This window comes from Cyprinodon tularosa, unplaced genomic scaffold (genome assembly GCF_016077235.1).
Source record: "Cyprinodon tularosa strain WSP-4 unplaced genomic scaffold, ASM1607723v1 ctg588, whole genome shotgun sequence".
Lineage (NCBI taxonomy): Eukaryota > Metazoa > Chordata > Actinopteri > Cyprinodontiformes > Cyprinodontidae > Cyprinodon > Cyprinodon tularosa.
In genome coordinates, this window is record NW_024039327.1 from 379724 (window position 1) to 451812 (window position 72089).

At 37.4% G+C, this 72089-nt stretch overlaps 2 protein-coding genes and 1 long non-coding RNA gene across 8 annotated transcripts; 1 reads left to right on the plus strand and 2 right to left on the minus strand.

Annotated features, from left to right (window-relative positions):
* Positions 1 to 16241: 16241 nt before the first annotated feature.
* Positions 16242 to 46248, minus strand: atf2 (activating transcription factor 2). Of its 4 annotated transcripts, none has more exons than XM_038306647.1 (12): positions 46206 to 46248; positions 45312 to 45384; positions 41909 to 42005; positions 41712 to 41830; positions 41487 to 41612; positions 41008 to 41186; positions 38428 to 38542; positions 36605 to 36697; positions 31787 to 32011; positions 31377 to 31583; positions 27947 to 28052; positions 16242 to 19806 (listed from the first exon to the last, which is right to left on the minus strand). In XM_038306647.1, exons 2-12 carry the CDS (start codon positions 45357 to 45359, stop codon positions 19568 to 19570), a joined length of 1554 nt encoding a protein of 517 aa, XP_038162575.1. In that variant the 5' UTR covers positions 45360 to 45384; positions 46206 to 46248; the 3' UTR covers positions 16242 to 19567. The 4 variants fall into 4 exon arrangements, with proteins under 4 accessions (XP_038162575.1, XP_038162573.1, XP_038162576.1 ...); XM_038306645.1 differs by lacking the exon at positions 46206 to 46248 and adding an exon at positions 45918 to 46014; XM_038306648.1 differs by lacking the exon at positions 46206 to 46248 and adding an exon at positions 45918 to 46013 and having other exon boundaries at positions 16242 to 19794.
* Positions 46249 to 47468: 1220 nt separating this feature from the next.
* Positions 47469 to 49708, minus strand: atp5mc3a (ATP synthase membrane subunit c locus 3a). 2 transcript variants are annotated; one of them, XM_038306649.1, is made up of 5 exons: positions 49633 to 49708; positions 49335 to 49432; positions 48537 to 48611; positions 48099 to 48289; positions 47469 to 48019 (listed from the first exon to the last, which is right to left on the minus strand). In XM_038306649.1, the coding sequence occupies exons 2-5, from the start codon at positions 49371 to 49373 to the stop codon at positions 47905 to 47907; spliced, it is 420 nt and encodes a 139-aa protein (XP_038162577.1). In that variant the 5' UTR covers positions 49374 to 49432; positions 49633 to 49708; the 3' UTR covers positions 47469 to 47904. The 2 variants fall into 2 exon arrangements, with proteins under 2 accessions (XP_038162577.1, XP_038162578.1); XM_038306650.1 differs by lacking the exon at positions 49633 to 49708 and adding an exon at positions 49527 to 49547.
* Positions 49709 to 58121: 8413 nt separating this feature from the next.
* LOC119797541 lies at positions 58122 to 60061 on the plus strand. Of its 2 annotated transcripts, XR_005282601.1 has the most exons (4): positions 58122 to 58929; positions 59016 to 59079; positions 59533 to 59670; positions 59968 to 60061. It is a non-coding gene; the product is annotated as an uncharacterized LOC119797541 (long non-coding RNA). The 2 variants fall into 2 exon arrangements; XR_005282600.1 differs by having other exon boundaries at positions 58139 to 59079.
* Positions 60062 to 72089: the final 12028 nt, after the last annotated feature.

Here is a 72089-nt window from a genome sequence, read left to right on the forward strand (position 1 = left end):
AACTGGATATTATATTCATACATTACATACAAACTCATATATTTCAGATGTTTATTTTGTTTAATTTTGATGATTACAAATGTCAACAAATGAAAATCTCAAATTCATCATATCAGAAAATTAGAATATTGTGAAAAGGTTCAAAATTGATGGCCCCTGGTGCCATACTCTAATCAGCTAATTAACTCAAACCACCTGCAAAAGCCTTTAAATGGTCTTTCAGTCTAGTTCTATAGGCTACACAATCATGGGGAAGACTGCTGACTTGACAGTTGTCCAAAAGACGACCATCGACACCTTGCACAAGGAGGGCAAGACACAAAAGGTCATCGCTAAAGAGGCTGGCTGTTCACAGAGCTCAGTGTCCAAACACATTAATAGAGAGGCGAAGGGAAGGAAAAGATGTGGTCGAAAAAAGTGTACAAGCAAGAGAGATAACCGCACCCTGGAGAGGATTGTGAAACAAAACCCCTTCAAAAATGTGGGGGAGATTCACAAAGAGTGGACTGCAGCTGGAGTGAGTGCTTCAAGAACCACCACACACAGACGTATGAAAGACATGGGTTTCTGCTGTCGCATTCCTTGTGTCAAGCCACTCTTGAACCACAGACAGCGTCAGAAGCGTCTAAAGAGAAACAGGACTGGACTGCTGGTGAGTGGTCCAAAGTCATGTTCTCTGATGAAAGTAAATTTTGCATTTCCTTTGGAAATCAAGGTCCCAGAGTCTGGAGGAAAAGAAGAGAGGCACTTCATCCACGTTGCTTGAAGTCCAGTGTAAAGTTTCCACAGTCAGTGATGGTTTGGGGTGCCATGTCATCTGCTGGTGTTGGTCCATTGTGTTTTCTGAGGTCCAGGGTCAACGCAGCCACATACCAGGAAGTTTTAGAGCACTTCATGCTTCCTGCAGCTGACCAACTTTTTGGAGATGCAGATTTCATTTTCCAACAGGACTTGGCACCTGCACACAGTGCCAAAGCTACCAGTACCTGGTTGAAGGACCATGGTATCCCTGTTCTTAATTGGCCAGCAAACTCTCCTGACCTTAACCCCATAGAAAATCTATGGGGTATTGTGAAGAAGAAAATGCAATACACCAGACCCAACAATTCAGAAGAGCTAAAAGCCACTATTAGAGCAACCTGGGCTATCATAACACCTGAGCAGTGCCACAGACTGATCGACTCCATGCCACGCCGCATTGCTGCAGTAATACAGGCCAAAGGAGGCCCAACTAAATACTGAGTGCTGTACATGCTCATACTTTTCATGTTCATACTTTTCAGTTGGCCAACATTTCTATAAATCCTTTGTTTTAATTGGTCTTCAGTAATATTCTAATTTTCTGATATGATGAATTTGAGATTTTCATTTGTTGTCATTTGTAATCATCAAAATTAAACAAAATAAACATCTGAAATATATGAGTTTGTATGTAATGTATGAATATAATATACAAGTTTCACTTTTTAAATGGAATTACTGAAATCAATCTACTTTTTCATGATATTCTAATTTTATGACCAGCACCTGTATATATATATATATATATATATATATATATATATATATATATATATATATATATATATATATATATATATATATATATAAAACAACATGATCAATTAGTGATTATGTGTATATCTTCACTGCTGTAAATTTGCGCTGTTATATGTCAACCATATGTAAAACAGTAATGTTAATCCTGAAACACACCTTCAGCTCTATACTGTACCTCACAGCCTCTATATGGTATTATATTTAATCTGAAATTCGACCTTTATTTTCCTTTATTTAGGTTCCTAATAAAGATAGCTTTAGACTCCTCTTTCCTAAGAGTATCGTTTACCAGAATGTGAACACATAGTTAAACAACTCGGATAAAAGCTAAACAGGTTTTCTTACGTTTTCACATTAGAGTTCATGATGCAAAACGAAACTGTTAGGGAAGGCAAGTTAATTTACTGCTAATCACGCATGAATATCCTTACATTGTTTTTAATTGTATTTATTTGTACAATCTGCTGAAGCATATACACTCACCGGCCACTTTATTAGGTACCCCATGCTAGTAACGGGTTGGATCCCCTTTTGCCTTCAGAACTGCCTCAATTCTTGGTGGCATAGATTCAAGAAGGTGCTGGAAGCATTCCTCATGGAGTTTGGTCCATATTGACATGATGACATCACACAGTTGCCGCAGATTTGTCGGCTGCACATCCATGATGCGAATCTCCCGTTCCACCACATCCCAAAGATGTGGATTGGATTGAGATCTGGTGACTGTGGAGGCCATTTGAGTACAGTGAACTCATTGTCATGTTCAAGAAACCAGTCTGAGATGATTCCAGCTTTATGACATGGCGCATTATCCTGCTGAAAGTAGCCATCAGAAGTTGGGTACATTGTGGTCATAAAGGGATGGACATGGTCAGCAACAATATACTCAGGTAGGCTGTGGCGTTGCAACGATGCTCAATTGGTACCAAGGGGCCCAAAGAGTGCCAAGAAAATATTCCCCACACCATGACACCACCACCACCAGCCTGAACCGTTGATACAAGGCAGGATGGATCCATGCTTTCATGTTGTAGAAGCCAAATTCTGACCCTACCATCTGAATGTCGCAGCAGAAATCGAGACTCATCAGACCAGGCAACATTTTTCCAATCTTCTATTGTCCAATTTCGACGAGCTTGTGCAAATTGTAGCCTCAGTTTCCTGTTCTTAGCTGAAAGGAGTGGCACCCGGTGTGGTCTTCTGCTTCTGTAGCCCATCTGCCTCAAAGTTTGACGTACTCTGCGTTCAGAGATGCTCTTCTGCCCACCTTGGTTGTAACGGGTGGTTATTTGAGTCACTGTTGCCCTTCTATCAGCTCGAACCAGTCTGGCCATTCTCCTCTGACCTCTGGCATCAACAAGGCATTTCCGCCCACAGAACTGCCGCTCACTGGATGTTTTTTCTTTTTCGGACCATTCTCTGTAAACCCTAGAGATGGTTGTGCGTGAAAATCCCAGTAGATCAGCAGTTTCTGAAATACTCAGACCAGCCCTTCTGGCACCAACAATCATGCCACGTTCAAAGTCACTCAAATCACCTTCCTTCCCCATACTGATGCTCGGTTTGAACTGCAGGAGATTGTCTTGACCATGTCTACATGCCTAAATGCACTGAGTTGCCGCCATGTGATTGGCTGCTTAGAAATTAAGTGTTAACGAGGAGTTGGACAGGTGTACCTAATAAAGTGGCCAGTGAGTGTATGTGTTTTACTTATATAGCACATTTTAGTGGCAGGACAATTCAAAGTATATAAAAATGAAAACACAAAAGGTACATGGTAGTGGCATAACATTAATTAAGAAAGGTAAACAGATAAGATTATTATAAAAAAATTTAACAATAAAATTATAAGAACCTGGACAACAGTCTTACACTAATAATGTTTAACAGCACAGCCAAATCAGATTTGTCTTAAGCCAGAAGACCTGAAAGGTCGGGGCAGTGGATACACTGATAACAACTCTGCTATCTTGTCACTAAGCTATTCTGTACTCTAAAACAATCAGAAGTATTTTCCGAGATGTAGGGAGCCAGTGAAAGGACTTAAAACTGAGGGGATGTGGTCTATGGACTTAGTTTCAATGACGGCGCAGGCAACAGCATTCCGGATAACTGCAGATCCGATTGACTCTTTAGGTGAAGATACCATTTCTGCATAGATTAGCTTTTTTCCCAGTTTAAAAATAAACCATTTTTGCCTGGTGACCTGTTCAGAGTGCACACCGCCTCCCTCGCCATTAGGTTGGATGGATGGATGGATATCTTTAAAATTGTGCAGATTGTTTTTGAACTTTTACAAGCTGTGATGGAGGAGTAACTGACTTACACTTTTACCAGCAAAAACAGAAACAAATTACTGTATTATTTTATGGAAGAGTTTCTCTGATTAAACACAATGAGCAAAATTTGTGCTCCATTTTTAGTAACATCATTTTGTTGCAAAATGTGCAAGGACAAACTGTGCAAAGTTTGGGTCACAACACAGATGGTATTGTGTATTGTGTTTGACTTATTTTCAAAATCTATAACAGGTTTAGAGGCATTTTGGCCACGGACAAAAAAAAAAAAAAAAAGATTATGCAAACTCTGAGACAATAACCACAGCTAACAAAGCGGGATAAAAGTGGGACTACAATATGGCCCGCCACGAAATGATCGACGGTGTAATGAAGAAGCTAATGAGGGGGATCAAGATTGCTGCAGGGCCAATAAATCAACACAACGGTGCCTAAAGTGATGCAGGAGCAATCAGTAATGCTGGTCAGTGTTCAGGGAGCAGAAAGGGGGAGGATAAGCAGGGGAAGATCAGAGGGGGGTATAATAGTGCAATGAAAGTCAATGTCGGCCCCTCATCCTTCTCTATTTATGAGAAAAGCAAGGGGGGAATTTGGGCTTTTGTGTTAGATATTGCAAATAGTTTAATGATAGCAGCCTCTGTTAATAGGGACCTCTATTGAATCCTCCCTGCAGGTATAATCAATCCTATTTTAGGATCGATGAGGCTTTGCACCGATCAGCATGTCCTGAGAAGGATTCTCTGACGTAAGCATTGTGGAGCCAAAGGTCAACCAACTATCTCCAGTTCAAACACATGTTCCAGGGTCACATTTAAAAACCTTCAGTCCTCATCAGAAAACGACCCTTTAAATCTAAGTATATCTTTAGCAACTTTTTGGTTTTATAAAATATAAAAATTTAAAAATAGCACAATAAATCTGGGCCTGACTGCCCAAAGATTCTCTTTCAAAGTTCCTAACTTAGCCTTATAAAACCTGCTAAGGAGTTTTAGCTTAACCCTTTACGCCTATTGAGGTAAATAGGCAAAAAAAAACTGTATGTATTACTCAAACTGCCAAAATAGCATGTGTCTTTCCCCAGTGCCAGTTATTTCACTTTAAGGATGGACCTAGGAACCTTTGGCAAGCACTTGTTTCTGGTCAAACTGTTCCCCAACAGTCTATGTTACAAATATGCAATCTACCAAACCTTCTATTTATTTATTTATTTATTTATTTTTTTTGTGCATGTTTATTTATTTATGTCAAGGCTGTAAATTGGATTAAATATTAAAGCTACAGTGTGTAATAATTATAGAAATGTAATATATTATACATAAGTACGTCATTTAGTATCATCTATGAACTGAAACTCAATGTTTATGTTGCCTTAGAAATTGCTATTTATTATTACATAGGAGTGGGTTTACATTTACGCAGGCAGATAGCTAAAGTCAGCACAAAGATGTCAAACTACTCATTGTAGAGATCGCCATCACGCTCAAATGTGACTGTGGTAAGTAGAGTGTTGAACGGAGAGTGTAGTGAACATATGTATTTTATTAAATATGTGAAATTGGAATATCCCTGCAGTTTATGGAGTACAGGCTGTTCAGACACGTCTAAAGCACTATTATGCTATATGATGCTGTCACTCTCCAGTATTTATACTTATTCAGCAACATCTCTGATGTTTCACAGGTAAAGAAGACTGTCGTTACTCAGAGAAAAATAAAGACTTTGGCTCTGTAAGCGGGGTATATACACACTTCCAATTAATACAAACTCGCTATCAGACTAAAGGACTACAATTAAATAGTCTGCTTATGTCACTGTGCTAAGCAGCTCGTTAAAAGATGGCGGCGATGTGGAACAACTATGGCCATATTCGCTACCTTAGGCCTACTTAAAATCTGTGTCTACGTAAACAAACCTTGTCATTCCTTGACAAGATAGGAAGCCATTTTGTGCAATGATGTCCTCCGTATTGTTGGTGGGGGGAGCGGATCATGTCACTAGTCTGCAGTCTGACCTTTAGATGTCACTGAAAATCACAAACTGTAGCTTTAAGAAATGAAAAAAAAAAAAAACAGGAATCCCTAGTCTACATATTCAGTCAGAGGAAATCCTAAACTTGTTCTTCTATTTGCTACTTGTAACTAAGCTCTCCAAGCCTCTATGAGATAATCATCCCTCAGATATGGAACAAAGATGTTCTCACCAAACAAATGGCACAGAACATATACAGACATCGATCTAATACAGAGGAGACATTAAATGGGCATAGTCCCCATATAGGACATTTTTTAAGATGATTAACTAGTAGCTACAGTAAGTCTGGTTACATACAATTTTTTCCTGAAAAGTGACTGCGGGTATTATTTGTTATTTTCTTCTTTTACACTTTGTTTTTATTTGATTATTATTCAATTATGTTTGTAAATAAAGCCTTTCATGTATATTTAAAATAATAACTGCAATATGATCATGTAATTGTGCGCCAGGGTAAACAAATCAATAATAGAGCTACCAAGTTAGGACTTCCTGGTTAAGCTGTTAAAATTATGCGTGCAAGGAAACTTATTAATACTGAGCCTAGAAACCGCAATGCAATTCTGTACAATCTAAGTATAAATGACATTATATATAGATTGATAAATTGTTTGAAATAAAGAGTCTGGACGAGGGTATGACTTTTTAAACTTATTCAATTAAAGTATTTCTTACCTTTGCTGTCTCCCTTTTTACTTTTGTTTACTGTTCTATTTTTCCCCCTTGATGTTCTCAGAATTTACTAAAACTTGGGAGTTGCTGCAGATACGTTAATTTTTAATATCTGTTAGTGAGATTTCAATTTTCCCTGAGACATTGCAGGAAGATCAGACTCATTCAGGCATTAAGTAGTGCAATTATCGCCATTTAGCTTTTATGAGTGGATGACGCACCTGTCTACATTTTTCTGCTCAGGTCCCTGCTGCTGAATAATATTGAGGCAAAACAAGAAATATATACTAGACACTATCAGGTTGGATGCATCATGTACTTTATCATGTACCTTATTATTTCATAGCCCAATGGCTTTAGTTGTTTGTTATTTTTGCTTGACATATAGTGTGACTATGCCCTTTTAACAGCTATGAAATGTCTGCAAGGGTCAACAGATTTATGCTTAGGAAGTTTTCCGTCATTTTAAAATGAAGTTATCCTGCTAGAGGCTGTGGATAAGAAGGTAGAGCAAAGTTAACATGATTTCTGCTGGAGAGTTTATGATGAATTGGGAATCTTAACAGAGCTCTTGCCTCTCAGCTAAATCTGGATTGTGGAAGAAACTGAGAAGTCTCAATCAGAGTGACATCTTAATGAGAGTCTAGAGGAGTCATAAGATACAAAAGTGATTCTGGGTGCTTTTTGGCTTCAGCAGCATCCTTCATTATTTCAGAGAAATAAAGAGGAGCAGTGGAAGACAACAGGATTTTCTGCTGCAGTAAGAGTGTAATAATATTTCTTGATAATGTGATAAATGTATGTATTTTATTTTGAAGATGCCAACATTGTAATGATGAGATTTTTGTCTTTTGCTTAGTTGGCAGCTTTGCACTTCCAAAAGTCTTAGACTAGGGTCTTTGTGCAGAAGCCTAAAAATGAAAAAAAAAAAAAAAGTCAAGTGTTTTGGAAAAACTATCTAAATTCTTTCATAAACTAGCAAACCAAACACCTGGGTATAACAAAAAACTGCAGAGTTTTTAGTTTCCAGGAGAAGGTTAGGATTAGATTATTCATTCCGGCTCGTAGACATATGCAAGTCCACAAGAGCCAATAATAAAGGGGCATTTTGTTTAAAATGTAAAAATAAGCTTAAAATAAATCTCTGTTTCATTTTCCTATATTTTAATCATGCAAAGCACTTTGCATTGTCTTTGTACTGATTTGTGCTATACAAATAAATTTGCCTTGCCTTGCCTAAATTTCTTCTACTGCCATACCTCAGGCTGCAAACTCCTACTGCTTAGAAACAAATCTGCAGCTGTTTAGTCAAATATAAACAATGAAAGTGTTTTAAGTCTTGATAGTCTGATATTGTTATCTTATCATTGTTTCCTTTTAAATAATTTTTTCAATTAGCCTAGTTTTCTGCATTCCATTAAAAGTTAAATTTACATTTTTATTTTATGAGCTTTCACAACAACAATTTTTACAAGAGGAATCTATCTTTTAAGTCCACAGCTGAATAATAAATAAGTAATATGCCTTCTGTTTAATATCTAATAATTTCCCAATGGACTGTTGGGATTATTCTGGAATTATTCTAAGAATGATAAAAAAAAAAAAAAATTGTCTAATCCTCTGTTTCATGTGAAGTAGAAACTGTTACGTTTAGCTGAATGAAAACATGCTGCATTGAAATCAATTGTGGCTAAATGTATTGGTCCTATATGGGAGCATTGAAAGTGTATCTACATACATGTCATCTATAAATCAGAGATACCCAACCTTGGTACACAATGACAGGCACCTCTCTGTCTGAAAGATAGATAGCTATTTTGGATGAAATCCAAAAGAAGGTTTACTTTGTTGATCTGAGTAGTTCCTCTGACAAACAATGAAGTGCTGACTAAACAACTACAAGCTCTTAGTTCCAGCCCACTGTGCAGCCTTGGATCATCATCACTCAAAGTGCATAGGACCAACATTAAATATTGATAACAAAGTAAGCTAAATCAAATAGGAGACGGGGTTAAGAGTGGGAAGTGGGACCTGCCTGTGGTGCAACATCCCCTCCAGTGTGAAAAGACCTTCAGTGCATTCTAATGTCAGCAGAGGCGCCATACAGTACCGTCTCCAAACACATTGTGGAGAGCTGATGCCCAAGGGATGGATTGGCAGACTCCAAATCACCCCATGCACATGCATGTGCCCACTGTGGATTTGCATCCACTTGTGTAACTGAACGATAACCGAGCTGATATACCTCCTTAATGCCATTAAACAGATGCACATCCCCAGTGGCAGAGGCAGACTGCCCTTCATCCAAGAGCAGAAGCAAACAGACTCAGTTTGCCTGGTAGTGTGTGTAGAGGCTGCAGACGGAGGGTAATGACAAGTTATCAGGATTTGTACGAGGAACATATTATCATCTCACAAAGAGTTCAATTAAATATCCTCCCATGTATAAAAGATTTATGTTTGATGCCCTTCATTTCAATGACAATAGAGGCCATCTCCGCTGGCTTCCACTGGCAGCTTGCATTGTGCCCCCCTGTTTGATTTGGGACACAACCAGTATATTTACATAATCTGAATTAAATGTAAATCAAGCTGTTTCATCTCTCGCCTCCGTGGATTTGAGGGGTTAAAGCGAGCGCTCAGAAACAGCACCCCTCAGCAGGGGGAGAGGGGCTCTTCATTGTCAAGAAATCTGGACTCTTGGGCCCGGAGCGGCTTCATTTTAGCAACCTCTGCGTTTTTCAGATTTGCCCCAGATGCCCCTTGAAGGAGACAGAGCAGCCAGTTTGTCTTTAGGATACAATTCACGTAAATGAGGCAGTTTGGCCCCTAATCCTTGCCTAATTAAGTGCCTGCCTGCGTCTGCGGAATGCTAAGGGCCAGACGGCACTACCTGTCGAATTATGGGAACAGCTGGAGCAGGCTGCCTGTCACTAAATCAGCTCAACATTATTATCTTTTTTATTGAAAAAAAAAGCTGCATCACCCCTCAAATAGAGTCCTTTAAATCTCTGTTGGTGATTCCTGTTCAGCCTTAGTCATATTTCTTTAGTGTTTTTATGTGAAAAGGGAAATTATTTTATTTCCATTTCAAAAACTTAGTTTACCTTCAATAAAAATAACATAACTGTCTGAAAAATTGATTTCCTGCCGTCTTAAACAGAAAACAGTGTTAAAGCTACAGTGTGTAATAATTACAGGGATATAAAGTCAGAAATTTAATATATTATACATAACTATGTTATTTATCATCACCTATGAGCTCAGCCTTTTAACCATAATATTTGCGTTGCCTTAGAATTCGTTATTTATAATTACATAGGAGCGGGTCTCGCAGCCATGGGGGCAGACATCTTTGCGCTACGGCAGCGCAGAGCCAACAAACTAGTGATTGCGAGATCTCCCATGACGCTCGAAAATAACTACGGCAAGTTGAGAGAGATTAACTGAGACGGTACTGAACAGTAGATGGCAGTTTTATGCCTGAGAAGCGTTTAGTCTGCCTGAAACCAAAGAAGAAGAAGAAGCAGGTATACTGCGCTTCAGTAACAAGAAAGGTGAACAAGGCGGCAGGCGTGAGTGACTTTGCAAACTGTTTGGCACTGTGTGGCCAAACATCAGACGAATGGAGGATCATGCCTACTCTGTATCACAACGAAAAGCGGTGGAAACTGAACCCCCGTCATCTAAGAAGCGGAAACACGACGAGAATAAACGCAAGAGTGACAAGAAACGGCAAAAAACACGGATCAACATTGGCACGGCATTTACACGATGGAAGTCACTGATGGAGGAAAAAGGTTTTCAAAGTGATGCTCAAGTTGCCAGTTTTCTCTTGGACAGGTAATTAATCCTACACACACAATTGTCTAATATCACTGCAGTTTTTGGAGTACAGGATGCTCAGACCTGTCTAAAACAATAACATGCTGCGTGATGATGCTGTTACTCTCCAGTATACTTATTCAGCAACGTCCCTGACGTTTCACAGGTAATGATTCAGTAATTTTCTGTAAAATAATTTTCTGGATATATACCTCGGTTACTTCTCTCCGGCTCCTTTGGAGATCTTCAAGCCTTTCCTCCCCGCTGGTACCTCTCCCTCGCCTGGCCCTGGCTGCACGCCCACCCCGGCCTCTCTGCCCTCTTCCTCTCCCTCTTCCTCGCCTTGTAACCCCCGCGCCACAAACAAGACTTGGACTCTGTAAACGGGGAATATATATTCTTCCAGCGAACACAATCTCGTTGTTAAACTAATGACTACAATTACTTCGTCTGTTTATATCACCATGCAAAGCAGCTCACCAAAACGTCACAACGACGTAGAAAAAATAACGGGTATATTTATTATCTAAAGTCTACATGAAATCTATACCCTACACAGACTAATGAAATACTATCTGTAAAATTATCTATGTAAACAAACCTCATCACTTGAGAAGGTAGGTGATGCGGACGTCGTGGAAGACATTTTGTCCCGTAACGCTCGCCGTACTGTTGGGGGGGAGAAGCGGTGGGGGGGAGATGTTCATGTTGCTGCAGTCTGCAGTCTGGACGTTAGATGTCGCTGAAAATTACACACTGTAGCTTTAAGTCAAAATGCTTTTAATCCAACCGTCTTCAAATTTACATTAAAATAATTATGAAATGAATAATTAACACCTAAGAGCTGTTGCCAGGGGGAATTCATTAATCAAACAATCAGAATTAATAGGCTGTCTGTCACTGGAATGAAGTCAGTACATTTTGATTCAACCTCCAAGGGGCAGGTTTATTTGAAACCAGGCAATCACATGACTTTATGCCTCCAAAATATGCATAAAGTCAAAAGTGTTGTTATTGGCTAGCAGTCTGACCTACATAACGCTATTAACGATTCTCTGCGCTATGATCAGCAGCTAATCAGGGTTGCCCTAGTTAAGTAACATCAGAGAGAGCCAGAGTGCCACCAACTGGAGCGTTGGCAGGGAAAACTCCAGGAAGGCTCACACAGAAACCTTATTCGGATTCTCAATATGTATTTAGACACTAAAGCAAATTCTTTTACTATATATGTTCACTGAAACATTTATATATAGCTCAAATGCATGCTTTTGGCATTAATTTAAGAGTATGCACATTCTTATTAAAGGGATTGTTCAATCAAGTGTTACTTTATTGCCGCTGAAGGGAGAATTAATAATAAACCTAATAGTGAAACTCTAAAACAGCACTAAATGTGACTTTCCAATATAACCACAAGATCAAAACAGATAAATGATTACATGTTTTCCTGTTAAAAAGGTTATTGCAGGTGTTAAACTCTGTGAAGGCTCTGGTTCTGCTAGGATGCCCAGTTCCTTTTTTTAATGGATCCAAGGTGATAGGACAGTTGTTGTTTTTTTTGGTATGGATAATTTCTTCATTAGATAAATTATGGAGATTAAAGGTCTTAAGATGTTTTCAAGTGTTTGCATCCAGTAGATTTTCTATGAAATCACATCAAGAGCTTCCTGTGCCAATAAAACTGCCCATCCCTTGGAAGTAAAAAGAAAAAAATTCCATCGGATAAAAAAGCATTAAGTGAGAATAAATTTGATATTCAGCTAAAGAAAGTAAAGCACTGGTGATGTAAGCAATGCAAAAGGCTATGGTGGATTATCACAGGAGCAGCTCCTTGTGAAGAAAATCCAGCAAGAGAAGTAGACACGTTAGGAGGGTAGGCATGCATGCATGTATGGGAGTTTACCACTTGACTTTGATCAGTGTTTGCTGGGAACAAAAAAAGAAAAACATCTACTGAAAAATGTGAAGAAATTTTGGAGCAGCTCTCTATGGACTGATGAAAGAGAGCAAGAAAGACCACATTTCCCCTTAGAGAGTTTGAAGGAAGCTGAATGAATTCTGAGGTACACAGACATACTGTCAACATAAATTTAGCTTAGCTGAAGACTCAACCTTTAGAAAGGAAATATCCACAATCAAACAGAATCATTGCATGCAAATTAGTTTTGTTAAATGAATGCAAAAAATAATATTTTCCTTTTCAAGCATTTAAATGTGCCAAATGCACCAGAGCCCCTGGAATGAGGGGATTGTGTAAGAAGATGATTAGCTCTTGACAACAGCATCACAGTTCATCCCAGTGATGATGGAGAGTGGCACAGTCTTGAAAATAAAAAAAGTTAATTAATGGATCAGGGTGATGTTAAGAGTATGAATGAAAATGTGAAGCTAGAGAAAATTTTTAGACTTGTTTCCTTAAAAAAACGGAGACAGTGTATAAATATTTATTTTATAACCCAACAGAAGTGACAAATATGTGTCACTTCTGTTGGGTTATAAAATCCCGCCACCTGCTGGCCAACCCAACTTGGTTCATGTTGAATAATCCCTGAAGATTTTACTTGTGGTTTTACTTTCCCATCTTATTTAATTTTTTTAAAAATTTATATTCATTAAGGATCCAAATTCTATAGCAAAGTGCTGCTTCTACTCTTCCTGGGTACAAAGAGTAATTCTAAACACAGAATAAAATTATAATAGATTAAAATGGAATCCTCCCAAAATCAGCAGTTCTACATGACCTTGAGTTTGGACAATGCAACACAGGATTAGTTCTTAAGGCACAAAACCAGCCTTCCTGTCCATCTTTGCCCTCTGACCTGAATTAAGTAGAAACCTGTGGGTTGAAAGAGGAGAAGAATTAGACTTTCTTTACACAAAAAGGGCAAGGTGAAATCTTTTTTTTTTTTTACCAACACAAAAACTTTCTTTAGAAGAAGGGACTTAGGATTCTAAATGGTTCTTGGATTAAGAGCATTAATCAACTAGTGTGGCTTTTTTAGAGTAAGAAATTTAAACAAAAACAAAAATAACCAAACAATAATCAGTGTAAAAATGAAATAGTCACTTTAAAATGCCTGAACCCTATAAAGTAGTTTAAACCAGAACATTTGGAGTTCATATCGTTTGAGATATCGTCTTTTCACTGTTCACAAATTACTAACCAATAACTCTACTCAGCCTATAGCCAGTCGTCATGAGCCTGTACCTCTAATATGTTGGGTAGAAATGTGATATATAAAAAAAAAAAATAAAAAAATAATAATATATATATATATATATATATATATATATATATATATATATATATATATATATATATATATATATACACACACACATACAGTGGGGCAAAAAAGTATTTAGTCAGCCACCAATAGTGCAAGTTCTCCCACTCAAAAAGATGAGAGAGGCCGGTAATTTTCATCATAGATATACCTCAACTATGAGAGACAAAATGAGAAAAAAAAATCCAGAAAATCACATTGTCTGATTTTTAAAGAATTTATTTGCAAAATATGGTGGAAAATAAGTATTTGGTCAATAACAAAAGTTCATCTCAATACTTTGTTATATACCCTTTGTTGGCAATGACAGAGATCAAACGTTTTCTGTAAGTCTTCACAAGGTTTTCACACACTGTTGCTGGTATTTTGGCCCATTCCTCCATGCAGATCTCCTCTAGAGCAGTGATGTTCTGGGGCTGTCACTGGGCAACACGGACTTTCAACTCCCTCCAAAGATTTTCTATGGGGTTGAGATCTGGAGACTGGCTAGGCCACTCCAGGACCTTGAATGCTTCTTACGAAGCCACTCCTTCATTACCCGGGCGGTGTGTTTGGGATCATTGTCATGCTGAAAGACCCAGCCACGTTTCATCTTCAATGCCCTTGCTGATGGAAGGAGGTTTTCACTCAAAATTTGACGATACATGGCCCCATTCATTCTTTCCTTCACACGGATCAGTCGTCCTGGTCCCTTAGCAGAAAAAACAGCCCCAAAGCATGATGTTTCCTCCCCCATGCTTCACTGTAGGTATGGTGTTCTTTGGATGCAACTCAGCATTCTCTCTCCTCCAAACACGACGAGTAGAGTACTAAAAAGTTCTATTTTGGTTTCATCTGACCATATGATATTCTCCCAGTCATCGTCTGGATCATCCAAATGCTCTCTAGCAAACTTGAGACGGGCCTTGACATGTACTGGCTTAAGCAGGGGGACACGTCTGGCACTGCAGGATTTGAGTCCCTGGCGGCGTAGTGTGTTACTGATGGTAGCCTTTGTTACTTGGTCCCAGCTCTCTGCAGGTCATTCACTAGGTCCCCCCGTGTGGTTCTGTGATTTTTACTGACCGTTCTTGTGATCATTTTGACCCCATGGGGTGAGATCTTGCGTGGAGCCCCAGATCGAGGAAGATTATCAGTGGTCTTGTATGTTTTCCATTTTCTAATAATTGATCCCACAGTTGATTTCTTCACACCAAGCTGTTTACCTATTGCAGATTCAGACTTCCCAGCCTGGTGCAGGTCTATAATTTTGTTTTGGTTGTCCTTTGACAGCTCTCTAGTTTTGGCCATGGTGGAGTTTAGAGTGTTACTGTTTGAGGTTGTGGACAGGTGTCTTTTATACTGATAACGGGTTTAAACAGGTGCCATTAATGAAGGTAACGAGTGGAGGACAGAGGAGCCTCTTACAGAAGAAGTTACAGGTCTGTGAGAGCCAGAAATCTTGCTTGTTTGTAACTGACCAAATACTTATTTTCCACCATATTTTGCAAATAAATTCTTTAAAAATCAGACAATGTGATTTTCTGGATTTTTCTTTCTCATTTTGTCTCTCATAGTTGAGGTATATCTATGAGGAAAATTACCAGCCTCTCTCATCTTTTTGAGTGGGAGAACTTGCACTATTGGTGGCTGACTAAATACTTTTTTGCCCCACTGTATATATCGCTCTAACTGTAAACTTAAGCCTGTTGAAAGCTTTTTAAATGAGTTTTACAATAAGGGCAATAATTATTAAGGTATTATCAAACCAGACTGAAAACCACATGTGCATTATGAAACACAACTTATACATACTACATAACAGACTAAGTCAGATCATCTCTTTTGATTGCTGCATAGTTTTCCATTATTTAATAAATCCACCTGTAAAAGTTCAACTCATTCAGTAATTCCAAACTGCAACTTTTATAACATTAGCTTTAAATTTGAACTCAATCAAAAACATTTTTCTCTTCACTAAGTTTTGCCCTTTAAGGCAAACTGCTTTCAAATAGAAAGACGTTTCAAATTTTGAATCGGCATTGAAAGCTTCTAAATGCTTCAGCTGTTTCATATCTTTTTCAATATAGTTTTTAACGATTTCAGAGTTTCTGCTACAAGATTACTAAAGCTATGGCTCAGCTGCATTTTCATAACTTTTGTGAAACTGTTATTACTAGCAAACTTTTAACACATTGACAGTATTGTCCTATTTTGCATTACACAACTTTTAAATGGTGTCTTAATGAGTTTTGAACTACATACATCAGAAGTAATGAATAAGAATAAAACTTAAAGGCTGGTTGAAACAAGCTGTCATCCCTGAAAGTAGAGAGGGAATGAATTAGAGCTTTAACTCAGATACAACACAAGGTGGCAGTCTTCACCACAGTATATAAATGATATTGTTGCCTAAGAGCAGCAATACACAACTGTAGATGGTTTTTATTTTCTTAATATTTAGGAGTGCCAATAATATTCTCTATAAAACCATAAGAAAACAGATTTTCTCATGCAAAATTACATTCTGCAGACTTCTTCACATCTTCAGATCCAGGCAAAGAAGTGCGTCAAATGAAAGCAGGATGACTTTTTAAAGAGTTATTAAAAGGTTTATTACAACAACTTATTAGTTAACTTTTTTTTTTTTTTTTTTTTACAGAACTTTCACATTACAATTACACTGTCAACACAGTACCACACCCCTTAGTAACCATTAAGTCTGAGGGGAAAAACAAAAGAAAAAAAATCACATAAGCCTTTACAAGTTGTAATAACTTGTTTGATGTTTTCTTAATTGAGACATAAATAAACTGCAAAATTCTCGCAGAGAATCGTTATTTCATGCAGATAAGCACATAACAGTAAAACCTTAAAAATCACATTTTAAGAAAACAATGTCTTAACCTGTTTGTTTTTTCTTCAACTACACAGTAGTAAGCCAGTACAGACTAAAAGGGAAAAGGCAAACTGACTTTTTAAGTTGAAATTTGTTTTTTGTACTTATCTCAATTATCACAATTCTTTAGGCACATTAGCTGTACTGTAACTAACATAGCTAATGTGATTTCAATCCACATCTAAATGATATTGATTTTGCATAAGCCAATTGAATCAAAAATAGATGCATCTCAAAGTGAGTCATTTTTACCAGGTAATGGAGCTACTAAAGCTGTACAATCCTATAAAATGAAATATCAAGACAGATCACATATGATGTATTACTGATCTAATTTCTTTTAGTGTTTCCTAGAAAGGTTTTTGTTCATGGAAAGTTTAATGTTTTGCATTAGACACTTAAGCCCTAAAGAGTCACTTGCAAAGCAAACACAGCTAACAAAGCAGAGCAAACATGTTCATGGGGCCCTTTAAATCTGGGAGAACAATGATAAACCAAAGCTTAATCTGCATTAAAATGAATACGGAAATCATTTATGCAAAACACATTAATGGCACTGAATAAGGTCAACATCACCATGGTCTGAGGAATGAAAATAAAATGCACCTCAACCCTACAATCACTGCTTCAGGAACAATCAGACTACAGATGGAATGTAAATGAGAAAACACACAGATCTAAGCAGCTCACCTCCATCGGACTATTTTACATGCAGAGGTGAGCCCAAACATTCAGACTTGCACTACGGCCACTACAGCTGATCTCAGCCAAATTCAGCTATGCAATGTCTGTGTCAGCATTCAAAAATCTACTACTAAAAAAAGCTGCCGGTGCTCAACCAACTCAGAACGTAAACCCGTCATCTCTCAAATATGTGCAAAATGGTCAAACAAACAAACAAAAAAAACTTTATTATAACAAGAGTAATTATAAATGATTTAAAACAGAAGAACCTTAAAGCACTTTGGTAAACTTATTAATGGACTGCCTTCATGTAAAAAAACATATAGCAGGTAACGCCAAGGTTTTTCCCCAGGAAGCGTTTTTTTAAATGGGGCCATTGAGATGAAATTCACATTGTTAGTCAGTAAGAACCAAGATAATCAAATCAAAATAATTGACTTCATAAATTGGTGCAATGGTGCTGAATTATCATTAAGCTAAAAAATCTGTAAGTCAGAGAAAATCTATGAAAACTCATAGAAAGCCAGTATATCAGCTGGAATCTACTAGCAGTAAGACAGGAAAAGTCCATATTAGGAATATACTGTGTTAGCAGGTTCATATAAAAAAAACAAAAACACATTTTATTGTATAGAATTGATTAGAAAAAGCAAATATTTTGCTTATGACCTTTGCAACTTTACTGCTGCGAGACGTTGGAATCGAGGGCTGTGCAATAACCAGTGGGCAAACTCCCTCTTTGTTAAGAGGAAACTGCCTGTTTAAAAACTTTTTTATTTAAGGTGCCCTCTCAACCACCAACAAAGCGATTACAAGGAGCACCAATAGAGAGCTTAAGATAGATTTAAGCCTACCCAAAGAAAAGCGTTTAACAGGACTGCAAAGGTCTGTGTGTACATCGAAATGAAAGAAACATTTTCTGGAGCTCCTGTAAAATCCACAGCATTTCCTGAGGGCCAGGGTTGGAACTACTGAGCTAGAAGATGAACTCCCCATTCTTGGACAATAAATTAATATTTTAAATGAAAGGGGACATTTATTAGAAGATTTTGGATGGAAATCCAACAGAAGACATTGTTATTAACGAGACAATGCCTCAGAAGATACAATCAAGTTTGTATAGTAACCTGAACTGAAATCCAGCAGAAGATCCCTGGAAAGATCTGAAAAATCAAGATTTAAAGACAGATTGTGCAGCAAAACAAAAAAAAACCCAAAAAACAGTCAAAATCTCATTTCAGTCAGGTTGCTCTAACCTTCATTGTATCATTTTACTTCATTTTCCATAATTCATTAAGTAATGGGTTGAATTGTTGTTGATTTATAACCAACACCTGTAGTGTATTTCATCTCAACAACCCCTTTAGTATGTTTTAGAAAAACAGTCTCATTGGAATCTGTCTTTTTTTGGCACCGAATTTTAAACACTGAATTTTTTTAGACATTTAATTACTTAAACTAAATTTTATCTGGTAAAAATTCAGCTGCAAAAAATTCAGCCGCAAAAGTCATTCAGCCGGGAACAGCGGCTGAATGAGGATTTTTTTGTTAAGCAGATAGAATTACAAAACGTCAGTTAGCTACTAACAGACATCTATTAGTTTTTCCTCTTATCAGAATGGGAGAAACAACTGAGCCGATCACAGCTAGTACGGCACCCGTGAGCGCAGCCGCTGTGTCACGTGACCAAATGAGCTAATTTCATTGGCCAGAAGCTGCTCGACTCTATTGAATGTAGATTGATTTGGCTTGAGTTCACCAAAAGGTCAACACTTTTGCAGCTGATTTTGTTTCTGGTGAATTTCTACCAGATAACAATTGAGTGTAAGGAATTCAATGTCTAAAAAATTCAGTGTTTAAAATTCGGTGTTAAAAAAAATTCAGTGTTTAAAATTCGGTGTTAAAAAAAATGTAGTGTTTAAAATCCGTTGTTGAAAAAAATTCAGTGTTTAAAATTCGGTGTTAACAAAAAAGGTAGATTCCAATGAGACTTTTTTTCTTCCATACTTTAGAAATATAACTGAGAAATGTTTACGCGCTTTTTCCCCTGCTGTATAAGAGCAATAAATGATTCAAACAGCTATAAAAACAGTTAAGCCACAATTTTTTTTTTTACATGTCACACCTAAAGTGCCTTTCTTTAGTAAAGAGAAAACATTGCATTTTTAAAAGCATAGCCTATCAAGTACAAAATTTACCAAACATCAACAAAACAATCGAGAATAAATTAAAAACTGTTAGGTCCAGAGCTGAAGCTTTCTTTTGTGTGACAGTAAAAGCTCTGAGAGCCAATGGGACTCCAGCGCGGGACGCTAAGGTACAGTTTGAGACGATCAGCTAGCTGAAGGCTGGGACCTGGTGCCTGTCCTCCGCGGCTGGCTCTCCTCTGTGCTCTGCTGTGATGTGGCCGAAGTGGCGCTGGGAGGGGCGGAGACGGCCGCGGTCGTCGAGGAGGAGGAGCTGACTCCGTTGGAGGTGCTGATGGAGCTGTGCTGAATGGCCTCGTTCTGCGGGCTGCTGGGGACTGACATCTCCTCACAGCTTTCATCTTTATCAGAGACTGTACAGGCATCAAGAAAAAGATGAAAAAAAGTTCAGTCAGGATGCCCAACACTCCTAAACTGCTATTTATAGAAATCATATTCTAGCAGATAAAATCCAAAAGGCTTGGGAAAACTTTGAGGCAGGAGCCTTAATCACATGCAAAACAGCTATCTGCATGTGGAGCATGCAAAGCATTTCATTAATCCCCATAATGCTACTTTTGCACCCCTTTCCTTTAATTAACGCTCCAATGTCAATTTAAACCTACATCATAAGGGTGCATTACATTCTGGGGCATGTGGCAGTGTTTCCCATCCCTAACTGCATTCTCATTTGTTTCTTGTTACCTTGCCAACTACTGCAGCGACAGATGATTACAGCACCTGATTTTAATGATGCTCACACTGGAGAGTAGGAAAGACTTGGAGTCGAAATGCCACCAGCTGTTAGGCAGTTGCCTTGAATTAATTGGATCCTGATGGAAAAAAAAGAGACTCCACTCTCATGCTCTGTTTCATACACGAATAAGGAGCAGAGTGATAATTAATACGGCTAATGATATGAAGTCACTTGTTATGGCTCTCTGTAATTAATGACTGAGTCTTTGAGAATTTAAAAAGATTCCCACTAAAGTGGAGGCTTCATTTGGCCTTAAATGTTTTTTGTTTTTTTTCCTTGATTCAGTTTCAGAAGGTTAAATCCAGAATAAATTAGACTGGTGAGTTTGTTTCTTGTTCAAGTGAACATCATCACTTCTAACAACGCTAAGTGGTGGCAAGTAGATCTATCATAATATTCTATGTTTCTGCTTCCAGGAGCAGCTTTTCTTTTTTTATTATACTGTTTCTGAAGCAGACCGTTGCTATAAACAGATGGACGGCTCGCCATGCCAGGTGAAACCATGTCCTGGCTTGTTTGTGGGCAGTCTGGGCTTTTCCCCTCCACCTGCCATGGCCACGCCTGGGCAGGATGATGAAGGGTATTACAGGATCTGGAGGGCAGAGCAGCCTTATGGGATTTGTAACATAGAGCTTGATGAGGTCTTTAGTGGATTGGTCAGAGTTTAATATAAAGGCTTTACTAATTAGCAAAATAGATTATTTCAGTGATTTCCAACAAGGCGGTCCTTGTGATTTTGGGTACAGTACCTTGTAACAAAACGCATTGAGCTCTTTCAGATTTTGTCATTGTTCAATGGGATTTGGATCTGTACTTTGACTTGGCCATTATCACACACCATTTGATCTAAACTTTTCCAATCTAGCTCTGCAGTATGGCTCGTGTCTCCAAGTCTCCAGTCTCTTCCAGCCCCTAATACATTTTCCTCCAGGATAGCCTTGTTTTTTACTCCGATCATCTAAACTAAATGTTAAATGTTTTACATTTATCATGGTTTGTTCAGACAGCTCAATGTTGAAAAACTCTAAATCATTCCACAGACTCTGCATCAAACTGACCATATCAATGCCTTTGTTTTGCACCAAGTTTTTTTCTCCCACAATGTTTATATTTGATCACTGTTGATCTTGTTCTCACACAATCAACTTCCACCCAAATATAATGTTTAAACAGGGTATGTTGTGTGGGAAAGTGGTGGAAAAACATGGCGGTAGAGAATTTCTCACCATCACTTCACCAGAGATAGGAAAAGGGAGAAATTAAGCATTTGTGGAGGAAGCTTGCAGCTCTGAACTGCACCTATTCTGTCTGCACAATCTAGAGCAGGGGTCACCAACGTGGTGCCTGCGGGCACCAAGGGGCCCTAAGGGGCCTGATGGGGTGCCCACAGCATCTTCTAAAAACAGCAAAACTGCTTAGATTGAAATTTGTATTTCATTCTGTTGCCCTTCTTTTTAATAATGTATAGAGCATTTTATCATTTTAGTCATACAGAGTTTTTAAGCATTTGTAGAGAGCCAAAATGAAATAATAAAAATTAGGCTGGGTTTTTTCGCCAAAGTCCTGAATCGAATTGATTAATTTCGATTTAATCTGTTTTTACAATAATGAAAGTGGTTCAACTGTGTTTCAAAACACTCATGTATTTTAATTTGTCCTGTCACATTAAACACAAAGTGCAAACTTGTAAATCAGACAGTTTAAACTTGAGATGTGAACAAAACTGACTCATAAGCGCAAACTTGTTTGTGAAAAGTGAAAAAGTGAAGCCTCAATCAAGCAAGCGGACATGACACAGCGGGGTCACAGCAGACATGCATGAGCTGCATTATCTTCGATGCACAAACCATATTTGCAGCGTTGTCTGCATCAACTACAGGGTGTTTGCTGGTCAGTCCCCGTTTGTTAATGTCTTCAGTCAACCTATTTGCTACATTTGCAGCTGTCTGGCTTGAAGTAATCTTGAATGCATCTTTCCTGCTCATTAGAATGTGAACGTCACGCGGGTCACTATAAAACTAATCGATCTCAATACCTAGACATCGATTTTGCAAAAATGTAAAGGAATCGATTCAAAATCTATTTTTTTACCCAGCCCTAATAAAAATATGTCATTATGTATGAAGTTAGGGTGAATGCTGATGCTCTCTCCTTCCACAAAGGTGGTGCTTGGGGATCGTCAATATATATCCAACCTAGGAACGCAAGTTATCTATTGCTGAATTGATCTTAAGCTGATTGATTTTATCAACCGATTAATGATCACTAATAATGATCACAACAATAGAAAAGCGGCCATTTCTTGAAAATCGTAGTTTTGTCTTTTATCAAGAGGATCTTTCTTACACATTGATTTTATAAGAAATAACAAATAATGTTTACAGTATCTAACAAAACAGGAAGCTATTAGGTTACTGAATTAAATAAAAGATGAATTAAAGTATGTGAAACACTTATGACTTCCAATGAACAGAGATGTAGAAGACAGAGTGTGTTGCCTTGACATGTGGGGTATTTGCCTCTTTGTTTCAGTGAAACGGGCGGTGATGTAGCTCTCAGTTTTTAGTGTAATGTATTTTTCAAAGTATAAGTCAAATGTTTTTACATGTTTTGGCCGGGGGTGCGACCTATACGGCAGAGTGACTTATAAAAATATACAGAATATTCTCGATTAATTTCCTGCAATATAACAATTTTACATGACAGAGTCACTCTATGTTTTAATATGGCTGCCGGAATTGCAACGCATCATCGGCGCAACAGCCTCTTAAGTGACCAGTAATTAAACATGGCTGAAAACTTAACGGATACGGCCTGAAAAAGCGCCACCAAGAAATGTGCTCTTTGCGTGTTGTTCTCTTTTATGTTTAAGATTTTTGGCACCCTGAGTGACACGGTTCTTACTAGTAATGAGATCTGTTGCAGAATCAAAGACATGTATTCATTCAAATAATCTAAACAGAAGATGGTGCCATTTCTTCTTTTCACCATCACATTATTATCTTGGTTTTTCATGTTAATTTAGCACAACTGTAACGTCCCTGCTGCTCAATGTTCACTGTGATTAATTTATAGTTTACTTTTCTTTATATTGGATATATTGGCTTGTTCAACTTATAGTCTAGAGCGATTTATAGTGTGGAAAATACGGCAATCAGTGCTGAGACTCTGTGCTGTTAGCAGCACTAACAGTGTTTTCATATTAGTGTTTCTGGTTGCTCTCCGATGTTAAAACTCGACTCCATGAAGAGGTGTCTGAACACACAAAACCTTCCCTATCATCAGTACTTGTTTCTAAAATGTCTTCTCTATCATGCTGAAAATTATTTGTGTAACAACGTAGTCTTTTCTATCCTTAATCCTTGACAACCAAGCATGACAGAGAAGTTACGCTGCCCCACCACGCAGCACAGCTAAATGGGGGATATTTACGTATTAAATTAAGCAGTTTATGGAGTGTTTATATTTACAAACTAGGGGTGGAACGGATCACAAAATCCACGGTTCGGTTTGGTTCGGTAGATGTTGATTGTTACACCGAAATCCCATAAAAATTAATAGAAAAAATACAAAAAAATTAATGAATTGTAATTATTTTGAATGATCTGCGGAAACCCTGGATCATTTCCGCATGTTTTGCTGCTTTGAATTTAATCATCTCGCGCATGCCCTCTACGATCTCCAAGGAACTCCACAGTGGAGGCTGTAGGCTTTGCTTTGTGCAGGTGGTCTGGAGGGCAGCAGGAGACCGCGGCAGACCAAGCCAGATGAAAGTGCGCATTCAGCTCGGCAAAGAACTCATGCTCTTCCTCAACACTGAAGTCCTTAGACATTTTTCTTTCGTTGTTTCTTTCTTTGCACAGGTAAACAGCACATTTCTTCTTCTACGCTTGCATTATTGGCAGAGCAGACGCTGAATACATTGGACGAGCAGTATGGAGGAATATTGACACGTTTTTTGTGGACTTTTATGGACCTTTCTGCCTCGGGCACCATAGACTAGAGATGTCCCGATCCAGGTTTTTGCACTTCCGATCCGATACCGATATTGTTTTTGGACTTCCGATCCGATACCGATACTGGCCGATACCAGCCTATCCGAGCATGTATTTACGTTTAAGTTAAAGTATTTAGCCTTAGTTGTAAGACTCATGTTGAAAAGGGTTTTAGTACTCTTGATAACATCTAGCCAGCTGAATTAGGTGAGATTGGATAAAACACAATGCTTGGTAACAACAAACTTACCTGTTTATTAAGAGATAAACACAAACTGGACAAAATTATAAATAGCAATCTGAAATTGCACAGTGAGCAGTAAAGCCGTAAACAGTTAAAGGTGCAAGTATTACTGTAAGTTTTAATAAAAATGCAAAACAGGGAAACACTGGCGCAAAATAGTGGAATGGATCGTTTCAATCGGAGAAACTGGAAAATACGGACCGGATTTTTAAAAAAAAAACTGGATCGGCAGTCTGGATCGGCATTTTACATGCTTTGCCGATACGCATTTTTTTGCCAATATCGGTGTCCCGATCCGATCAACGTATCAGATCGGGACAAGCCTACCATAGACCCCATTATTTGAATGTCAGCAGACAGCAAGAAGCCTCCCAGATCTCCAGATGCATTTGAGATATCAAAAAAGTACTCCAGAGTGTTGTTCAGCATGGGGGTGAGTAGAAAATGAAGGCTAATCATGTTTTGGGTGTACTATTCCTTTAAGAATGAGTGGCAGCTCCCTCTAGTGGATGGCTGTAACATTACATTAAGTGGAGGTTATCAATTAATTAGATGAAACAACTTTTTATTTGATGAAAAATTTATGAACAATTAATTGTTAATCAAAATCCTTGATTACATCCCCAGTCTAAAACAAAATTTTTTGATGAACTAAAGAAAAAAACATAACTTCCATGTCTCGTGATCTTTAAGACAAAAAAGATAAGGAACACTACGTCCAACTTTAACGCAATTTTCCTTTATGATTTTTTTATATTCAAAATTAAACTTTTTTTTCCCTTTTTAGGTCATATGACTGAGTAACAAAACTAATGTCAAAAAATTATACTAGACTAAACAGATGATGCACTTTTTTTAATCCAATGCAATGCATGTTCTATTTTTACGAACTTCTCTAATGAAGGATTTATTTTTTATTTCCCGTTATAAAAATCATAAACTCAAAAGGCACTCAGAGAGCCCAGACCTCCACTAAGTGGCTCATTTCCCCAGACATATTGTGACTTCCACCTTAAGTTAATAAGCGTATTCAAGGAATCTTTCAGAAAATTCCTGGATCCAGACAGTGATCCAGATCATCACCAAAATGTAATGGATTCTTTCTTTGGACTAAGGTGCACCTCGGTTTATTAAAGTTTCAAAACTTTTCAAGTTATCCTGTACACAGACAAACACAACCACACACTCAAACTTTCCTAAAAAATAACCTCCTTGGCAGAGGAAAAATGAACTGAATATGGGCAAAAGGAGTGAGCCTCATCCTTCTCTTCTCTTATGACTTGACATTACCTTAAAGGAATAGTACACCCAAAAAATGATTAGCCTTCATTTTCTACTCACCCCCATGCTGAACAACACTCTGGAGTACTTTTTTGATATCTCAAATGCATCTGGAGATCTGGGAGGCTTCTTGCTGTCTGCTGACATTCAAATAATGGAGGACTATGGTGCCCGAGGCAGAAAGGTCCATAAAAGTCCACAAAAAACGTGTCAATATTCCTCCATACTGCTCGTCCAATGTATTCCAAGTGTCCTGAGTGGGTAGCATCCAGAATTTACTCGAAACGAAGTCATTTAGAATGTTTTTAGAGCATAGTAGTGTATAGGATTTCCTGAAAGCGCGTTCACGACGCTACGGAAACCGCGGCAGACCAAGCCAGATGAAAGTGCGCATTCAGCTCGGCCGAGAACTCATGCTCTTCCTCAACACTGAAGTCCTCAGACATTTTTCTTTCGTTTTTTTCTTTCTTTGCACAGCTAAACAGCACATTTCTTCTTCTACGCTTGCATTATTGGCAGAGCAGACGCTGAATGCGCACTTTCATCTGGTTTGGTCTGCCGGCTTCCGTAGCGTTGTGAACGCGCATGTGCGCGCTTTCAGGAAATCCTATACACTACTGTTTATGCTCTAAAAACATTCTAAATGACTTTGTTTCGAGTAAATTCTGGACGCTACCCACTCAGGACACTTGGAATACATTGGACGAGCAGTATGGAGGAATATTGACACGTTTTTTGTGGACTTTTATGGACCTTTCTGCCTCGGGCACCATAGACCTCCATTATTTGAATGTCAGCAGACAGCAAGAAGCCTCCCAGATCTCCAGATGCATTAGAGATATTAAAAAATACTCCAGAGTGTTGTTCAGCATGGGGGTGAGTAGAAAATGAAGGCTAATCATGTTTTAGGTGTACTATTCCTTTAATATCACTGGTTCACAAGTCCAAGTCTTAGGAGAGACAGTCCCAAGGTGGACAACAGCACCTGACCAGCGACTGAATTTCTCCAAATAAGGTCTCAATATTAGGGAAAATCTGATGGAGTGCCCACAGAGGGCACTGAACACAAAGACAGTATTTCAACAAATATTTACAGTTTACAAGAATCGTCATCTAAACAATCGCTTTCTTTTTGCCACTCATCCATAATGGTTCATGAAGTCAAAGACTTTTTATTGACTTTAAAGTAGATTTTTCCATTCTGGTAGCTCCTCCAAAGTTACCACAGGCCTCTATATAAACTAGATTTTTAGTTTATGCCAGTATTCAATCTAACTTGGCAACCATATTACCTATTAGCTTGTTGATTCCTCCGAACAGGAGGAAAAAGTACTTCTATGTGTCATCTTCTACAAGTACCCACAGAGACACGACCGATCTGAGAGAGAAAAGATGACCATATTCTTTTGAGGATCCCCTATAAACAATATTTACACCAAACCAAATGAGCCTTCAACAGCGGACCACAAGCTTTCAATCCCATCATGCACAAAAAGTGTGTCTGTTGGATGGTAGGCAATAAGGAATGCATAATGAACAGGGCTGCTTGGCAGACACTCTACAGTTAAAAAAAATATATTGCAGTCTTGACAAGCCTGCTACTTTAATGGACTCATTTTAATGGCAATCACTGTCAATACAAGTCAGACAATGTGTTTAGGGCGACAGTGTACAGAAGACGTGTTGCATTCTTTTCCAAAGAGGCTCATCTGTGAGGGAAGGTGAGTTATGACCCCAAACTCTAAATGACAGAGGCCCTATCTGAGGAGAACGAAGAAAAATAGGTGAAATGATTCTAAATCAGACCATGTTATAATGCTCAGCAGAGCGAGCTGGCAACAGGAAATTTAAATGGAGAGCCTCAGAAACAGGGCAACCCTTTAAGAGTTTATAAAGATGATGACTGTAAACTGAGAACATTAGGGATTAAACAAAAAAGTTTAATTACGACGTGCAGGTGCGACAAAACCAAAGACACCCTACTTGAAGAGCAGACATTTAACGTCATCTCACAAATGTTTATCAAGGTACCAGATGATGAAGAACATCACATGCCAGCTGTGGCCTCTGAAAGGATGGGAACAGCAGCACTACATGAAAAGATCTGAAGTTCTGGAAAGTTTTACAGAGAATGAAGAAGGATAGATCCGAGCATATCAATATTTTCTTCTGCTGTGTCCTTAGCTGGAGCTCATTTTAGACAAGTTTCACATGCAGCCTCAGGCTGAGAATAATGGAACATTACTCACTGTGATAGCCAGACTTCTTCTGCATGACGGTTACAGGGCAATCTTTATGAGCCAGAAGAAGCTGCTTCAGCTGAGCCACTTCGTTTCTCAGCAGGGTGACTTCATTCTTGAGCAAAGAAGAGACAAACAATGACAATCACAAAACTGGTCTCTATTCACATAAGGGCATTGCACACCATGATCAGATTTAGACAATCTCCTTTTCAAACATTTATTCAAAGTATCCACAATTCTTAGGTTATAATAATTGAAAACAGAAATATGTAACGGATTTAAATGTAGCTTATGAGCAGGGAAATTTTACTGTACACCAACACGTTGTGGTAATAGGGTTGGAAAATGTTGCTACTATAGATCTATTGTTATTATTATTATTATTACTAGGGCTTCAACTAATGATTGTTATCTTGATTTACTGTATATATATTGTTTATTCTTAATGCACCTTTTTCCTCCTTGTTTGCACCTTCTTCTTTAATTACTATGCCAATATGTGACCAGTGAATTTCTCCGCTGTGAGATCAATAAAGCTCATCTAATCTAATCTTTTTCAAATCGATTGATAGTTTTTCGATTGATCGATTAATAATCGGATAACCAAAGGATCCTTAGAGAACCTTAAAGAAGATTTTTTTACTAAATTAAACCAGGTGAAACTAAAACCTTTTCACTTGAGGAGTTCTGGATAGAGTATATTGACAAACGAATTTTTTTTTTTTATCTTAAATGCAAAACTGTTTATGTTTTTACAATCTTGATATAATTTCTGCTCCAAATGGGATGCTCTGTCAGCTAAAGGCATGTTTTACAGTCTTAGACTTATTCATGTTTTACAGTCTCTATACTCCAGTAAACGATTAAACGATTACTACATAAGTTGACAATTATTTCAAAAATTGATAATTCACAATTAATCTGATTCATTGTTTCAGTCCTAATAATCATTATATTATCTTTACTGAACCGATATCTAAGGGAAATTAAATGTAAATTAATTATGCAGAATGACGTGAATCAGCTTTTTAGGTCTAGCTTGACTGAACCAAAAGACAGGCAGAAATTTGGTTTTCACATGGCTACAGTCAGCTAGATGACAATGTTTTCTCTAACCTGACTGTGTAGCGCTCAGGTTTAGTTCCACGCGTCACTAAACTTGGGACTTCTTTCATCGCATCCGTCAAGGAAAAGGGGGGACATGAAGCAGAACCTTTCGAGCTGATTGGTTGAAGTGACACCTGGCGCCCGCCTACCACTATTTGGTGTTAACCAGTCACAGTGACAAATGAAAATGTCAGCAGACGCCATGAGAAACCAGAAAGATAAAATCCTGAATTCTGACAAAACAGACGTTATAAAAGCAGCTACGTGTACGTCTATCCTCCTGCGCTGCCATGTTTTTTATGGTTAGATGTGAGCTCAGCAGCTCTTGCTTTCATCTTAACTTTATGTCCCGCCTTGCCATAATAACTATAATAGTGCGGTATTATTGGCAGACACGTTTTAAGTTGTCTTGAATGGCTGAGTGGTAGAAATTGGATTCTTGTGTGTTTGTGAACTCACAAATACAATAAGAATTCATCTCACAGGTAACAATACGTTTTCTCTCAACAATGCAGGGAAAAAAAAGCATTTACACAAATATACCTTATATCTGGTTTTGTGTCTTCCCTTAGGAATAGCCACATATTTTTAAAGCTAATGAGGAAATCAGAGAATTACAAATTCAAGGCCCCATTTGTTCTTTAGTACGATGCATTATTCCTGGGAACTTGCATTTCCTCCCCTGAGGAACGAAAAACACAAAAACGGGAAACAATATAATAAATTAATAGCGGATAAAGTATAAAACACTGCTTGCTGCACAATAATTATGAGCCTTCACCAACTACCAACCAGCACATTTGTCAGAGATGAGCTGTTAGGTTTGTCAGTACAAATTCGTAGAGGCTGCGGAGATTTACACTCCTGTGTCGTTATAGCTCCCAAGAGAGCTGAGGATTTCTGCATGTCGTAAAAGAGAGCCACATTACGCTGAAGGTGACTTTAACTGGATTTAGAGCGGCCAGGGGCCCACGCAACAACCAGTGGCAGATTTAAGCTCCTTCTCCTCTCCTTTAAAGGACTACGAGCAGCTTAATCTATTAGTCTAAAAGCAGCCAATTTATCTGATTCCATCTGTTTGGTTTTGCTGTTGTTGGCAGGACTTAGCCATTGTAAGCCAGATTAAAAACACAGCTGGAAGAAACATATGTGTCACATAGCCAGCACAATATTCCTGGTGCTTCCAGCATGTCTGCTGCCATTTAAAGCTAATATAAACACAGACTGCTCTTTTTTAATACTCCTTCCAATTTATTCAGAGATAAACTTTAGGCTTAAAACGTGGTATTAGGAACTTGACAATAGATCAGCCGCTTAATCTACATAAACACATTTAACTGCACCATAGCTACAAGTTAAAGTAACCTAAACCGGACAACTTGTTTCTAACTTAATTGAAAGTGAGCAAATGGGCTTTGTGCGATGCTGAGAGCTCTGTGAGCTGTCTGCTCTGACACCTCATTAAAAAGCCAGTTAAGGATGATGTTAAAATAATTGTGCATCATTAGAGGCAGTTTTGCTGATCAGCTGGGCCATGTCAGCATGTTTTTTTTTTTACTAAAACTGCTCTGCTGATTAATGCTTCGATTGAAAGTGGCCTTATATTTTCTACCACATGTTGTTTCTGTGCTGTGGTTCCATTTCTGTTAATAACTCCTCTCACATAGCAATGCCTTGCTTTTAATCTTCCCATATTCAAACAAAACTGTAGATAATGCAGCCATGAAAATCTGTCATAAATTCATTTTTATCTGCATTTTATCCTGACGCCCGTTTATTGTACGCTACTGGGTATTTCCCTCCTCCTTCCTCCTCTACATCTTGATTTTATCAAAAAAAAAAAAAAAGACGGTAAGCAAATAAACACCACATCTCATTTAATTGTCTGGAACACCGATGTGCCGCACCCCCGGCTCACACTTATCAACAGAGACAGCAGATAAATGAACTGTTTCGAACTTGTCAGCATCAGATCCTAATTGCTTCCTGCGAAATGAAGGTTCAAAAAGACACCTTTTCCCTGGGAGATTTTTGAGGCCATTCAGTAAACTGCAGAGACAGAAGCGGCGACACGCTTGTGTGCGGCTGACATCTGGAGGATACATCTTTATTGACAGGAACGTATCGACGTAAAGGGCTCACACTCTGCTGCTGTCAAACGGCAGCTCGGCTTAATCGGCTTTAATGACTTCATCACAATAGAAGAACAAAACTGGGTGCAACATTACTTGATGATAAAAGCATGCATTTTTACGCACCTTGACGCCAAAGATATAAACTAATTTTATAAACAAACAGGTTGGAGCCTGCAAAAGGTGGGTGGGATTACCTGTAGTTGTGTGTTCATGGAGCCGAGGTCCTCGGCCTTCTTTTCCAGAGACTGGACCCACACTTTCCTCTTTTGCCGACAGCGAGAAGCTGCAGCCCTGTTACGTTCCAGGAACTTCCGCCTCTTCTCGTCAGGGTCTTCGCTTGTGGTTCTGCGCCGTCTACCCCCTGTGGTTGGAGGGTTTGGCGGAGAAGGAGCAGGAGAAGCCTAAAGGAGAAAAATAAAATAAAATAGAAGAACCATACTGTTAAAGGGAGAACTTGAGCACAAAGCTTCATTCTTTATCTTTCAGATAACTGAATGCCAAAAATGTATCAAAGCGATAGTAACATTTGCCCTCTCAAGCTCTAATAATGCTCTATTTCATATAATAACTATCTAGATTTGAACATGTTGACATAAAAACTTACGGGTGTCTCTGTGGTGGAGGTGGCCGGCTGCTGGAGGGAATGTGTGGAGGCTTCCTCGCTTGTAGGCAGTTGAGGAGCTGGGGATAAGATTGCAGCCGGTGCTGGGGTTGGGGTTGGAGCCGGGGAAGCGGGATTAACAGTGTGGGTTACAGCACTGCTCTGGACCTCGCCGCCGTCTCCATTGGTTACCTGAGGAAGCTGCTGACTTAATGTTGCTTTCAGCGTCTGAAAAACACCAAGACAGACACCGATGTCGAAGCGGCTTTAAACATGATGAAAACGACGCGGTTCCCAATCATTAATACACAGCTCAGCCCAAAATTACTCACATTCTTAGCAGATTTTCGTTTTTTTTTTTTTTTTCTTACAGTAAGTACATTTATGATAGGAATTGAACAAGCAACTATCAAGGATTAGCTAATATATATAAGAAGAAAAAATTTTGAAATTTCCATTTCCCCTTGTTTACATTCAATATAAAATTCTATGTTAGAAATGAAATAATTCCTAACCACCTTTTTTAAGCGTTAATACGGCCACTAAAACCTCTGATATTAATGCTGATCAGCTTTTTGCATTGCTTCAGTAGGCAGTCACTTAACCAGTTATCTTGGATGATGGGTTCACAGTGTTTAATGCTGGAAGGCCTTCTCCCTATCAACCTAATCTGTAGCCTTTTGGCTCATTTTAATAAATCCATATTGCTTCCAGTCAAGAGAAACATGCTGGTTCCCTTAAACAATTAATTTAAATCCAAATCAGCCAGCATTATAAACGATTCTGAGCTTCGCTGCAGGAATATTAACTCTAAACCTTATTTCAATAATGACAATACTGAAACCCTAGATAAAAAAAATGTTTTCAGTTGTTGGTTTCCTCTGACTTAAAGAGGCACCTTAAATATCATTACATTCTGACGTTGCAAACTCTTTACAAGTGCATGTTTACTGCCATGCTGCTGCACTGGTTTCAGGTTGTTTGCATGCTCCCACAGCTCTAACAGTATTGCAAAGGCTGGCCTTAGAAATATGTGGCATTAAAGCCTTGCTTCAAGCCATATAAAGCTGTGTTTAATCTCAAAACACACCAGTTTCCTCCCCTCTTGGTGTCGAATGTAAATCAAAAGAGTGTTTTAAGTCTTTGAATATGGTCAAGTCAAAGGGAGTAGTCATTTCTATTCAATTACAAATTTCAACATTACTTTGGATTAATTATGGGCATAGTGTCACACCATGTTTATACTAAATTAGAAACTGAAAAATTGAAGAGAAAAAAAAAATAAAAGAATTCAGTCATATTTAGTTTGTAAGGAATAATCAGCCATAATGATTCAATAATTTCCTTAATGCAAGATTTGTTCCATCATTAAAGATTGTGTTTTTCTAAATGTTTAGTGTGATCCCTTGATCTGCAATAAAAATGTATTGATTAGAGGGCTTAATAATTATCTATAACTCGGTGGGAGAAACTGCATAAGGTACTCCAAATACAAAGGATTTTTAAACTAATATAGCTACTAGTTTTTATGTCATATGCTGCCTTCGAGTACAGCAATATACTATATTTATAAGGGATAATGCATTTTGATGAACATAACGTTAAAATGCCAGAATTAGCTAAAAGGCTACTTTTCATCTGTAGGACAGGCTGTAACAGAAAGCTGCGCTGGAAGCGTTGAAATAAAAACCATAAAATCTAAACAAATGAGTCGAACATAAGTCATTACTTTGATGTAGGTTTATCACTTGCTGCAGACAAAGGACAGGCTTAAGTCCTGACTTTACTATGGAGAACATTTACTAGATGCTTTAAAATATCCAATTTTACAGCATCTTTGATTAAATTTATGTATTCGGATTTAATATTCAATTTTTCTTAGATGTTGAGGAAAAGAAAAGTGACATTTGGGCTATTGTCTTTATAACTCTACTGATTCATGTTACTGCTGCTAAGAGAGCCTGCAAGCTAATTAATCATGTGTATAGTATAGTGCATTGAATTACTTCACACCCTGTCACAGCATTTAGCCTCCACTTTTAAACAAAAACACAAATCTTCATTGTTGTTTGTAAGCTGAGGTTATAATCACCAAAAGACCTGTTAAAGACCTCGTGTTTCTCTTCACCATGACTTTTCAGCCCTTCTTCAAAGTTTAATCTTTTATATAAAGTTCTAGCATACATGATGTGACTTAAACAAAGGGATATTTAGTGAAATCTGCTAATGACTTAGTAAAAACTATCCGTTTTGAAAAACTCTTCCTGTGCAGACAGTGGTGTGAAATTCACGGGTCAATTTTCTTCAGCGCTGAACCTTTAGGAAAGAAGGTGAAAGTGAATGAGGCTCTCCAAGCAATAACAAAGTGAGCGAGAATACATTTACATGGCAAAACAGAGCAGCGCATTATTCTAACAGCTACCTTTGCCAGACCAATCTATCTACCAAATTAGTTTATCGTGTAATACCCTTCCAGAAGCTCTTCTGGCAGAAACAAGATATTATTCTCCTGGAATGGTCTGCAGAATGAGGGAAAAGCTAGTCAGATCCATATTTCATCTCTGCCATGGAAACCTCATCAGTGTAATAACCCTCCATCTCATGGGTTTTATTCAACCATCTGCTACTATATTACTTATCTTTATTTTGCAACTAATTAACAGCATAATCTTCTAAATTCAGCAAGTTAATTATCATTATTGTGGTCTTTGCAGCATCATCAGTCCTTGTAAAGCACCGTCTACGCCGGCTCCCCTCCTCACGAGAGCTGTGCGGGGGGGTTGGGAGGCGGGCAGGTTGAGCTGGGGGTCTGTTTTCTTGATGCAGGCTCATTAGGTGTTTGCTGATGAGCCGAGTGTGGTGGGGGGGCGCTGGCAGTGAGGAGGAGGGGGGTGGGATGCAGGTCAGGCAGGATTCTGCTGAACAAAAGGTTCCATGCAGGGTGAGGCTGACTTAATGTGCCTCGCTGAGCGTTTGCCAGGATGCCCCCAGCTGGCGTTCAGCCATTGCCACCCCCCACCCTTGAGTCAGGTTGGGCCCGCTGACGGTGTGCTGCGCAAAAAAAAAACACGTCTCTGCGTTTGTCATCTCTGCAACGCATAATCTTGAATAACTCCCCAGCAGTCGGGATCAGTTCTTCCTATTCAATACGTACACCTTTTCACGGTTTAGCTGATCATTTCTGCACGCTGTGAACACTTACACCATGTTTTACAGGTTCTGGGATTCATGCTTCATCACACTGCCACTGATCTCCCACCCACACATTTAATACCAGTGGGCTTTAACGATCACTTCTATTATATAGACCATCACTACTGCTGTGAATGTGGAGTCATAGAGGGACATGCTTCTTTAGCACACTTTTATTCCCCAATGTGGATTTCTGAAATGTCAAACTGCCTCAGATATTCTCAGTTCTGAAATATAATTAATAAAACAGTCATTGACAGCAAAATAATTGAACCACCTCAAAGTTCTGAAACTCTCATGTGATAACATTTTGTCTATATGTGAATCTTTGTCTTATTATTGATGTTTTAAGAATTTAGGGTTATAAAAAAGTATCTATTCTTTAAAGCTGTACATGTACACAATATTAATTTGGCTGCTACTGATAATTAAGTCACGTTTTGTTGGCAATTTTATTTAGCTATTGTTAACTTTATATAGCTGGGTTATTCATTTGACACATTTATCCATCGTTCTGCTGAGGAAGAAAACTCCATGGTAAGATAAAAAAGGTATGTTTTTTCCAAGTTATTTTTGTATACCTTTAACTATTTGTGTTTTTTTTTTATTCCCATGGTATGGTAAATGGTATTAGCTAAAATAAAGGAACAGAAATAATCGAAGGAAATGGTGATTGGCAAAAAAACATTAGACATCAGGAAAGCTAGATCCTTTTAAATCAGTAGTGCTATTTCTTCCTAGTATTAACTATCTTTAACTTCTATATATATAATTTTCTACAGTAAACTTCTATTATTATTGTATATACAAAAAGGTTTTTGGAAAATGTTTTTATGCAAAGATGTCCTGTAAAATTATTTGTGGTACATTTAATTTTTTTCCAGTGTTTGTAAAGCTTTTACCAGCCTGTACACATTTAAGCCAATGTAGATTTTTCTAGATTTTTCCTTAGGAAATACAGCATTTAAATTAGTTACTAAATTGAGGAGTCTATTAATAAAGGAAGGCAACATAAAATTGCGCCATGATGCATGTACCTAAATATGTAGAGGGCATCCTTCATGGGTTGATGCTCTGAGTACAGGAAACATTTTTTTATTCATACACAAAAAGTCTTCGAAACAGATTCTGTTTATCATTGGAAATATCAGATCAGACACTGGAAAAATGTTCACAACTGAAGATACTGCTGCTCCCTTCTACTTGATTTGTATCATTTTTTCTAACTGCTTCTGCAACCCTGTCTCACCTCTTCAGTTTATAATCTTTAAAGATTTGGGAGAACCCACTGGGTTGGATCAGGGAAGTGATCAGTTGACTTAAACCCTAAAAAAACAAAATTATAATCTTTGTTGTTTGTAGTTAAGATTTTTTACTAAAGGATAAAACAATAAATCTTGTCTGATAAATAAATAAAGCTACTTTTGATTATCAGAATACAGAGACTCCAGATGGAGCATTAAATAAAGAAAGGGGTAATTAAAATCTTACAGGGGAAAAAGGCTAACTGTCTTATTATTCCCCTAATGCTAGAACCTCTCATTACCTTGGTTGTTATCATCTCTCTCAGATGGGAAATAACAGACACAGCATGGAAATTATATCTGATGTAAATGAGGTAATAAATACCAGCTTTGCTTCTGATTGGACGGGCTGAGGTTGTGGCGAGGCGGGTCCAGGGATTCCAGGGACGGCAGGCACTACGGTGACAGGTCTGACAAGCTGACAACAGAAACACAGACACAGATCAGGCCTGAGAAAATTAGTCTCCAGCAGGAATAAAGCTGGGTGCCGGCCCCCCCGCCCCGCGACATAAACACACACAGCTATGGCAGACTCTCAGCACCCCCTCTTCCATATCTCAGCCTCATTAGGTTGGATGGCCTGTTATTTTGCAAAGGCAGCGCCACATGGAGATGCAGCGTGCACGCTAATGAACCACTGCCTGCCTGAGTGAGAGCATATGGACAGGGAAGCTGAGAAAAGGATGGAGAGACATGAGTCAGAAGGTCAAATTCAGGCCTCTTCTCACAGCCGCCGACAGCGAGATGGAGAGTGACGTGGGGAGCACAGGGAGGAGGAGATGATGGAGGAAGAGGAAGCCCCAATGGTGGCGCATGTTCTCCATCTACCTCAGCTCTTCTTTACTTGCCAGAGGATCTACTTATCCCATCAGACAGGGGGAGACAGAGGTTTTCCCTGCTGTGCCACCATCAGAAGATAATCATCTGCTGCTCAGAGTTCCAGACAATCAGGACTAAACTGTACAATAACACAGACCTCCACATGAGGGATTTAAAAATCCACGGACCATACCTCCACCTATATTAGTGTCTGACTGTCAACATATTTGTACAACTTTACAATTGTGCTGGGAATCAAAAATGGTCTGTTTAATTCTACAAGGATAAATCTCTGTGAAATATCCTGGCCTTAAGCCTGCAGCAGCTTAGCCAAATCCCATTCCGTTCCAACAGTGACAGACTGTTTTACTTGTAAGCCCATTATTTCACTCAACCTGTCATTCTTAGAGGTGACCGCCAAATTACAGGGCAGAATCACCCACTGTTGTTCTGTACAAGAGCAGCAATAACATATGCAATATGCATACATTTGGTAAGTCTTCATCTAATTTTACAGATAAAATTGTTTCAGATTTACCCATGAGCAAAACCGTGCATCCATTTCAATTATAACATGGACGCATGCATCAGTTCCTTTAACCTGGATTTAACAAGAGAAGCTACTATAAAAGCTAAAATGGCTTCTCTATTGTGTAATGTTTAAAATCACTACTGCTGGTCACTGGTCAAGGTGAAAAAAATAACTTCTTTTTACCAACTGATTATTTTGTGGCTTTCTATAAAAACAATATATATATTTTTGCTAAATTTGAGGGTGATGGTTACCTTACTAGCAATATTGCAAGGTTTTTGAATTCACAAACTAACAAAAAGACAACTTGCTAGAAGCTAACAGATGCATTAGCATCAATAAAGAAATGTTTTGGACCAATGAAATGCAGTGTTGTGTAAAACATCAACCTGAAGCAAAACAAATATTGCTGCGCCAGTTAAACTGGAACACCCTCCATTTCCTTTTGAAATATGACCAAAAGGATACAATTTTTGCTTTTGTGGATGGGAAAGAGGTTTGTATGTTCCTCCGAACTAGATCCGGTAAGAGTTTGATTTATCAGTTAACTCCACCAGTTGTGAAACAGATCAAGAACGTTTCACGGAACAGCTTTTGCTGCGATTGGTTAAAAGCTTGACACAGATTCACCCAATCAGCTTGAAGAATCATACTGAATGTCCCTCCCTATTGCATAGTTCAATTTGAATTCTACACAGTACCAACCTGGCTTATGCTGGGAAAGGGAAAAGGTGCATTCACTGTTTGCAAGAAGATCAAACACAATTTATGCAGAATATTTTTGCCAGGAGACTCACGGGAATAGTAGTTGGAATATGTACACTTGAGCTTGTAATAGATGCAGGTATTGCAACAGGCATGGTCTGACCATTAGGCAACTGTAGGAGCACAGGGAAGGTGCCAGTCACTGGGCTAAAAGAGAGAAGAAACCACAATAAAGTAAAATATAACCAGTTAATACAGAAACAGAATGAATATCCTCAAGTGAAGGCTTCATTCTTTTTTTTTTTATTATTATGAGTGCATAGTTACTGTCAGCAGTCAGTATTAAACCTTCAGCAGAAAGCAATCAGAATATTTATTTAAAGAAAGAAAGTTGTTTTGATTGGTGCTAACAACTTTCTATAGTGGAACCAATTATAACTTTATATGCCTGTTGAATCTGCAGAAGTTAGAAATTTAAACTATAAACATTCTAGTTTTGCGATAAACTTATTTCTGCTAAATAAAACTGGTTAGTTGACAAGACAGAACATGTTCACAAAACTTAACTAACCATGGACACCTTAAAGCTGTAGTGGAGGATTTTCTTTTCCCGGTTGGATCATCAAAATAAGTGGTCCTGCAAATTGTCAATCTTTCTGTTGATATGTTTACGAAAGACTGTCCTACGTGCTCGTCTCAGTTAGCTATCTTTTTCTGCTCATGCACACTTTCAGTTTGAGAAGAAAAGAAAGGCCTCAGAAGAGGCAGATATATCCTGGAATGCTTTGCACAGAGAGTTCTCAGAGCAAAGCATTATGAGATTTGCTTTCACAGCGGCCCGCTGTTGCTACCCGACAGCGGCGACAATTAACAACGAGGAGGAGGAATTTACATTACCAATAAGGATAAATACCCCATTTACACTCCCCTAGAAAAAACATGCCGAGACCGTTCCGAGCTCAGTAACTGAGATAACTTATCGTGTGTAAATGGTTAGCAAAATGAACTGAAGCGAGCTAGACACAGCCAAACCGAGCTAACTGCAGACCGGTTCCAGAGGTGAGCTTGGCACGGTTTTTCCCTGGCTCGGTTCTCTGATAACAAGAGCGCATGAGCAGAATGCTTCATCTCCGTCTGGCTGCATATCCTGATTCACACTCATTCCAGTAGATGGCGGTAATGCCCCTCCGGAAGTTGCTTGCCAACCAACACAAAACAGAAAAAGAATAACAACTATAAACAACAATCGAAATCTTCTCCACGCAACCTTTTGATTTGCTTGATTCCCTCCTACATCGTCTTCTTCTTGTGTTTTATGACTTTTGGTGCATTACTGCCAAAAACTGCTTGATATTCTCCTTCAATACTGGCAGTAATACCGCAGATCGTAACTAGGAGACGAGGAACCGAGATAGCATGATGTGTAAAAGGTCGTCAGAACCAAGCTCGGCATGGATCGGTTTTTTAAGGGTAGTGTAAATCGGGTAATAAAGTCCACTATATAGTCCCCGCTCTGTATAGTGATTAAGGGATTTAGGAGCTTATACGTGCAATGTAAACAGCAACTTTTAAACAGAGCATGCACATGCCAATTTCCCCTCGTGCACGCTCTCACACGCGTTTAATACGCATTCCCTCTCGGGAGCGGGTACGGGGTTGAGGGAGGGTCTTTTAAAAAATTTGCGAGAATCCTCCTCTACACCTTTAAGGGATAGTTAGTGTTGCGGTTCTTAAAAAATGCATTAAGTAGTTAGAGGCATTTGCTTTTGGAATTGGTTTCCTTCAGCTCTCAGGTTTTAACTTCTAGCTCTTCCCTCACTATACATACTAGGCTGAACTTCTACTATGGGGCAAATACTGACTGCTGTTAACTCCACCCACTTAAAGAAAAAAAATTAAATAAAATCTGAACTTCTATATGATGACATATTTAGAGGACGACTGATGGTGAAATACAAAGCAAGTTCTGAAAATTAAAAACAATAAAAATATCACAGATCACAGAAGTACAAAAAAACCAAACAAACAAAAAAAAAAAGCAAAAAAGAAACTGACCGCATATGTTTTATCAGTGTTGCTCCACCATATACAGTGCTGTTTCCTTGTGGCAGATGCAGATAAATCAACTCAGAGGTAACGGTTCAGCATGAATATATATATATATGTTTTTTAGTTCAAATATCCTTTGTGATGGAATTGAATAAAAAAACTGAGTTTGTAAAGAAAAGTATTTATGTTCTAATACATGTAATGAATAAGAAATATTAATCCACCTTGTACTGGCAGCAAAAAAAACTCTCACCATGATACTGCCACCACTATACTATCAGTTTTAACGTTTCAAGACAGCCAAAGCTGACATAGGCAATCAGAAATAATGTGCTTAAAAAGGGGAAAGATTAAAGGCTGGCATATTCTTTTTCTTTACTCCCCATTAAATGGATAAAAAAACACTGTATATTTTATCTGAACAACACTGACTTTGTTCTAAAACAGTTGGAACTTAAATTTTTTGCAGCAAAAAAACCAAACAACCTTTTGTGCAAAGAAATAAAAAAAACAAGCACATGCCGCATAAAAAATAAAACAAAAACAAGCTCACCATGATAAACTGCACAACCGATTTCATAAAAACTAAGATGTTTTCAAAATGGACGCATTTCATTACTTACACTAGAGGCCTATTAGTGGAGGGGACTTGGGTAATAACAGAGCTAGATGTTGGCGATGGGAGAGCTGGCTGTATTACAACACTAGCCTCTGTGGTTGCTAGGAGTACATTGGGAACTTGAAGGGATGCAGGATGGACTATAGTGGATGTTGGCAGTGAGGCTGGCTGCAAAGTTAAGTCCTGAAAACACCATACAAGACCATAGCTGCAGGAATGCGTCATAGACACCAGATCAGTTAATTGTACAGCTCTAACACCTCGGAGTCAATCTTTTCAGGAGTAGAAGTAGTCTTTCTATGTGCAGTGGTCCTATTATCATTACATATACCCAAGAAATAAAAAAATAAAAAACTCAAGACAGGTTTCAAGCAAAACATTTTTAGTCATAATAATAAATTCACAAATTTTACAGCAGTTAATTAGATTAATCAGGAGAACATTACAAACAGCAAAAAACACCAAGATTGTTTTAAGCTTTACCTTATCATCACTTGTAGTGGATTCAGGATGAGGCAGGGGGCTGTCTCTATGTGCATCTATAACTGGAGGTTCCTCAATTTTGTTCCGTATAATGGGAGTAGCAAGAGGTGACAAATCAAGTGGTAACTAAAACACAGCGAAAAAAAAAAGAAAACAGAACAAAACTTATCAGACAGAGTTCCAAACAGACACAGAAGTAGGATCATGTCCAAGTAAGTTTAGAACCTTTTTGATGTCATCTTCAGTTGCTTTTTTAAAGTCATGATCAAAAGGACTTGCGAGTTCGTTAAAGAGCCCGACTTCCTCGCAGTTCTTCAAAAAGCGGGTGGGTGTAGGAGTTTGATCTGTAAAGCAACCTGACCTTAGGCTAAAAGAACTTGAATGCATTTAATTAGCTAAACTGAAACCGAAAGAGCACTCACCTGCAATGATAAGATTATCATTTCTTGCTGGGCCAAACTTCAGTGTCATCTCATGTTTGTGTTTGTGGACAGCCAAATGGTCTTCATTAGTGAATCTCTATAAAAATGCAAAATAATATACATAAAGAATTTATTTATAATCTGAACACACCAGCTTATATAAATAATTAACTATAGGAAATAAAATCTGCCTCCTTGGGTCATTTTTATTGAAACACTGAAACTGTTCTTTTTACTAAAAACGAGAACTTTATATGGTTCTGATTATGTAGTTTTATTATTTTATTTTTTTCTATCATTAACAAAGTGCAGCTCACTGACTCAAGATAACTTGAGACATCAGTAAACTCCAAACTAAGCTGAACATGCTCCTGCTTTCTTCCCACTTTAACTATATACAACCAAAATGCTTATTTTTCTATTTTAGTGGTCAACAGCTAAAAGAAGTACCAATCTGATACTACCGTTGAATGAATGAACCATTTACTTTGCCATGTGAATAAAGGCATCAGGCTTGAGATAAACATTCAGAGAAATCAAAGAAATAAGTGGAACGCTGTAATTATATTGCTAATAAAAAGAAATTAGATCAGACTGTTAGATTAATTTCATTCATCTGATATCTGATCTGAAGTTGATATCTGATTCAGGTACCGGAGTGCCACATCTCTAGCATTATCACCACCAACTGGTGAGAAATGCAACAGTTTCATGCAGTATTTCATTCTAGTAAATCTGTGATTCATACTGTGTTGTTGTATTTTTATAAAGTTGTTATGAACAAAGGAATATTTACAAATTTAGACACCTACACAAACATATTTATCTACAGGTATTGCAGCAACTGTCAATAAATACTACAGCAATTATTGGCATACCTGTATAAGGGTACACCGATTGGGTTCTGTAGGCAGCTGTTTTTTTGTTTTTTTTTCGTTTTTTGTTTTTAAGGCATTGGTGTTAAGTCTTAATAAGCCCACCAAATGTTTATTAGTTTGTATTTAATAAAGAATTGAAGATTCTTTTCTACTAGGGGTGGAACGGTTTATGAAAATCGTTCGGTTCATGCACTGCTCCTTTTTCTCATAGGCAAAGCGATTACACTCCAGAGCAGAAGGTGGCGGTACTGCGACCAAAGCCAACCACCAGTAGTAAACAAGAAGAAGAAGCGAAGCAGCGTAGCCGGGTGTAGCAGAAAAAAATCAATTTTTGTGGAGAATTGTGTGGGTATGGCGAGTGGGAAAGAACAGGAGTTGGAAGACGAGTTGGAAGACGCGCCAGCAGCACTTTATAGTTCTGCTGTATGGGACCACTTTTCATTTCGAGTGACCTACGATGACGGCGGAAAGAAAGTTGTGGATAAAAGTGCAACAGTGTGCAAGCATTGTGCAACACGTGTTGTACTATACAAGACATAGTAGATTTTCCTAACAATCAACATATACCGAACCGAACCGAAAACCGTGACCACGAAACCGTGAACCGAACCGAACCGTGGATTTTGTGAACCGTTCCACCCCTTTTTTTCTACCTTTTTAATTTATTATTAACCAGCTATGCACCACTTTGTGTTCCTTAATCAGCTTAAATCTTATTAAAATACACAAATTATTTTGTTTTATATTTGGAAAGGGAATGCAAATTAAATGTCTACTAGTGAAAAAGGTATGAGAGATATTAAAATATTTAAAATAGAGAAAAGTTACTTTAACAGAAGACCCTGCAAAAAAAAGTGTAACTCTATCCATGAGATGGGAGAAAAATTAATCAGATAAATTTCAACAGTCCAACTCATCGATTGACCATCCAAGTGATTCTTAAACAACAAAAAAAAAAAAAAAAAAAAGGGTAAAAGAAAATGTATTTTAGGGTATACTGTAGGTTTTTTTTCTCAAAGTTTGTAAGTTTTAAAACACAGAAACTTAACTAAGGCATTATCAAAAATCTGGTTGATGATTTGTTTAATGATGAATTACATTTTTTGATTAGTTGTGTATTTGGTTGATGTTTTTTAATAATGTCTGCACATTTGCTCTACTTTTTATTATGTAAAATATTTTAAATTGCCACTGAAATGCAGAAGCATAACCAGAAAATGTTCATAAGGGTGGCCAGGCAATAACCAATCTACATTGAGAGGTGGCCGAAAGCGGATAGGCACCAGAACCTCAGGGTCAATCAACAATGTTCCAACAGGAAAATTAACAAGCAAAACATCCATATTTTCTAAATAAAGACAAAATATAAATATATATATATATTTCCTACAGCCTTTGCTAACAAATAGATGCATATATTTAAACACTCAACAGGTATAGTTTTGAGTTCTGGGGCTTAAATCTTTTCCATTGTCATTACTTACCTACTTGTATCAATAAACAATCTGCATAAAATTGATATTTACAAGCACTAACATCTACATAAATTGATTATTTGATAGGTTTTTATCAATATTTATCTATGATTTCACTGAACACTCCTAGATGACTTGCATAATTTTCTCTTTACCCCATGTAACACCAAATCTAGTTCTGAAAAGAGCTTCTGTACTTTTAAATTCGGTACTTATCATCTTTGACGTTAGCATATTGATGCGTATAGTTAAACAAAAAAAATGTAAAATTTTTTGAATATTCCACTGTATTACTGCTGCCACCATCTGTATTAAGGGCTGGGTATATTCCTGCAGCTGTGTGTCGCAGTGAGCTTGACGCAGACATTTTTGATTTATGCTCAATATTGAAGCGTGGTCTACGCTATACGCTGTTGGTCTAGATGCGGCCGAGATGATGAGGAAGTGGGGGCGTGTTTAGTCCGACAACGGAGGGACATGACGGCGAAAAAGCGCGGAGATCCAAGTGGAAAAAGGGTCCCAGCGTTCTCGCGCACCTCGATCTCCTAGCTGGTCCAACTTGTTTTCCGCAATTTCGGTCATAAAAGCCGGCCTCCTGTCTGCGGTCAATTACAATTTAAAAGAGGTGCAGCAGAGTGTCAGCGGAGGGGGCAGGGACTGCTTTTTGTTCACTGCGACACCTATGCAGAGGACCTGGTTTTGAAGTATAAATCAGCCTTTAGAGGGAAATAAATGGGAAGGGTGGCCAATGATTGGCTAAGGGTGGCCACCCCTGGCCCCCCATCTAGCTCCACCCGTGCTGAAATGTGCTATGAAAATACATTATTATCAACTTACATCTTTTTTGCAGCACTTATGTTTTTAGGTCTAAATGTCTAAATTGTATTTAGAGCCACAATTTAACATGAGCAAAAGACTCTGCATGTAAATTCTACTGTTATGGTTAATCAACAGCATAAGATTTGGATTTAGAAATAAAATGACTGATATGTATATAGCCTATGTTACTTTAATTATGGTGTTTTATAATAGATAATTCAAAGAACTTACCTGTCCACACCCAGGAGCAGTGCACTGGAAGGGCTTATCATCACTCATATTAAGGAGTTCCTTTTATATCGACCTATATTAAATAAAAAACAAAAAGTCTGACCAAAAAACGACTTGCAGTAGAGAAGTCATTGTTTATAAATTTAATAAGTTATACATTTAATAAGATCAAGGATGGAGCCTGTGTAATAAAATGCAGCCCTGATTGTAAAGGTAGGGAGCACAAAGCCTTATCGATAAGGGGCGGCTGCTCTGGTTGTTTACACGTCCATTCTCCCATAGAAACCGACAGATTTATTTATTCAAACTCCTAATGAAGGTATCATGTTCTGCCTCTAAGTAAAAACACTCTGCGCTCATATAACAGCTGTTTAGTTGCTACACTGGAGGCGTTTATCTGTTTCTGGTCGCTTCCATGAAATTTAGCCCTGCATTAACACTTAGCCGTCGCCATATTAGCAGCTACCCAGCGATGTAAACATATATGTCAGCGTCTAGTTTAGCTCCGGTGTTATTGCTCCGAAGACAAGTACCTCTGGATCACACCAACGTTGGATTTTGACACAGTTGAAAATACGTCCATTATCAGTTTATGTGGTCACTTACCCCCTTTGCCACAACCCTCGATTTCTAAAATCCCACGACTTTTCCAAAGTATCGCGAGAGCAAGCCAACGTCTTCCGCAAACGCTACACCCACATAGGAACATGTCTATAGATTCTAAATGGCAAGATTAATGCGGATAGAACTATGTAAGCACATCTTAACGAACAGGAACATCATTTTAAAGGTTATGTTATATTAACCCAAACATTTCCAATACAAACGTGTTTGATCAAACATTTGGATCATTCTAACTACGTTGTCCAGTAGTGATATCCTCCACAGAAGGACCTAAAAGTCAGCCATAGCCATTACTGAATGATTTTACTTTGAAATTAGTTTTGTACTGCCCTACAGGTTTAAGATGTTTCCCTGCTTTCAAACACCAGATTCAGATGGTTGCAGTTGAGCAAATCCCTGTTAGTCATATGTTGAAATCTGAGCTTGGAAACAAAAAAACATGTAAGACAGCCTTGAGAAGCAGGTTGGGGAAATGTGACAGTGCAGTGAAGTCCATTCAAGAGTTTGGGGAAGACTAAAAAGGCATAGACTGTGATGCTGGAGTCTTTGCTCCAAAAGCTACAGTTCAGGGCAACTTGCACTCTTCACTTAAGCCTCTTCAGAATCAGACCTTACAAGCATTTAATATAGTCAGAGATTAGGGGTGCAGATCGCTGCTTGCAATCAAGTTTAATGCAGTTATAAAAAATAAAAAAAAAACTGCTGTTGGTCCAGTTGTTTCCAAATCTAGAAGTGCAAGTATCTGAGGAAATACCTTATATTCCTTTACAACAGTGGTCTCATATACAAATCCCTAATTGCATGTCCTATAATTTTAAACATGTCCAACACACCAGAACCAAATGACCTGTGTCCAAGCTCTACCATTGAGCTTTTATTCGAGTCAAGTCTGCAGAAGGAAAGATATCCTATTCTATAGGCCTAATAAAACTTTATACCTCATAACTTCACCTGCAAGTTCACATGGTTTAATTGTACCACAATGTTACCCTCTGATCTACACCCCTTTAAGAATCTAAGTTTTACCAAGAAAACTTCAAAGCCTCAACAGTACCAATATAAAACAGAACCACATTGTTCCAATTATTCAGTGTATCAATGTTTAACTATTTTTATTTTATTTTTATGTATGTATTTATTAGACCATGAGTCCAGAATAAAGTTTATCCATCTATCTAATGTTATAAAATAATGTGTAGTAATCACATCTGTATTTAACTAATTGTATATCCCAGTCTTTAGCACAGTGCATTTCTTTCTTAGCATTAATAATCCTTAAAACAATGTCTTAAATTTGTTTGAAAGACAGATTTAACTTTATTTTAATGCATCTGCCATGACCTAAAATGTAAACTAAAGCCATTTTAAGCCCAGATGTTCTTCGTACAGCCCATCACCTCTTCCTTAACATGCGTCACTGTCGATCAAAAGTGAATCATTTCCATTTTATTCACACTGAACTAACTGATGAAGTCAATTTTACTATTTTGTAGCCTTTAAAATATGATTTGGAAGGAAAAGGAAACATTTAACTCAATTAAATCATCTAGGTTTATTCAGTGCCATATACAAAAGCAAGTTTTCACTTGCTGTCTAATTACAGTACTAACTGCAGCTGAATGTCAGTCATTAAGGTGGACCCCAAAAAGCTAAGTGAAAACAAGGCTTATTTATGGCAGGTCTAAGCAAATCCTTCACTGAAAAAGATGACATTCATGAAAGTACATCGCCTTCAGTACGGACAGGTTGATGTTCCAGACAAAAGTAACTGCCATTATTAAATAGTCAAATCCATGTATTTTAATTGTGTAGGATCTTACATTTGTACAATACATGTTTTGCTTATTTGGACAGCGTCTGAAAGACTTGAAAAATGTACATTTCCATGACACCAACACGGAACAATTTTGGTAGCCACAATAAAATATGTAGTCACATCTGTGGAAGGAGATTGTTGCAGGGGCTGATTTTACATAGCAAACAGGATGAGGAAAGCGACCATCAAACAGAAGAGACCCATAGCTTCAGACAGGGCAAATCCCAAGATGGCATAGGAGAACAGCTGCTGCTTCAGAGATGGGTTCCTGTAATCGACAAGCCAAGGGTTACTCAAAAAGACCGCCACAATTCCAAACTTCTACATGTGCTAAAATTAAAACCAACCTGGCATAGCCAATAATCAGACTACCGAACACAGTCCCAATTCCAGCACCGGATCCAGCAACTCCGACTGTGGCAGCTCCAGCACCAATAAATTTGGCAGCAGTGTCAATATCCCTGCTTACGGCGCTGGTTTGAAAGCCTCTCAGGGAAACCTGGGTGAGGGGGCTCTGTGGCATCACAGCAACAGTGCTCTGCAGGAGGAAAAGAAAAGTCCCTCTAATTTAATGACCAATAAAGACAACCAAGGCAAAAAAAAAAAATACTCTTTTAACTTGTTCAAATGTCAATAGCTCTGCAGCTGTATAATTTATAAGAAACATACTTCAATCAGACTCAGAAAGGTCATAAGGACACAAGGTTACTTGACTTTCCTCAGGTCATTATCAAAACAGAATTTATAATCTAAATCCCATTTTAACCACTACTTGAAATCTTTACCTCTGTTTTGGCCTCAGGCCTGGACAGTACAGAGGCAGACAGGGGTCTGTAAAGAGCCCGGGAACCAGCACGGACCTGTAGAGACATGGAGAGAGGTGGAATTAATAAAAGTTTGATTTCATTCATTTGAAGTACTAACATTCCAAGTCATCACTCCCACACATATTAGACACACCTTACATGTCACTAATTCACAGCAACTAACAGCTGCAGAATTCAAGTGAAATGGAAATACAATTAACAAGTAAAAGTAAATCCGTTAAATAAACTTTCGTTACCATTTAATTAGAGGTTGATCTGATGCTGCAGGTGTAAATAGATTAGCTTAATCGATTATCCTGGACGAGTAACATGACCTTGGACGTATGCAAAGTGTTAAGGGTACTAGTACTTAAAGCATGTCCTAATAATCAGTTTTTCCTAACTAATTGCATGTCATGCGAATGCTTTTCCTTCTCTCAAACCGGTGGGCTAGATTAGGCTAACAAAGGCATTAGCCTCTTCTAACCTGACCTACAAAATCATTCACGGCAGTAGATGTAGTAGTTAGCAGTATTGCAAAAAACAAAACAAAATTTATATTTTAAGTATTCAGTGCATTGATCTTGCACGTCCTAGATTATTTCTTTATCCGCGAGAGGCTTGGCTAGGTTTAGCATTAGCCGCTGGCTAACCACCGGCCTAGTCGGCGGATACCCTTGGAAACAAGCTAGTCAAGTTCAATCGGAGGCCCACTAGATAAAATGCAAATGAAAGTACATCACAGCGATTCAGCCAGACAGAACATTTTAAACTCACCATGGCCGGCGTGGAAACAAACTTTGCACAGGCGTACATCTTGTAATTTAAGGTATTTTTAACCGGTTCGGTCAAATCTGATAGAAGCCCGGGTCTCTCTGGAAAAGGAAGAGCGGAGAGAATTAAGGTCAAACGGATGTAAAAATGTCCGCAACAGAAAATAAAGACATCGGAATGTACATTCAGATTCACCCTGTATGCTATTCTCACTTGTAGATTGCAAAAGTGAGCTGAGCAAGAGGATGAATGAAGATTTAAGAAGATACGGTTCTCATTCAAACAGCCATTAAAGACTTACCGACTGCAGAGGTCGAACCACAGTGGAGGAGAGAGAGCGCATGCGCGAGCTGATGTAGGGGAGACCCGGATGTGAGTGGAAGGTCATTTCAATAAAACTTTATTGAAAACGGAAAAGGGGCAAACAGAGGAAGGCCAATGGCAAATGTAAAAAAAAAAAGAACATAAATGATATAATAAAAATAAAGCCATCTGTACTGGATTTACTATCTAAAAAACAAAACAAGTAAAAAGTCCTATAACCCTATAAGACTGACGACATGGTACAAAACACTGTATGGTCAAAACTAGTTCTGACCTTATTCTCTTTGTGGTAAAGTAGATAGGATTTTCTCATCTATTATGATTTTCAGCAGGAACAGTGGATTTGCAGCTTTAGTTGAATCTGTCACTGTCAAACATAAAAAGAACCATTGCATAGCTGACACGCACAAATATATTTGTATTTAATAAGCCTTGAGTGAGGTCTTTGTTTTTTTTTAAGAAAAGATTTTAAAATGTTTATCTTCATCAGCTAGGTTCTCTAACAATCCATCCCTTTTTGTCTGTCCTCCCTCTCTTCACTTTAATGATTTAATAAAGACACTCAGCCAACCATGGGAATATACTATATTTCCCTCTGACAAAAAGGCACACATTTTTATAAAAAAATTACTTTGAATGGTAAAAAAAATAAATAGAAAGCTTTGTCAATATTTGATTAACAGAGTAATCTGGCCCCAAATCTGGCTATAGATATATTTGATTTTTCTGCTTTATTAGCATGGTAGCCTCTGCATAATGTTACTTAAAACAATTTCACAGAGACAAAAATGAATGGTTTATAGCAAGGGAGTACCTTAGTGATGAAAGTTGGTGGGGGCGCTCTAAGGGTGGGGGCTGATGGACCTACAGTACTCCACAAAAAACGCTTTCAAAAATGTTTGTATTTTCCAAGAATGAGCTTAAACATCTATTTATTGAATGCTTTCCTATTGTTGAGAACACAAAAGAACCATAATACACTGATATTTAGACTGATACTGCCTATTTCATTTACACTGATATAGGTAGTTGCACATTAATGTATAGAAAAATAGGATGAAGAACAGCTAATTCCAATGCCAACAGCAATATGTCCTGCCTCCCTAGTATGGACACAATTTCAGTTTCATCCATCCATCCAGAAAAATGTGGATTGACTGATGGAGATTTTCTCTTTCAGCTACATTAGTGAATATCCTCCTTCAAAAGCAGCAAAACCAAATTTTGAAAATTGTCCTACATATTGCCAAAGTTTATGTACTGGAATTATCGGTGGGGACTCTCCCCACCAGGCCAAAGTTGGTGGGGACATGTCCACACCAGTCCTTCAGAAAGTTACATCCGTGGTTTATTGTGATGGTGATTCAGGGGTTATTCTCTGAATTTAGCATACTAAATTAGAAATTAATTCAAAAGTTAAACAAGGGATTCATCCAGTTTACTGGTTACTCATTTTGTCAGGAGATAATAAATAAAATAAAATAAAAGTCACAGGTAGAGTCAGAATTCAGCCTGCTCCTCAGGAATTAGTTTTTCTTTAAGAAAAAGAAAGAAAACCCTACTGCCACTGTCACACTCACGTATCCCCTGTTTAATTTAACACTGTGTCTAGAGAGGCTGATGGCTTAGGGTGCTATCTTTGCCACTTGCAGGCTGATGGCGGAGCTGGAGGCTACCAGCAGCAGGCAGGTTTATAATCGTGATGAATGACTCCGCAGCAGCTGGTCTGTGATGGAAAGGTAATGAGCACAGGGAGCATGCCTCCGCTGCACGCTAGGCTTAAAGGGAGGAGCGTCCCAGTGGCTCCTCAGGTATGATCTTTTCACTTTCACTATCAACATAAAGCCACAGATTCTGAATCTCTCAGCCATTGAGCAGAATCAGTGGGTACATCACATACAGTATTCACTAAAAACAGAAGAAGAGAGTGACTGACCATATAATTAAAGCGAGCAAGACTTAGATGCCACTGTACTTTATTTTGCTAAGCCCTCTACTCATTCTCACAATTTTATTCTTTATATCCTAACTTATCTTTGATTTAGCATTATTTCAAGAAAAACAAACTATTCAGGTTACAGGTTTACACACCAAGGTGAACAATGTAATAAAACCAATTAGACATGCCTGTAATGTATGTAATAGGTTTGCTTCATCTGGATTTATAGACAGATATAGCTGGGTATCATCAGCATAACAAACAAACAAACAAACATTAAAGCAGGTGTTGGTACTTTGGCCATGTGGGCCTTCCTAAGTCCTGCTAGAAAATATAATCAGAATTTCTCTATTTTCAGTCAGCAGAAGCATGAAGGGCTCTAAGATTTCCTAAGATGACATGGTATCCAAAATTATCATTGATGGGTAAACTTAATACTGGACTTATAGCAATGTGGAGTTTGTTTTTCACTGATCTTCCAGTCTATTGGAGCTTGACCTTTAAAATTCATTTCGATTTATAAAGAGGATTTAGAACATCTTAGCAACAGAGCAGTCCTTTTTCTCCTTCACTCAGGTAAGCCACTTCTGACATTCATCTCAGGTTCATTTGTATCCCATGACCTGCACACTACTTCGAAATCCTCTCCTGAGGAATATCATAAAAAACAGAATTCTGTGCACTCAGCCTGTTGGCAATTACATTTGTTTTCTAGCTTGTGAAGCATGTCAAAATCTCTCAATTATAGTTCTTACCATGTTCATCTCGACCATGACATAAGATATCTTAATTATTGGTCTTATAAGATTTGATAATAATATTCTAATTCTCATAGGAAGAGGATATTTGATGGGCGTAATAGACGGAGGGTACAGGTGGGATATGTCCCTCCTCTTTCAGAAACTGTGCCCTTTGTCCGCGGCACTTTTTTCTGCATTAACAACAATCAAATCTGCTATTTGCATGCGGTAGTGTTTTTCTTAGTCAACGCACCATATGCGTAGATTAGCAAGACACAGATAACTTTGAACAGTTTTGTTTTTCCCAACAACCGCTATAAGTTAAAAATGCTGTTGTATGAAGATTACATTGTCTAGTTGATGACTTGTTAATGCATCCTGTTTAGCTAGTTATGTTGTTACCTATTTTATATTCCTTATTAGATACTTCATGGTCAGAATAAACACAATTCTACCTATTTTGGTTTAGAACTAGTATTTACCATGGCTTTTCACATATTTTTAATAAACATTTACTGCTAAAATAGAAAGAGCAGAGGGAGCAAATAATGCACAATGATATTGGGTCTACAGGTAAGAAGAGGTAGTAAAAGATTAGTAAAAAAGGTAGTAAAAGATTAAATTAAATTTGCTTTATTTATATAAGTTATCTCAAGGCCCTTTACAGAGACAATTTAATCAGAGCTCACTGAAAGACTGGTTAACATACATATATCTGAAACCAAATAAGGTATCAGGGCAGAGTTCATAGATATTTCCTAATAAAGTAGTGCCACTAACACTCCACAATATTTTTTTGACTGTATAGTAATAGGTAGTAGCCCAGGTAGAAAGCAATGTATCAGGGCAGACATCATGCCGCAGCACTGACAGTCTCAGGACAATATTGCTCTGGGTCATGTCGACAAGAGTATAGAATTTAATAGGAAATAAGCTGATCAGCAATTAATTGCAGCCAACAGAAACTTGTTTTGGGGCTTCAGGAGAGATCAGTGCACTGCAACATGTGGATTTTGTGGGGGACATCTTTATTCCTAAGAGAGAGAATTCCATAAGAACAAGGCTGCCGAAAACACAAGTATATTTGATTAAGTTTTGAATTTTTATAGCTCTGGTCCTCACCGGTCCTGTTAACATCACAATCATTAAAATATGGTCTCTATTTTTTAATATACATTATTTAATTTTACCTGTAACTTTTAGTTGTATTAGGTTATTTTGTGAAGTTAATAAAGAAAGTTGTGATCAATGTTTAAAGATGTGTAAAAGTAAAATAAGTTTATATTTAGACTTAAAAAATATATTATGCATTCTCAAAATAATCAGGTATAGGTTTTGGCTTTTTTTAACCTTCATAACCTTTTTCTCCTCCATGCTGTGTATCTGTTACTTTTAACTAATATTTTAATTTGTTCAGAGTCACTTTCTGCATTTGAACATAGTATGTGGGTTATTACCCTGTTACCTTAACACACCCAGTTTGCTAAGTAATAATTTGCTCACAAGAATGTTTTCCCCAAACATCTCATGTTCAGAGTTGTCATTTGCCCCTCAATGAAGTACTTACATTGTAAATGTCAGAGAGTTATTGTGGAAACAGAACCTTAGTTTATAGCTAAAATTTCAGATGTTTGCTTAGAAACAAATGTTGGTCCCCCGGTGCTGTGATGTGGCTCTTGGTAATTATGTGGTGCCTAATTCACTAAGGAGAGGTTGGATTACAAGCAAGAGGTAATATCTCAACTGACCACTGAAATGTCCCACTTGCTTCTGAAATGATGGTTACAGTCCTGGCTGGATGTGAAGGAAAACATGTGGTAGATAAAGTATATATATATAAAAAAAAACTTTTACAAGTCAGTGTAACATGTAATCTTCTCTCACAAAGGTTTATTTATCATTATCTTTTATTTTTTAAAATCTCATTTGTTCCTATTCTGTCTAAAAAATAATTCAAAGAATTTAGGTCAAACGACAGTTGTCATTCAAACAAAGACCCAGCAGAGGGCGCAATTGGGTCTGATCTGTTCGACGCTACTAAAGCTATAATAATAACTATACTAAACAGATTAAAAAAACAGCATGGTTTAATTTCTAAAGATGCTTTAGCAGATGAGAAAAGACAATACTTTTGTTACTGATATCAAAATAATCATATATATATATAGAGAGAGAATTTTATATTTTCTGTAGTAGAGAATTTTTTTGGTCCTAAAAAGAAGAATCTATGTATTTATTTGTAGTGCAAGAGGATTCTTATAAAAAAAAATGTAACCTGCAATATATTTTAATGCTTCAATTTTATTAATGAATGTTATAAAACAACAGAGCGAACAATAGGCCAGAGTGTAATGCAGCAACTTATAGGTCAGATCTAACTAAATGGTAAAACATGAACATCTACAATGCATTAATTGCAAGACAGCCCATATCAAAGTGGCCGTTAACCACCTGAGGTCAATGTCATACTGTCTAATTAACCGGCTAGCGGCTGTGTGGTCCCCACATGGCTGTGGAAGGTGGAGAGTGCAGCCTATCCCACCACACCACTCTACCCTTTACCCGCTTTTTACTTTCTCCACATTCGCTAGCACGCACTCACTGTCTGAGTTCTTGCATAGACTGCTGTGAGACATTCCATTTGCATGCCCGCCCCATCAAGCTGGATGCACTCAGACTGGTAATAAAAGGCATTGACCCCCTTAACCTTTATGAATTACAATTTGTGCCTGCAGCACGTCCTGTCAGAGGCCTCAGAAAAGCAGGCACCTCAGTCGGGGAGTGTGCGTGTTGTTTTGCAGTTGTTAAAGAGAGGGGAAAAGGTTTTTACAGCTCCGCGTCGGAGCTTCTGACAAGCGGCTAGGAGGCGGCCTGACAGCACAAGCAGGGTAGGGAGGGACTGCAAGGCTGTTGATGGCTCCATGTTAATCTCCATGCCTGGATGCTGCACAGAGATAAATGGGCTTCTTACTTTGGGGCTGCAGTTTGGTTCTGCCCTCTTCTTACTTCACCATCTGTGGCCATTTGAACTTTCTTATTAATGTATATATGTATATATATACATATATACAGGTGCTGGTCATAAAATTAGAATATCATGAAAAAGTAGATTGATTTCAGTAATTCCATTTAAAAAGTGAAACTTGTATATTATATTCATACATTACATACAAACTCATATATTTCAGATGTTTATTTTGTTTAATTTTGATGATTACAAATGACAACAAATGAAAATCTCAAATTCATCATATCAGAAAATTAGAATATTACTGAAGACCAATTAAAACAAAGGATTTATAGAAATGTTGGCCAACTGAAAAGTATGAACATGAAAAGTATGAGCATGTACAGCACTCAGTATTTAGTTGGGCCTCCTTTGGCCTGTATTACTGCAGCAATGCGGCGTGGCATGGAGTCGATCAGTCTGTGGCACTGCTCAGGTGTTATGATAGCCCAGGTTGCTCTAATAGTGGCTTTTAGCTCTTCTGAATTGTTGGGTCTGGTGTATTGCATCTTCTTCTTCACAATACCCCATAGATTTTCTATGGGGTTAAGGTCAGGAGAGTTTGCTGGCCAATTAAGAACAGGGATACCATGGTCCTTCAACCAGGTACTGGTAGCTTTGGCACTGTGTGCAGGTGCCAAGTCCTGTTGGAAAATGAAATCTGCATCTCCAAAAAGTTGGTCAGCTGCAGGAAGCATGAAGTGCTCTAAAACTTCCTGGTATGTGGCTGCGTTGACCCTGGACCTCAGAAAACACAATGGACCAACACCAGCAGATGACATGGCACCCCAAACCATCACTGACTGTGGAAACTTTACACTGGACTTCAAGCAACGTGGATGAAGTGCCTCTCTTCTTTTCCTCCAGACTCTGGGACCTTGATTTCCAAAGGAAATGCAAAATTTACTTTCATCAGAGAACATGACTTTGGACCACTCACCAGCAGTCCAGTCCTGTTTCTCTTTAGCCCAGGCAAGACGCTTCTGACGCTGTCTGTGGTTCAAGAGTGGCTTGACACAAGGAATGCGACAGCAGAAACCCATGTCTTTCATACGTCTGTGTGTGGTGGTTCTTGAAGCACTCACTCCAGCTGCAGTCCACTCTTTGTGAATCTCCCCCACATTTTTGAATGGGTTTTGTTTCACAATCCTCTCCAGGGTGCGGTTATCTCTCTTGCTTTTACACTTTTTTCGACCACATCTTTTCCTTCCCTTCGCCTCTCTATTAATGTGCTTGGACACTGAGCTCTGTGAACAGCCAGCCTCTTTAGCGATGACCTTTTGTGTCTTGCCCTCCTTGTGCAAGGTGTCGATGGTCGTCTTTTGGACAACTGTCAAGTCAGCAGTCTTCCCCATGATTGTGTAGCCTATAGAACTAGACTGAAAGACCATTTAAAGGCTTTTGCAGGTGGTTTGAGTTAATTAGCTGATTAGAGTGTGGCACCAGGGGCCATCAATTTTGAACCTTTTCACAATATTCTAATTTTCTGATATGATGAATTTGAGATTTTCATTTGTTGTCATTTGTAATCATCAAAATTAAACAAAATAAACATCTGAAATATATGAGTTTGTATGTAATGTATGAATATAATATACAAGTTTCACTTTTTAAATGGAATTACTGAAATCAATCTACTTTTTCATGATATTCTAATTTTATGACCAGCACCTGTATATATGCACTTGTTGAGTGAGAATATTTTTTATAGTGTAATTTATCTCTGATTTACTTAGAATAAAGGCAGCTAAACACAAATAATTTGTAAACTGCATTAATTTTTTAGTTATGTGATATACATTGGATTTAAACTTAATGAAGTTTATTCTACTTAATTCTGGATTTCAAACAGCATATAATACCAAAACAGTTGGTAAATATTTAATCATAGTTGGTACAGACCGCCCTTCATAATTAGATAGGAATCATTTCCTCATTAAAGTTTTATTAGTATCATTACTGCCACACTTAATCCAAAATGCACTTATGTAGTTGAATATGAATGAAAAGAAAAACTTTTTAGAAATGTCTTCCCAATAAAAGAAACTATTAAAAGAGGCCAAAAGAAGGAAGTTCATCTTTAAGTAGCACAAAAAGCATGAAGATGGTCCAGAGATTTCTGTCTTTCAAGTTCTCCCTAAGGGTTTTTGACTGATGATAAAGTTAATGCTGAGAATTCACCAAAATTAAGAACTAAGAATATTTTAATGCCTTAAATGGATTTATTAAAATCACAGTTTTGGACTAGGCGTTAACTATATGTAGATAAATACATATGCCTTAGGGATTTAGATGTTATCATTTCTTGCTTTTCTCACTTGAAGTTGCTAACAGTAAAGGGCCAAGAAAGTCATGAATCACAAAGTCTCTAAGAAAGGCAATCAACTTTAGGATTTGCAGTTATTCAAGCACCAGTTATTCAGTTTAAAACTGATTATGATGAAATGATGGCCCTGGTAAAAAAAAAATGTGCTTTATTGTATTTCAAGTATATTCATATTTCCTATAGTTTACTGAAAATGTACTTAGACAAATTGTACTTTTTGTAAATATATAAAAAGTATACTAACATTACGCTTTCATGCTAATACTTTTAACACACTTTAACATAATTACACTATGTTACACTTTATAGAAATATATTATTAAAAAAGTATACTTTAAGTGAAAGTTATGTGTAATTTCTAAAGTGTACTTATTTTAAATTTGTTTTTACATATATTTTTGCTATATTTTAAATTGTATGCTCAAAGTTGTCATTGTAACGTACATTGAAAGCATATTTTAAAAGTACACATTTTAATATCGACACTGTAATATTAAGTTTGAGTGCATTTTAAGTTACATTTGAATCTAATTATGAAGTGAAGTTATATACGCTTGTACTTCAGGTAATTCTTTTGGAAAGTGTTCAATAGTATAACTACAAAAATGCACTTAAACCCTATTATGCAATTTTGTGCTGTGTGTAAAGTACACAGATAGCAATTATTGCAGTTGTTATGTAATGTTTAATAAGTTTTGAAAAAGAAATATGATACAATACATCTTACACACAAAACCACATTGAACAAAACACTAAATGTTCACTTCAAAAGTACAGGTGCACAAAAATGTGTGTTCTGCTGAAAAGCAAGTGGTTTAAAGCTGGTGCAGTGCTACATTATGATCTAACAAATAGCATAACCCACATTGCAACAGAAAAGTTAATACTGGCCAAATGCAAAAGAAATAAACTTAACACATTACAATTGTCTCAAGTGTTCAAAAAAGAACATTTCATTAGTATTGTTTAATGGATCAAAGCAGGGCTACTGCAAACAAGACCAATTGGTGAGTGCACATATTTAAAAGTCGCTGACAGCACTTCATGCATATAGGAGTGATATGTGGAGGTTGTTTGGCCTTGATGTCTGTAAAGTAGTAGCTCCCCAAGAATTTTAGTCTTGGGGAGTTTTTGGTTCAGTACTGATATCAGAATTCCCATAGACTTTGAATGCACCACACCTGCACAGCAGTTAGTCACGGCTCCTCCCTGCTCAGAGCTAGCGTGCTTTTCTTTTAAGGCCTTGGTCTGCATGGAGAGAGGTAACTTTCAAAACATTCCCATTTGGTTTTGAAATCTTAAGATATCTGTATAAAACGCGATTTTGATTATTATATTTGTATTGTAGAAACAGGAGATGTAATCGGTTGAGCAGGAAGATTTGCTGTATTATTGTGTTGAAGAATATCCTGGTGAGTTCACATGAACCTGTGAATGAAATATATATATTTTTTGAGATGTAAAACCAGTCAGGATATAATGTTTTGTAATATATGTAATTTTACTAGCTCTTTTGATTTATTGAATGCATTAGCACAGTGAGAAGGAGGCTAACACACCCCCCATGTGCTCTTCTAAAAAAGAAAATGCACTTTCAAGCTAGCTACATCTTGTGTGATGTTGCTGTAAAACCCCCACAAGGGGTTAACGTAAAATTAACCCTTCATAGGTGTCCTGGATTGTTTTTTCCAGATACAAGTATTGACTACTGACCATAATGATTTCTTAGACAGTGAACCACATGTGAATTGATAATTTTACTTTATATTTTTGTCTGTATAAATGTGGTAAAAACCAATTTATATTATGGTGATTACATGATTTATTTTCCAATTGAAGTAATTGCTCTGCACATTTGTGTGCAGGCTGTTTTTTTTTTTTACATAGTTGCAGAATCTGCTGTTACAGCTGAGCGGTTCATTGTATGGACTGGACTAGACTCCACCAGAGATGTTGATGCAGAATGTTCCCAATGTGAATGCCATCCGGTTCCCTGGAGGGTGGTAGGAAAAACAAGGAAACTTAAGGATTTTTCTTCCCTTTCTTTCTGCGGATTCATAATTTTTTTCTTTTCTGAGATCTCTGACAATTTTTGTTGTTACTTTGTTTAATTTTTTTGATCAGATCTGATAAAACCACTTGATGCATCAGATTTATTTAAATTCAACTGAAATGGACAATTTTTTTTTCTGGTGCACTTATGGACCCTGGTATATCATACTGATACAATTTGTCAGACTTTTCTGATGTACTGCTCAAAAATACTATGAATTTACAGTATCTCTCTGTTTGGTTAACAGACGCTGTTCTTCTGGAGTTTCCGTAGACAAGTGTCTCTGATGTGCGCACGGCCATCAGACGAAAATGTAACAATGAGCAGTTCAGCCAAAAAAAGGAAAATAATGTGTGGTGGGCGTGTTTTTGTATGGTGCGAGGGTTTAGGGGTGCAATAATAAGGAATGTTGTTTTTCATTGTTCAGTATTCCTCTGCGTTCTTTAAAGTTTATTTGTAATGTTTAGGTCTGCTGCCTGAAATTGACATATTTCTACAAAGTGTACTAAAGTACCAATATTTGAAAATGTGTTGTAAGTTTTATAATGAAAATGGTTAACGTCGATATGTAAATGTTTATACATTCTGAGATAGTACAAGTTATATTATTTGTAATGTACTATAATTTGGACATGTTTCAAATACATTAAAGTATATTTTTTCATCTGCACGGAAGTATATCCACAAGTCTTTCAGCATTTAGTATACTGTTAATACATTTGCAAGAATGTGCAAGGTAGAAAGTAGTATAGCAATGTAATGATAAAGTATATTTACTATTAACTGCAAAGTATGCTTTTTTAGTAATTGGAATAAGCCAACAGTATAATTAAGCATATTATTACCACAGTAAGAGTATATTAAAAGTATAAAGCTTATATATTTTTAAGACACTAACAAATCATTTTTAATGTAGTTATAATACAACCATAGTGCACTTTAATTTGACTAATTAAGCATATATTAGTACATATAAACTCATATACTTAAAGTATACAAAATATACTTTAAGTTGTTCCACTTTAGCACATCAAAGTACACTAAATACACTTCAAGTTGAGCTTGTCCACAATTTAATTACAATTAAAATATATTTAGTACAAAATTAGTTGTTCCAAAATAGCATCCTTCAAGTTAACTAATCATAAACACACTTAAAGTATAGTAATGATTAGTGTGCCTTCAAGTACACAAAAGTATGCTAAATTTTAGTACACTTAGCACATTTATTTTTCAGCAGGGGGGTTTACTCAGAAATTAAAACATCTACCCATATTTAGAGCCGATATGGACGTTTCAATATTCAAATATTTCTCAAACACTTGTTTTATTAAAAACACAGTAAATGTATTAGGTTTTCAGGGCACTTGATCACAGGAAAGAATAGAATTTATTTGTTATACTCTTTACAGTACAATTAAAACAAATTTTAAAGTGCTACAGTCAATAAAAATAAAATAAAGGACACTAAAAAGGTTTTAAGTGCAGTTAAAATGAGATACTTTCTTCAGAACCCTCTTTTTGAGCTCTTAATGAGCCAATTCGAAGGCCTTCTAAACATACAGTAAACAGATAATTTCATCAATGAATATACTTTGGGCTCTGACATATTTATAACATATGACCAAATGCAGCTCATTATGAATCTGAGAATAATAGTGAATGTCTATTTCTGTATAAAATCTGTATATTTTTGGGGGTATTTTTTATATTACCACTATATGGGGACAAAATAGATCTGAAATTGAAAATTGTGGTTTTCAAACTAAAGGAATTTACAGCGTGCGTCTTTCATGAACCATACATTAATTCTGTGCCAGTAATTACTAATAAAACATTGTATACACGATTCAGAAGTTTGAACTGGGCTGCTGATATGAGCAAGGGAAGCAATGCTACATTGCAGTTTGAAGGTCCCAGAGTTATTGCCTGATCTAAAGGTTACTTTTTGCATGGAACAAGCAAGTTAACATGCTGACAAGAAACACTATAAATTTAAATGATAAAAAAATAAATAAAAAGAAATCAGATTCCGGTGAAGCAGTAATACTTAAAAAAAAGACATAATTCAATTTAGTTTTTAACCAGGCTCCTGCATTGCTGGGTTAAAATCTTTCTTGAATTGCATTTTCTTGAGAGAAGAAATGATTGTAAAACATCTTTAGGTAGTGAAGCAGTTAATAGCCCCAACATAATGTTTCACTGTTGGTATGATGTTCCCTTTTGTAATATGTTTTTCTTTGTTTGTGTCTATGCTTAGGGAAAAATCAAAATATCAATTTGGGCACAAATGTGAGATGAACCCTTTCTTGGATTAGCAGATTATTCCCTTGGAACTGTCTGCTGTCTGCCACTATCTTTATAATGAATGAGGAACACTACCTTAACGAGTGGAAGGGATCCTGCAGTGCTTTACAGGTCATGGATTGTCTGGGTTTACCTCTGACCTTCTGTATGAGGTAACCACTGTTTCAGGTTTTCTCTGTAGGCCTGACTTTGTAACCCTCTCCATACTGATCATACATGTCGACGACTTTGTGTCTCATCCCTCCTTGAATGTCAGAAATAGACAAGTCTTTGTTTTTCATTTCCAGTTGTAATCAAAATGTGGTTAAAAATGGTAGCAAAGGAAGAAAAGCACTTACTTTGTCTCATCTGTCTAGGTTTATTTGGTAAGCTTAATTCCATTAAACAAAATTAATATTTGGAAAATGTTCTATGCATTTACTCAGGTTATCCTGGCCTTAAATAAGATCTAACACTGATGCAATAAAACGGCCAAAAACAGAAGGAATGTGTAAGGGGAGCAACTCAACATTTTCTTAATTTGTCTAATCTCTGACCCTGTAATTTCTTTCAGGTGGCACATTTAATAATCAGTGCAATGATGAGTGATAACCATGATAATACTTTCAGCTTCAGTCCCTGAGTAAACTGGAGAAAAGTTGTATAATCAGTCGGAGGTTTAAAAAACCCTAATATCTGTGTGCGTCATCACTGGAGACCACCTTCAGATGGTCATGTTGCAATAAGTCATTCCATAGAAATTTATCTTGGAAAGATTTAAAGGACATTAAAATTCCTGAAATTGATTTTGCAGCAGATCCATAATAACACTGATGTTTGTGCTGCTGTGCAGAGAGTAGCAGGAACTGGTCTGAGAAATGCAAGATCCTGCAGAATCATTTATCTTTATCTTGACTTTTCACCAGATGCCCTTTGAGTATCCACCAGAAAAGACAGATTTTTATTGAATAATTCCTTAGCAGGGGTATCATTCCTTCAATATCAGCTGGGTATTGAATAAAGTTTCAAACTGGCATGATGTTCTCACAAATTCGAGCATGAACTGAGCTTTAATCCTCTCTCCGGTTAACATCAGGAAATTCAGTCAGTCCTCGTGTGAACAGGAGCGTGGCTGACAGGGGCAGCCGAGCGATGATTGGTTTACGGATCTCTGCTTCCTCCAGTGACTTTAAGGTCACTAAAATTTACAATCAAATGGCTTATGAAACTTTAGCGAAAGCAACCCAAAACTCATGACAGCAAGATGGAAAAGCAGTGGGAAGAATCTGCTTGACCTCACGCTGTGGTCCGTGGTTACGCTCTGCTGTTGTCTGTTTTTTACGACACCCTGCATACGTACGGTACGCATGTTTGTTTTAGCAGACAGAAGGTTGTTAAGGAACGCATATGGAGGATAGATTTGATAGACAGACACTGTATGGTGTGTAAAATGTTGCAGATAAGAGGTGCGGTGCATCTTAAGCTGCAGTCACTCTTAAGTTTCAGGTTGTAAGACAAAAGAGCAGCTAAATATGGTTTAAAAGCTGATCCAAAACACAAAAGAGTTTTACGATGTTCTAACAGTACAGTGTTTGTTAGGGATAAACCTGTAAAAGGGCCTCACAATATGATATAGATGTGTAGTACCAGAATTTCATCGATGTTACAACAATAAAACAAGAACAAAAAAATCTGGATCTTATTGTATTTTTTTCCAAAACAAAAAAGCCACAACTATTAAATTGCTGAAAATATTTGATTTATTTCTAACATCATCATGCAATAGTTTCATACTATCTGTGCTTTAAGACGAAATGAGTATAAAAAACACTTACATGTTACAGTATACACTTATAAGGTGAATGCGATAAAAATAAAAAAAACTTAAAGAATAGGCTGAATAAGAGGAACACATTTAATAAGTAAATCACTGCCAACTATCACTTTTTAAAAAATAGTTTAAAATAGTAAAATAGAACACATTTAAGGATCACTCATGGAAGATTTGTTCCTTTACCTGCTGTTTTTTATTCAGTGCTTACATGAAATCTATGATTCTGGGTACGGTAATTGAATTTTCACATTTCAAGCCCACAAGTAGATGTTTTGGGATTGTATATAAATGAATTCATATGGAAAAAAGAAAATACCACTAAAATTGAGTAAATTACTTCTTTTTGAATGATGTTATGAATTTACAAGACAATTTATTTATTAAGACTTTGTACAAACACAGTGTTATTAAAGCTTTCAGTTTTGTATTTACTTACAAATATATTATTTTGTTTTATATACAATGGATTTTGTCATCAATAAACAAGTATAGAGAAAATTGTCAATATTTTCTGATTCTTATTTCAGAAAGTGAAGCTCCTGTATTATATATAATTAATAAGGGAAAATGGTCAAAACAGAATAACACATAATAACACATAAAATAAATACCAAACAATTTTAAAGCAGAAATGTAAGGCTCTTTAGAGGATGTTAACTCACACTATTGCAAGAGCTTGTGCTTGCTTTGATATCAGCCCACGGGTCATCTAGATCGTTGCTTCTGGCGTCTCTCATCCAGATCAGGCTAGTTTGCTGGCCATCAAAAAAATAAAATAAAATAAATAACAAAAAGACCACTAAAATAGCTTTTGGTACTTCTGCTGGTGTGGACAGAGATGGTATCCCATATCATCGCAGACTGGAAATGGAACACTAGACAAAAATAAAAATAAACTTTTTACTTTTCCTCCTGACTCTTGGACCTGGATCTTGAAATGCAAATTTTGCTTTTATCTTTAAAGAAGCTTATGTATAGGATTCTTTTGTGGTTACTGATGTACTGACTCCAGCCACAGTCCAAACCTTGTAGCACACCTTTTCTTTCCACACTACTTTATGCAAATGCATGAGCTACAACGAGCCAGCTTCTTCAGCAATTACCAAAATTTGCCAAAAATATTGTCATTACATAATATTAATACATCAAAATAAATTGTTTTAGCATTGATGTGATGTATTTTTCTACTTTTCTGAGAAACCGTATTGTTGGTTTTCTATGTCTGTGAGCAATTTTTAAAATTCCATGTATTTTAGATATACCTGGACCTACTTTCTTCCATTTGGTGTCAATGCAAAAGGACAAGAATATCCATGGATGTCGACAAATGGGAAATGTCTGCATGAAATAAATATTGAACAAGAACAAGTCTTATATCTTATCTGTAATAAAAAAAAAATCTTCTTGATCTTAATCTGGGCAGAAATTCCTGATGTGTTGATAATGATACTATGGTTGAGAAACTCAGTAAGACTTTTTAAAAGTAATATTTGGTACTGTTAAAAACTATCCACTTAAAAGTAAAAGAAAATAAATATATGTTTATTTGTTTTTATTTTATTTTATAGAATAGAATACGGTAGACTATAAGAGAACAGTATAGAATAGAACAGAATAGGGAAAGAATAAAAATATGATAGAATAACAGAATTTTTAGACACTGATTTAAAATATTTTCAAACAACCAGATCTATTTTTGTATGCAGTATGTGGGAGGCATTGCATGCTGGTTACCATGCAATGCCTGGTGATTTTAAACTGCAACAGATGTTTGCTGAATGTAGTCTTTCATATGCAAATTTTAAAACTCACCTAAAGTTTTTTTTTTTTCAAAAAAGAACACAACTCCTAAACTTGAATCGATCCCGTTAAAAAAAACCTTTATAGTTGTCATTAACCAATTTAACAAAACAACAGTAGATTTAAAGGTTATTACTCATAAGCTGATTTTACCAGCATATTCACTCATCATTCATTGGAAGGATGGTTGGATTTTATAGAGCACATGAGGCTGTATTTTAATGTCCTCATATGAGTCTCCTTAAACTATGATTAACTTTTCAGAGTAGCGATCCATTACATTAAGTCTCAACTAAAATATGCATATCCACTGTGCAGCTGCTGCATCCCAGCATTTGCAGACTGGGGTGTCAGAATGGTTGCTGTCACAACAGTATTTAGTGAAAGAGATCCCTTCCTGCTTTTAATGGCCTGACCTACATCCCAGTTCAGAGAACTAATAAAGGCAGTCTGGTGTAGGTCCTGGAGCTGCACAGTGTCACTCACAGTTGCCCAACTCAGCAAGGTCCGGAATACTCAATTAGTTTCTTTTATAGGCTTCATTAATATGCATTAAGCATTTTTTTTCTGGGGTACAGATACAGGCATAACTGAGCTGCTGACAAAGTGTCAGCCATGTAGTAGAAGTAAAAAAATAAAAAATAATAATAAAAAAAAATAATGGCAGCATTATTACCAATTGTAAAGATAAGCAGCAAACAGAATGTTACATTGAGTGAAGATTGCATCAAAAGAGGGGACTTTTTTTTTTGGTACTTGTGGCCTTTATTTGTTTGCTGACTAGATATGGGAACTAGAACAAGGGGGGAGATGCAGTTGAGGTCCGCAGGCCAAGACTCAAATATGGTAGGGATTTGTTGAGGATTTCATGGATTACCTGCTTCCTCTATGTTCCACCACTGTGCTCCAGTAAGAGGGTAATTTGGGACATTGATACAACATTTCATTGAATCTTAGAAAAGGATTAGTCAAATCAATTAATAAAAACATTTTGAAAATGATCCTCTTATTTCATTATAAAAATACCTATTTTAGCACTGAACAGTGCTACTCACAGTGCTACTCACATTACTCAACATTTTCACATTTTGTCGCAAAAATCTCCAATAGTTTTATTTAGGATATTATGTGATATAAACAAAATAGCCAGAAAATACTATAACAGGAAGAATGATGGGAATCATGGGTTGAGTTCCATAAAGTGTGGTGGACAGTTGATTTCAGGGTCCCTGGGTAGATTCCCAGTTCAACCATATTTTGGTACAATTACAGTAGCACATCTCTTAAGGTGATGTGCTGCTGTAATTGTGTAATTGTGATCTGTCAGCTTTGCACATCAGCTGTTTTTTTCTTTTTTGTTCATCATTCTCTTCAGAAAAGTTTATAAATACGTTCAGATTGGATTGAGGATGTCTGTGAAGAGCGTCTTTCATGTTTGGTTTGAACTTTGACTGGGCAATTACAATACAAACTACCAGACATTGATCTATGCTAGTCTCTTTGTTCTACTGCAAGGTGAACTTCCTAACAAGTCTTAAATCCTTCCCATTAACTCTAACCAGCAAATCTATCCCACTTCCTTTAGCCTATCAAAGATGCAACTCCACAGCATGACGCTGCCACTAACATGTTTTAGCATGGATATAGTTTTTCCTATTAATTGTTTTCTTGTGTTTAGCTCTCAGGTGTTTGTTCTTTCTCTGTTTACTTTTTTGCTACATTTCTATAAAAGCCAGATTTGGATAATCGTTAGATGTCCTCTGAACAGACTCTCTCATATGAGTTCACTGATTATTGTTCTCTTTGCCTGGAACAACCAGCTGGATTATTATGTCTTGGTAGGTCTTCAGTAAGGACTTGCACTATAAGAGATGAATGCGTATACGACAGCGATCAAGAAATGAATGGCATGATAATCCTTTCAGTTTTTCAATTCTTTCAAGCTCTTTTTCTTATATCAGCTCTCGTGCAATCTGGGACCTTTTCCTCTCACACAATAAACCAATCTGGTCCACAGCACACTTAAATCAATCACGGCACTTTATTATTCTGTCACTAGTCTGTTTCCTGGATGTTCGTTTACCCCGTCCATGGCCCTGCATTTGTGGCTGTTCAGTGTACATTAAGACAGACATAATTGAGATTGTGGGCGGCCCAAAGTACAGGGCTCAACCTGTTGTAGTTAATCTGTCATATCGTCAGAAGTCACGGCGATGGTGACCCAAGAGAGGCTCCACCTTGGAGGTTTAGCTGGAGGCACTTTCATAGCAGAGGTGTGTCACCTGTTTTAAGTTTTATTAGTTTGCCACCAACAGAGACCCCCAACAAAGTGTGACCTATAGCCCTCTCTCTCACCTCAGTTCATGTTCAAATGGGGCTCTGTTAAACTTCATCTCCGCTACGTCTAGTAAACGTTTTGATGATGCAGTTTAATAAAGATTAGACTTATTTCAAGGTATTAAGATGAAATATAAGCACAAATTCAAAGGAGCCACAGTCATGCTATACATAATGAAAGATTAATTTTGCTTTTTGTAACACTCCAAATTACCCAGGCAATCAATTTGAATTAATTGAAAACTCTTCATATTTCTGAGTCTCTCTTTAAATTAGATCACAGGCGGGTGTGCAGAAAATTTGCCTTCGTTTTGTGTAAATTAAAGCCGTGGTAAAGCATTTGCAGAGTAACAAGATATAAATGAATGCAATCGTACTGCTGGAAAAAGTACTTTTTACAATCACGTCCCATATTAGAAATAATAGCTAAATCTTGCCTCAGCAGCCTGTTATTAATTACCTGGCAAATAGAACCTGTCTGTTTTCAAACTGAGTTATAGTGGAGGTGAGAGATCACCAAAGAAAATTAAACAGCAATCAAAGTACATTTCTATCATCATAATTCTGATTGTCAGCATCACCTTTCCCGAAATGGTGTACAGAGGCATAACAAGCCCTGTTTTTTTATTAAGTGCCTCAATTTTATGCCGTTCATATTTCATATTTATGCTGTATTACAACCACGTCACGTGTTCCAACTTATTTTCTTTGCTTGTATGTAGCAGGATTTATTGGACATGCAGAATGTAGCTATGAAGCTGGATTTAATTGATTTAGAAATTGTAGCTCGTGGCATCTTATCATATGTGGCAAAGTATGTTCATCACTGGGAAGCAGCATCAGATTTAATAACATAGGACTATGTAGAGGTTTTTTTTTATCACATGATGCATTTCAGACTTGATTTTTCATTGCTGAGATTCAAAAAAGCAATTGGTTAAAGCCTTAAAGAGGATGTTAAGTTTCTGGTTATGGCTCTTTAGACTGTGGTTTCCTTTATACTTGGGGGTTATTTCAGCCTGGAGACCCATAAGTTATGAAACGTCAGGATCCTATGCATTCTAATTGAGTGTGGAACAGTTAATGTTTGTGGAAATTCAGCCGCTTGACATCTTATTCCCCTGTGTGCCGTTTCGCAGCCGAGCCCATGAGCCTCAATTAAATGACAAAATAGGCCCATTCTTGAAGATAACAACAATAAAAACATGGGTCTATAAGGCGATAATATCAGGTTTTACCTTGAATCAACAATGCCTGGTGCTTGCAAGTGGCTAAGACAATGAAATTAGCACTCTTTTTTCTGTTGTCCAACAGGGATTTTTTTTTAAACCTTTATTCTGGAAAGTATGAAATATGATCCTGACAATTTTTTTAATAACAGATTCATATATTTTTATTTGCTTTCTTTGAGAGAAATTGACCCAAATGTCAAAATATTCTGTTACTGTTACAAAGGATGGAAAATTAGCCATCATGAGCATTTTAAAATGAGAATATATGCTTCATAAAATATATATAATATAATATATCTGTATTTCGTCCCATCCCCTTGGGGAGCAGTGGACTGCCATTGTGTGGCGCCCAGGGAGGATGGGTGGGGTTAAGGGTCATGCCCAGGAACCCAGCGTGCAGGCTGTTGGGATCGAACTGGGTACTTGCAACCTTCTCAGCGTACAAGCGCACTGATCTAACCACTAGGCCCACATTCCTTGTATACATTTCACACTGTGCATAGATATCTCCTGGTAAGAGGTAAAATGTCCGTATGGTACGATTGTTTGCAGCACATCCAGCTGCAGTGTATGAAAAAAAGATTCAAAGTTAGACTCTTAATCTTTGTTTTTACATTGGATTTTTTATATTTTGGATTATCACTGACCCTGCTGGAAAAACAATAATAAATATATAAACTATACTTAAAGACTATTTTTTAAGCAAAGTATGAGCTTATGTAAATTTCTTACCGTATTCTGACTGTATTTCTGTAATTATTCTAAAAACAAATATTTGGAGCAATTCAGTTGATGTCAAACTTCCTCTGAGCATTTAAAAAAAGCTTAGAGGTATCCTAAAGTTTACTTTTTTTCTTAGACCAGCTTTTTAGACTCTCATCTTAGAGTTTCCTGCAAAAACTTATTCACATTTTCTTTGTGACTAAAACTTTTATGATATTGAATTGCTGTTGCTTAAACAGTTTCCCATTTTCAGCAGAAGTCTGCAATCTACAAATGCACATGGAGCATATCCTATTAAGCCCTGTGATATGGTGAGAGGCTAAATATTGACCCATCTCTGATTGGAGAGGATTTTTTTTCATACGCTTGCTTATTGTTTTTATCACGCTTCGACTTTAACCCCTTTACTGCTTCGCTGATTTCATGCGGCAAACAATAGCTTTTCAATAATTCAATTTATAGCTCACCATAAATGGAATTCAAAGGACAATGCTGTTGCACATAAACGCCAACGATGCCTTTTGGCTGCAGCAACGGCAATGCATGCTGGAGGAAACCGAGAATATTTATTTTATGGTTGCCACGCATCCCATTAAAAGGAGGAGGCTACATTTCCAAGCCTGTGGAGTAAATGTAATATACAGAGTTGAAAGAGACAGATGGTGAAGGGAAAATCTCATGTGGCAGAAGTGTGCAATGGTTCCTCAGCAGCCAGTGCCAATGAAGAAATCCTCCACAAACCATCCACAGGCCAGAAAAGATCCATTAATACGTGTTCATGTGCATGTGTCATGTTTCTGTTGCACATGCACTGTCCGTCTGGGCAGTCTGATCCACTTTGGTTAAATCTCGTTCATCATTTATTGCTGATGCCAAAATAGAAAAGAGTTATCTGTGAAAAAGGATTTAAGACACAAAGCAGAGAAATGAATTTCAAACCTATTTATTTATCCTGGCCCTGTCTGTCAGTCACAGCCATAATCAGAGCTAACTCATTCAGATTTTGAGAAAATGAAGGATGCATTCCCTCCAATTTTCAATTTAGAAGTGGCCACTATGGCCATGATGAATGTCTGAATAGTCCATCTTCCTCCCCTCATTTCTCCTAACCTTTCCTGACAGCTTAGATATTGCCTACCTGGTAATTTGCTCGACAATAATTGTTACTGTGAAATTTCCCCCCAGCTTTTTAACAAGGACTCTCAACACCCTCTGTAGGTGACAAAATGCAATTACAAACACAAGTTGGCCCCCTTAGAGACTGGTCATCAGCAGCTGCCACCCCAACTGGTCCCCATTAACCACGAGAAAAACAACAAGGCTCTGTGAACATTCGCTGTGAATAAACGTTTAATTAACAGAAATGACGTCGCTTCATCGCTTAACAAAATCAGCTATTGAAGCGTGCACCTTTTTTTTTAATCATCTTGCTATTTTGTTCCTGCTGAGATCATTTATTGTTGCCGGTTATTGATAAGTGTGTTTGATGAATGCAGATGTGGCTTTCAGGAGAGCGGACTTGCTCATGGAGCAATCATATTGTGCAAAACACCAGGCTCAGGCGAAGAACAGCTGTTCTGGCTTCATCCGGTGGGACGCCATGTTTCACCACCACCCCGGGTGCACATGCAGGCGTGGTGCTGTAAAGCTGCTGCGGGTGTGTTCGCACCGCTCTAACAACTCTATGAATTTAATGACACATCACCAGAGCTCTCTCATCTCTGTCCAGCACTAAAGCCTTAATTATCGGACTAATTGCTATGGCTATATACATCTCTTGGTAATCCTTCGGTGATTACATTTTGTGTTCAATACTAAGCTTATTCTTTAATTAAAAGGATTATTAACCTTTAAAATGGAGCCGTAAGGGATCAAACCCTTAAATTCTATCCTCTCCTCTTTTGTACCAAGCAAGTTTGAGAAATTGCTCAGATTGCTCTTGGTTGCATTAGAAACAGACTTACATCAGCAATAAGCCTTGGTCCATATCTACTTCTAATTAACGTCTACAAAGTGCTGACACATTGTGCCTGGTGGGCTAACAATCAGTGCAAATAGATAGATAATGATACAGTTCTGACTAGGGAGAACATAAACATGGTGAGAGCAAGGTGAAAGGGTGAACGAGTCAATGATAAAAGAGGAGGGAAAGAACTC

What these genes read in the sequence shown, in the direction of transcription:
- atf2 (XM_038306647.1), bottom strand. Translation starts at nt 45,359, where the DNA reads ATGAGTGATGATAAGCCCTTCCAGTGCACTGCTCCTGGGTGTGGACAG. An exon ending in CCACTACAAGTGATGATAAG is followed by an intron (nt 41,187 to 41,486) that starts GTAAAGCTTAAA and finishes TGGTGTTTTCAG; the next exon opens with GACTTAACTTTGCAGCCAGC. An exon ending in TCCAATCAGAAGCAAAGCTG is followed by an intron (nt 32,012 to 36,604) that starts GTATTTATTACC and finishes GGTGTTTTTCAG; the next exon opens with ACGCTGAAAGCAACATTAAG.
- atp5mc3a (XM_038306649.1), bottom strand. Translation starts at nt 49,373, where the DNA reads ATGTACGCCTGTGCAAAGTTTGTTTCCACGCCGGCCATG. An exon ending in TTGTTTCCACGCCGGCCATG is followed by an intron (nt 48,612 to 49,334) that starts GTGAGTTTAAAA and finishes ATGTCTCTACAG; the next exon opens with GTCCGTGCTGGTTCCCGGGC. An exon ending in GGCCTGAGGCCAAAACAGAG is followed by an intron (nt 48,290 to 48,536) that starts GTAAAGATTTCA and finishes TTCCTCCTGCAG; the next exon opens with AGCACTGTTGCTGTGATGCC.